Source organism: Mus caroli, unplaced genomic scaffold (genome assembly GCF_978045245.1).
Source record: "Mus caroli unplaced genomic scaffold, Mus_caroli_1 scaffold_1, whole genome shotgun sequence".
Taxonomy (NCBI): Eukaryota; Metazoa; Chordata; class Mammalia; order Rodentia; family Muridae; genus Mus; species Mus caroli.
Window position 1 is genome coordinate 125581413 of NW_028227256.1, and position 72089 is coordinate 125653501.

The following is a 72089-nucleotide window of genomic DNA, read 5'->3' on the forward strand; positions in this document are numbered from 1 at the left end:
CATGAGCACAATCAGAAGAAAACATCAAAAAGGCTGAGGACTCTGAAGCTGTGTTCAGAATTACTAGTAACTAGAGAAAATGAAAATGAAAACTGTGATAAGATAGTTCACAACACCTCCTGGGGTAGTTATGATTAAAAGCACAAGCAGTGGAGAGAATGTAGGGTAAATCCTTGCGCACTGCTGCGGATGTAAACTGGTGCAGTTGTCATGAAGAAAAGGTAAGGAAGCTCTTCAAAGTATTTCCAATAGGACTATAAGGGCTGAGTGGTAGCTCACTTGATTGAGTGCTTCCCTAGCCACTGGGCATGGTGGGCAGACTTGGGAGGTGGAAGCGTGAGGATCAGGAGTTCACAGTCAGCCTCAGCTGCGTGGTGAGTTCAAGTCTAGCCTGGCATATATAAGACCCTATCTCAATTTTATATAGGACTGCCAGACGACTCCACCTATCTTCTCACCAGATGTTTAAAATAAACGAAGCCTATGAATATGAACAGAATATGTCCTGTTCAAGGTGCCCAAGGCTGGTTTTCATTTGTGATCACTGTGGATTAAAGACATAGGTCGTCTGAATGCTCCTTCCTTTATCCCCATAGTTCACTCAGAGATAAGCGCAGCTGTCTCAGTGCTTATGTACTGAGATTACTAAGTGGTTCTGGAAAAATGTTCCTCATTGTCACCACAGGGAGGAAATATCATAGTGCTCTCACAAGATACTGAGGATATAGAGTACAGAATGTGGGCACCACTTTAAGAAGTGTGGAATCTGCATTGATAGCATATTGGTGAACGCGCATGTCCCTGCGTGCGTGCATGCATCCGTGCGTGCGTGTTTGGACCTGGCAAACAACAAATTAAGAGTAGTGCAGGTAGAAAGGACGGGAATCCAGGTAGCCCGAGCCTTACTGCTGTGTTAGTGGTATATTTGGGCACCAGTGAAGTAACCTGAATTCTGGTTTTGTCTACAGAGGCATCAACAAGAAACATGCACAGGTGGGTGGGTGCAGGCAGAGATTTGGCCGCATATGTCAGGCCAAAAGTACATCCCAAATGCCTGAAGCCAGAGTTCTGTATTATTTATCTGCGCATGAGTTAGAGATGAACTGTGAGAGACAAATATTGTTTAAATTTCTCTAGTAAGAACATTTAAAAAAATTATCCCCATATCCCTTCTGCTCTTCTCTGAAAACCAAATGCTTGGTAACAGAGAACCAACATTTATTGCCACATGAGTCCCAGAATACTGGCAGCAGAGAGCAGGCGGTGTTCAAATAACTAATTTTAGGCACAGAAATAGTCGGATTGGTCCATGACAGGGGGTATCCTTGCATTTATTCTATGAAATTATTGTTCTGGGCTTCACTGTCCCATTGATCTTCGGCTCTACTGGGGAGTATGCCAGCTTGTCGCTGACCCTGCCTTCCTCACAGGCCAGCGCCTTGAAGCCAAAACAGTGGATCTGGCAACGGAAATCCCAGCCCTCATCCATTTGGCCTGGATTTACTAAACCCCATTGCTAGGAAATTATGTGTTGCGGGGAGATTCGGGCTATGTACAGTGAGCCCTGGCCTATATTTCTAATCTCTCGCCTGTGTCCGTGCCTCTTCTCTCTGCCCAGATTTTTTTGTGTTTCTCTTGCACATCCAGGTCATCTGTAAAGCACCTATTTCTCTCTCCTCATCTGCTATGTTGTGTGATTTATAATGGGCCCAGAAGAAAATGTCCATTCAGAGGAAAGAGGAGATTATGTCACAGAAGAGAGGGATTTGGCAGCGTTATTTGGAGTTGAGGCCTGTGACATTAAAAATAAAATTGTATGCTGAGCAAGGCTACTGTGGAAGGTGCCTACTGAGAATCCTGCCAGCCAAGAGAAAAGCATTCCCACAGGCTGATCACAGGCCTGAGGCACCACTGAGAATGGGATCCAAGAGCTTCAGGGATTGATTATTTTTCTGTGTAGGAATTATTTAGGAACAAACAATTTTTTTTTATTATCATCCACTGATTTTTTTTAAAAGCAAGGGATAAAGTGATTAAATGAATTATCTTTTAAGTATATAGTAAAGCAGCAGACATTTGGGGTGGGGTGGGATGAGATGAAAGCTGTCTGTTTGATCTTGTCTAATCAATATGAACCTCAGGGGTCCCTGTTCAATGAAGATTTTCAAAAGACCCCTGGGATTCTCACAAGCAGGGCTATGGTTTCTGAAATCTTAATATAAACTCTGAAGCAAATGACAAATTGATTTGTTCTATAACATGGGCATCCATTATGAATTCAATCTGTGGTATGTGTGCATGTATATGTGTAGACATATACATGGGTACCAAGTGTATGTGTCTGTGTGAAGACCTGGGGTTGACATTGGATGCTTTCTTCAATCCCTCTCCATCTTATTTATTGGGGTAGGGACTTCTGATGGACCTAAATTTCTCAAGCTAGCCAGGATGCTCTGATTCTCAAAGCTAGCTAGGATGCTCTGATATCCCACCTTTACTTTCCTAGAGCTGGGATAATAGCACCTTGCCCACCTGGCCAGAATTCTATATTCAGACTACCTTTCCACATGCATCCAGAATGTAAGTATATAAATTCTCCACTTCCAGAAGTTTTAATGATGTCAGTGACAATTCAGAAGTTTTCAGAACCAATATTCTACTGTCAAGTTCTGGTTGGTTGGTTCTCATAGAGTTGCTATTTTAGCCTGAAGATTTGCATAATTTTTTACTGGTCTAAAACTATGCAGGTGAGTGCTTGATGGGGAAACTTCTAGGTTTCTTTGTCAGCTCATTTCTGGGTCTAAATGAACTACAGTCTTATCATACTTTTAGAACGTGACACTCTGTATTATCATCTTTACCCACCTATCACTCAGATCCCAAATTGGGTTTTCTTTCAAGCTCCCATCTCTCAGTATGTGATCCTGAAATCTGTCTACTTCTGTTTGGCTCATCTCTCTCCGTGGTAGTTCCTCCCTCCTGCCCATTGTATGGTTGCTTCTGCTTTCTGAGTATTACTCTAATGAGCCTTATTAGACATCCCTTTTAAAGAACATTGCAAGAGCATAAGGGCTGCTGCTTCTCACTGAGCCCATTTGGTCCCATTCACCCTGCACCCATCTTTGCTGCTTTGGGTCCTTTGGCTTCTCTGGGCACTGGGGTTGTGTGATACTTATTTTTGGGGGGAGAGACATGAATAGTATCTATCTGTTTCAATAGGACACTGACAACAGACAAACCATTTCACCCAAGTCTAGCTTAAACCAATGATTTTTGTTCTGGGGCTTGCTTCATTGGGAGCTAAGCATGAGTCAAAACCCACCAAAGTATGGGTGATAACTCACAAAGCCATATCCTCCGCCCTCAACTGGGCAGAATGTGGGGATGAGGGGCGAGCGAGCATGGAGAGAGTTGAAGGCAGCTCCAAGAAAGAGTCTCCTCTCCTCACTAATTGTTATAACTTAGGGAAGAGTCTTGTGAATCTTTTAAGTTTCAGTTTTTAGAAATGAGCTTTGTTTAGTTTGTGAATCTCATCAGTCACTGTAGTTAGTGTGTGGCTAGTTTTGTGTCAACTTGACACAAGCTGGAGTTATAACAGAGAAAGGAGCTTCAGTTGGGGAAATGCCTCCACGAGATCCAACTGTAAGGCATTTTCTCAATTAGTGATCAAGGGGGAAAGGCCCCTTGTGGGTGGGACCACCTTTGGTCTGATAGTCTTGGGTTCTATAAGAAAGCAGGCTGAGCAAGCCAGGGGAAGCAAGCCAGTAAAGAACATCCTGCCATGGCCTCTGCATCAGCTCCTGTTTTCTGACCTGCTTGAGTTCCTTTCCAGACTTCCTTGGTGATGAACAGCAGTATAGAAGTGTAAGATGAATAAACTCTTTTCTCCCCAACTTGCTTCTTGGTCATGATGTTTGTGCAGGAATAGAAACCCTGACTAAGACAGCCACATTCCTGGAGTGTCTCAAGTCTCATCCCTCATTTCCCACTTTTTTTGGTGAACCCCTCCACTACAACTCAGCTTGCAGTTTAGTTTCTCAGTCACTGTGGTCACTGTGTCTGTATGGAACCACCATGCTTTAAGCCTTTGCAGAATATTACAGTTCAGAGAGCAACACAGTAGTTTGTTCAGTCTGGTAGGTCATAGGCTCCATGAGGGTAGGATGGGCTTCCCTTATTCATAGAACCTAAGATGTATTGGGTGCTCAGTGAATACTCATTGCAGTCAAGACAAACTATAGCTACCATAGATTCTCCTTATAGAAGTATATTTCTTATGTAGAAAAACCAGTTAAACTCAACACAGAAAAAGTAAAGGTAAAGAAAGGCATTATCTATGAAGATATAAAGGTTGTCTAACCTTCTAAAGGGAATTTCTAAGCATAATTTCTCCTTGGACATTTACATAGATATGTATACTTGAGTGGGACATATATGTTGAGTGAATAAATAGTTCAGTTTTAATTAGTAATCATTCATTTAGTTGCCGTGCTCATGTGGATTGTGGCTAATTTCATCCCCATACACATATGGGCAGCACTAATTAGACTTGGTTATTTAAAAAAAGGAAAAGAAGTTGGGAGACATGTTGGGGGGACTGGAGGAAGGTGAAAGAGGTAGATATATCATAGTTTATTTTATACATGTGTGAATTTAGTGAAGGATAATTTTCCCATAGAAAGGAAATATACATTTTATTTATTTTCCTTATTTTTAAAATTAATTAATTAATTAACTTTACATCCTGATCATAGGTTCTGCTGTCTCCTCTCCTCCCAATCTCTCCCTCCTCACCCCCATCCACCCCTCAGAAAAGGGAAGGCTCCTCGGTGAGTATTAACCAGTCTTAGCCAATCAACTTGCAGTTGTAGCTTAGGTGCATCCTCTCCTATGGAGGCTAGACAAGGCAGCCCAGTTAGGGGACAGATATCCAAAGGCAGGCAACAGATTAAGAGACAGTTGGTCCTGCTATTAGGAGTCCCAAATAAAGACCACGCTGCACACCATAGGTTCTTCCCATGCATGCTCTCTGGTTGGTGGTTCAGTCTCTGAGCCCCTATGGGTCCAGGTTAGTTGATTCTGTAGGTTTTCCTGTGGTGTCCTTGACACTTCTGGCTCCTACAATTCTTCCTCCACCTCTTCTATAGCATTTCCCTAATGTTTGGATTTTGCCTAATGTTTGGCTGTGGGTCTCTGCACTAGTGTCACATCAGCTGCTGGGTGTCAACAATATATCACCAGCAAAATATCAATAGTGTAAGGGGTAGGCTCCTTCTCATGGCATGGGTCTCAATCTGGACAAGTCATTGGTGGGCCATTCCCTCAGTTTCTGCTACATCTTTACCCCTGAACATCTTGTAGACAGGACAAATTGTGTGTCTAAGGTTTTATAGCTTGGCTGGTATCCCAGTGCCTTCATTTGAAGTCTGTTCTGGTTATAGGAAATGGTTGGTTCAGGCTTCATACCTCTCATTGCTAGGATTCTTATCTAGGGCCACCTTCACAGATTCCTAGGAGTTTCCATTTTCCTGGGTTTCTACCTTGTCTCAGAGATAACCCTCTTATCTATTTGTCTCTCCAAGTACTTTCTCACCTACCATTTGATACCTTCTTTTCCCAGCACCATCTCAACCCCTGTTTCCTGCCAAGTCACCTCAAAGAATACATTTTAAAAATGAGTTAAATGAATAACAAAATTAATGACGAGAAAATTTTCACCTAGAAATTAAATAATTAAAAAAACCCACCATTTGTGGAATGATTGGGAAAAGAAAGTTTACTTATTTTCATAATGTCTTTCTTCTACTTTTAAAATTTTATGCCATTTTTCTCTATTAACATAGCCCTCTTACAAACAGATATACATAATCACACAGGGCTGTTTTGTGGGGTCAGAATAGGTTAGCTGTGTGTACTATATGCCTTGCTAGTGCATTAGAATTTACAGCCATCTTAAGCCATAACTGTTTTAAAAAATGTTGCTGAGTAAAAACAAAATACTGGTTGGAGAGATGGCTCAGTGGTTAAGAGCACTGGCTGTTCTTCCATAGGTCCTGAGATCAATTCCCAGCAACCACATGGTAGCTCACAACCATCTGTAATGGGATCTGATGCCCTCTTCTGGCATGCAGGTATACATGCAGATAGAGCACTCATACACATAAAATGAATAAATTAAAAAAAATTTTAAAAAAAAACCCAAATACATAGCAAAACCAAAACAATCTAACCTGGGTGAAAGATGAAAACAAAACAAAAACAAAACAAAACCAACACAACAACAAAAATGCTATACTTACCACACATTCCAGCCAGCAGCAGAATTACTCTGGTGATCAGCCCTGGGATACATCCCACCCCTGTGCTTATGAACCTGCATCCATAAAAGCATGGAGATGAGAAATGGCCCTGTACCCAAGGGCACCTTCGGTAAGATGGGGAGAGGGAGTAACATGCAGGTCCCATCTCCAGATGAGCCCTTGAACTTGTCACTTTCAAGTAATGACTGTCTTGGTTTGGTAGTGATTGTGGCATCACCTTTGCCATAGGCAGCACCTCCTTGGGACTTTCCTGAGGGCACCCTGCATTTGTAGTCCTTTGAAGATAGATGGAGGCTTTGAACAGATCTATGTGAAAGGCAGTCACTGTGTTCTTGGAAGGCACTGGTATTTCTTTTCTTTTACCAGCAGGAGCGATCAGCACCATCACTGTGTCTGAATACCTCAGCAGTGGATTTCATTCACTCTTTGAGCTGAGCGTGTCATGGAGGAGAAATCCCTTACCATATTTATGATTTTACAGGGCAAATTCAAGAAGTAGCCCTGTTCCCAAATGTGCTTTTGCTGGGTGTTCCCAGGAGCCTTACTAAGCCTACCTTGATCAGGTCAGCACACTTCTCCAGAAAGTCAGGGCACAATGCAGCACCATTGGTAGATTTCTTCCATTTCATGTACATACAAGACTTTTCTTTTCCAAATGTTGATTTTTTTTTTTTGAGTTTCTGGAATAGGTAGGATAATTTTGATATGTGGTGTGTGTGTGTGTGTGTGTTTGTGTGATATACACAAGTGTGGAGAACAAAAGAAGACATTGGATGTCCTGTCTTATCAATTCTCTCTTATTCCACCGAGGCAAAGTCTCTCATTGGACTTAAAGCAAGGCTGGAAGCCAGCAAGCCCTAGAGATCTTTCTGTCTCTGACTCTCACAGTTCCAGGGATGAATGAGGCTGGATTTTTATGTGAGTGCTGGACACTTGAACTTGTGCAGCAAGTGTTCTTATCCACTGAGTCATCTTCCTACCCTCTCTGCTTTCTTTTTACTGTCTTCATCCCCTTGTCTTTTGATCTGTGCATGCCTCCATCAGATGAGGAAATAGGCCATGAGATCTACCTGTCAATCAGCAAATGCTCAGTGTCTGTTTTCACTTGGTACAATATTGATGTGATGAGCTTATTGTTTTCCCAGAGAGGTGGTATCCATGAGAATATACTGTAAGCAAGGTGGCTTGCTACCACATACAGAACTGATGGCTCAGAAAACACAAGAGACATTGAAGCTCAGTGAAAACTATAAAAAAAGAAAGCTGACTAAAGAGGAAGAATTTAGCTATGAAAACTTCAGAGGAAGAGAGGTTCTGGGTGGGTAGAGACAACAACATCGTAAACTTTCAGCTTAGAATGTGTGATGTCAGGAAAAATGAGTTTTGGAACAGAGAGGACTGAGTTCTATATTGCTTTGACAACAAGATTGACCCTACAAAAATATTTAGCCTTATGACATAGGCAACGAGGCACTGATTATTTTGACCCAATCTTTGAAATTCAGAGAACTTAGCCTTATTTCTTGTAAGAATATTCAGAGAACCATGGCAGAAAGGAGGTTGAAAAACGAGGGGCCAAAGTTAAGTTTGGAGGCCCTGGGGAGATGGGTGGATGGTTACAGTACTTTCTGCTTAAGTATACGGACCAGAAATCAGAGTTTGACTCATTAAAAACTCATAAACCCCAGTTGGGTGTGGCTGTCCACTTGTATTTCCAGTCTGGAAAGATGAAGACAGGTGATGCCCAAAGCAAGCTGGCTAGGGAGACTAGCCATGTCTGTAAGTTCTGGGTTTGATTGAGAGAACGGCCTCATTGAATGAGGTGGAAAAGCCACCAAAGGATGATTCCTGACATCAATCTCCACATGCACACACATGCAAACTGCCCCTCACATGCAAACACATTTATTCACACACACACACACACACACACACACTTCACATCCCACCAACAATGTACTACACACAACATGTGAAAAATGGAAAGAAATTGAAGTTTTTGGACATTTATCTCTTAACTTAGGGTATTTTAGTCTTAGTTCTCAGAGCGGATGGAAAATTAGCTTCATGCCATTTCTTTCTTCTCTGTCTGGCCCTTTGTGTGTTTCATTGATGGGGAGATTTGCATATGAAAAGTTTATTATAGATTCCGCTAGGAAAATTGTACATTGTTGATAAATGTATCTTTTTATAATCCCTGCTGTTATTAGGACACTGCAAACTTTGTTAGGGCTTTTTCAAAGGAAAAATAAAATGAAATAAATGTGTGTGTAACCTGCCATTATCTTGTCTGCCCCTGCCTTACTCTACTTGCCAAAATTCTAATGGAGAGAAAGGGGCTTGCCCCGTGATTTGATTTTCTGGTGACATTTCAGTACTACGGTAATACATTGCTACACTGAAAACTGGCAGTTCTCAAGAAGAACACTAACCATTCAGAGGCCAGAACCTGCCACATGGACTGTGAACGGCTGAGATGCCTCTCCAGCCCAAATATGATGCAATTCTTCCAATGAGCCAGCCATATTAGAGTAGAAACCAACAGGTCAGTTGGTTTCAGGACAGTAGACCAGCAGATGTTCTATCCCCAATGCGTTGGTATCTGTGAGCGTATTCATAGCAGTCAGTTTGATGTTTGATGGCAAAAATGACTCAACGTCATTACCATCTTTCTTTCAACTTCTCAGCAACAAGCCAGGGCACAAGATGTTCAAAATAACATCAGACTTCAAAGATTACTATGTTCTTACCCAGTTCTTAAAATTATTTTTTTTATGAACTTTTCGAATTAGCCTTAGTTAAAACAACATTCCGTTGATTTTCTCTGGGAGTTGAAACAAGTGACTTAAAGGCCACAAGTCTGGTGATTTTTAATATACCAGTTCAATACTGATACTCAAAGGGGTTATCTTAGATCCCAGTGTTTATGACCTATGGAACCTCAGATCAGTACCTTTGGAAATTTCTCTGAAATACTTGATAAGACACACCTGATAAGCACAATGAAATCTCTTCCATCTGAGATGAGATCACTGGCAGGGGTACCCACGATGTGGACCAGTTTTACTTTGAGCGGCTTCTGGCTTCCCTTAAGCAAGCACCAGTCTAAAAGAGTGAAGTTGAGTCATCACTGAAGATAATCAAGAGTGTCTTTAAGTGAAGAACAGTTCTGAAATGTTTGAGCAGTGATTTCCATTAACATCATTGGCAGGGTGTTAGAGCAGATGAACTGGGTATAGATTCACGTTCTGCTGCCCTGGAGAAGAACCTACAGGCTTGAGTACTCAGATTCTTCATGGTAACATGGACAGGGATATCTATTTTGTTCTTTTTAGTTATGTTTAAATATTTAAATTAAATGTAAGTATTTATATGCATATGAACACCTGTTGTTCATTTATCTATCCACTCACCCATCCATCCACTAATCCATCCATCCATTCATCCATCCATTCATCCATCCATCTCTCTACCTACCTTCCTATCCATTCACCTACCCACACACCCACTCACTACCATACATCCATCATTTCTTTCTTCCACCTCTGTGTTGGTTTGAATAAAAATGACTCCATAGGCTCATAGGGAGTGGCATTATAGGAAGTATGGTCTTGATGGAGGTGTTCTACTAACGTGGGCTCTGAGGTATCAGATGCTCAAGCTACGACCAGTGGCCAGCATGGCACACTTTTCTGATGCCTATGGATTAAGATGTAGAACTCTTAGCTCCTTCTCCAGCACATGTCTGACTGCATACCACAATGGTTCCTGTCATGATGATAATGAGCTAAAACTTTGAACTGTAAGGCAACCCCATTGAAATGTTTTTCTTTATGAAAGTTGCTGTGGTCATGGTGTCTCTTCACAGCACTAGAAACCCAAACTAAGTCAATCTCTATACTACATGGGGAGGTGCTAGTGATTGGGGGTTATTGTTACCATCTATTACCACTATTGGAGTGATTTCTCCTGTTCACTCTAATCTGAATTTTCTGGATGCTGTTTTTGATTGTGCTTATTTTCTTCTGTCTCATCCATTTACAGGGTTCTGCTCTCCGGCTCTTCCTCCTTCCTGTGTCTTCCTCTCTTTTGTCTGCCTCTCTTTTAAATCCCTTCACTCTCACAAATGAGGACTTGGCTTGCTTCCTCAGCAGGGAGAGGGAGTATGGATGAGCAAAGTCTGTGAATAGTTTCTGCTCCTATTTTTGGAGTTAATTAAACTTCAGGACTCTGAATCTCAACCAAGTGCCTGGACACCCTAGAGGGAAAACTCAGGGCTTCTTTGCAGAAGTCATGGGGGAGGGGTCACATGCACTTGCAAAAGAATATTCACTGATATAATGCATTTCTATGACAAAACCATATGAAATTGAACAAAATCCTCTTATTTTTAAAAATAAACCTGTAGAAGAAAGTGAGACAAGTAATTTTCCCTTCATTTGAATATTTTTGCTTCATGGGACTCTTTTGAAGACAGCTTCTGTCTTTGGAGTAACATAAATTATCAACATGAAGGGTCTGTCTATGATCATTATTATTAGTCTTATTTTTTGATAGGTAACTCAACGAGAATGTTATATTCACCAAATGAAGAATACAATTTTAAAAATCTGTAAAGAACTGCCAAGAATCACTGTTTATGAAGTTAGCAGAACTGTCACCATAATCTAAGGAGACAGATCCCTAGAGACCCATTCCTGCATCGAACAGGAAACTGGTCCAAGGGAAACCAACTGAGATTCCCTAGCTTGTGGTATTTTAATTGATGCTCACCTGCTCTTCCCAGAAAATTCACACACAGCCTCCACCATTATGAACCCTGCTTTATACTTCAATAACTCGAATGAATAATCCTCGGGTGAACTGCAGATACAAAATGATGATAACCTCCCCCTGGGTTCTTCTATTTGTCCTAGCATCATTTGCTGGTTTTATTTTGCTTTCCAAAAAATTGAAACACCACTGGATATGTTCATAACCATAAAATTCTCAGTTTCATTCGAATGAGTTCTGCAGATATTCCATTATTGTGCCTGACTCCCCTAATAGTATATCATAATTTGGTTATTATCTATTAAAAGGCACTAAATATTTGAGATATGTATGTAACACAGAAAATACAAGTGTCCTAGCTTGATTTTTGTCAGCTTGACACAAGCTAACGTCACCTGGGAAGAGAATCCTCAAATTATAAAATCCCTCCATCAGATTGCCTGTGGGCAAGTCTGTGAGGCATTTTCTTGATTAACGATTGATGTGGGAGGGCCTAATCAACTGGAGGCAGTGTCACCTGTGGGTGGGCGAGCCTGGATCTCACAAGAATGTAGACCAAAAGCCAGTAAGCTGTGTTTCTTCATGGTCCCTGCTTTAGCTTCTGCTTCCAGGCCCTTGTCTGAGTTCCCTCTGTGATATATTGAAATCGTTGAAGAGAAAGAAATGTTTTCTTCCCCAAGTTGCTTTATCACAATATGAAGCAAACCAATGCAAGCAGCTTTTGACTGGGGATTTTATTTTAATTTGTATGTGTATGTATGGGTGTGTCTGTGTGAATGTGCACATGAGTAGAGCTGCCATTGGAAGTCATCGTCCTCTGGATCTGGAGTTTCAAGTGGTTGTTAACCACTCCACTTAAGTGTTGGGACCTGAGCTGGGGTCCTCTGGAAGAGCAGCACACATGTTTAGCTTCTGAACCTTCTCTCTAGTTCTCCGACTCGCTTTGTATATTGTCCTTTTGTGGGAGGGGGTTACAGGTGGTAAATGTGGAGAAACCTTGGAGTAATGGACACAGCATTGGACTTGGATAAGCATGAGATGAGTTGAATCTCGGCTTTGCCTTTTTATTTTTAACCTTAGGTGCATGGATGTTTTGCCTGGATGTATGTCTGTGCATCATGTGCACAGCCGGTACCCAGTGAGGCCAGAAGAGGGAATCATATCCCCTGGAACTGATTTACTGATACTTGTTGAGCCACTGGATGGATGCTGGGAATCAAACTTGGGTTCTCTGGAAAAAGAGCCACTGCCCTTAACCTCTGAGCCACCCCTCTAGCTCTGACTTGACGAACCTGGGAGACAGATGAATGGTTGTTTTAACTCAGTGTTTTCATCTAAGTGACAACAGTAAGACCTCTTAGTAGTTGCTTTTTTGAAGATAATCAGAAAGCATCTAGTGTAAGACCTCATCTGCAGAGCAGTTAGAAGTCTATTTCTGCTTCCGTTCTCATAGGCTAGCTTTTGTTTTTTAATTTGTTGAATAAAATTCATGATAGACTCATTGCTAAGTATACATTTCTTTTATGAAGCAGAGCTTGGATTTAATAAACACCTTAATATAGGCTTAAGGGTTAAGGCACCAAGGGTTAAGAAAACGGGAAGTGCTTAGGAGAATTTATAACACACCTAAGAGCATGGCTGTGGGCTTTGTTAAGAGAGTTGCAAAGAGTAAGACATACTTGTGTGGGCATGGCTCCTTTAGTGAGAATGGCCTAAGTATACATTCTTACATTGAACCCTAGGCACATGTTCATGTTTTCTGAAACTCATCTATTGTGGCACTCACATGAATTGCTGGTTTCTTATCTATACTCAGATGAAAGTCAGTTCCATATATTCAGATGACTGATAAAGATACACAGAAACACAATATTTTAGAGCTAAGCTGCTTCACTCACCAATAAGACATGTACACAGGAGAGTGGGAGGGGAGACATTTAATCCTTCATGATAATTGTAACTCTCAGGTGAGGGGAACCAAGAGCTGATGCCAGGAGCAGTATTTGCTCCAGGCCAATGCCTGCTATAGCAGGTCCAGGTGCAGAGTGGCTGAGCTCCAGCACTTTGGAGTCTGTGACATTGCAGAAAGCCCTGCCTTTTTTTTTTTTTTTGAAGAAAAGGGAGGGGGGTTGGCTTTTGTAGTACCAATCTCAGAGCCGTGTGTGTGTGTGTGTGTGTTAGATCCCCCACAGCCCTATTAATTCACTTATAAATTTATTTTGAGATAAGGTCTTACTACTTGCTCATCGTGGCCTTGAACATGCAATCCTCACTCTTTAACATCCTGAATTGCTGGTTTGGCAGGCACCTCCTATCCCCAGCTTAAGTCTCTACTCCTTACACCAGAAATGATTGACACACTAAGACATGTTGGCCAGAAGCCAGGCTGAGCTGTGCTGCAGCATCTCTGAAATGGGTTTTGTATGCTTACCCTGTCACTAAGTTGTAGAGTGTTTTCTAACTAATATCCAAGTTTGTCACAGATAGGGCCATGCACCTTGGTTCTTCTGTCTTTCTGGGAGGGATTTGCCCTGGGCAACAACTAGCTTACCCCCAAATAGGGAAGTACAATGGTCATGGAAGCTCCTGTCTGATTACCAACCCACCATCCTAAACGTTAAGAGCTGACTTGGTATCTGGGCTTCTCTGGCTGAGAAATGTGTGATCTCTCTGTCTTGGCAAAGAAGACCCTTTTATGTGTGGGCAGGGGAAGAAAGAAATGAGAGATGCCAGTGATCTGTGGGCATCCTTGTACATGGTTAAAGTTGAAAGTGATCTGAGTTGTCAATTATCTATTAATACGTGTGTGTGTGTGTTTATGTGGATTTGTGCCTGTACATGTGGCAGCTACTTTACCAACTAAGCCATCTCTCTAGTTCTATTGATTGAATTTTTTTCAAAATGAAAAACATTGTTATTGTAGTTTTCTGATTATGTAAATAGCCATAATCATTTAAAAATATTTGCACAATGCCAAGCTATATAAAGCGGAAAGTGGAAATTATCTGGAACAATAACATCCTGAGATTACTCCCACTAACATTTGGTGACCTGTTCTTTCACAAAATTCTGTATGCATATCGACCTGGAAATACCCAATTTCACGCAAATCTTACCGCCATGCTTTTTCTCACATTCCTGGCCTCATTTTTGTTTGTTGTTATAAATGATACACACCTCTCTGTGCTATGTTTTTCTATCTTAACATTCTGGAAACCTCTCGGTGAACCAGTCTGGATTTAACTTGTGGTCTCTCAACCTCAGCAGTGTTGGGTATTTGGGCTGAAAAAATATCTTTGCTGTGAAGTGATAGTAGTATGCTCTGTAGGAGGTTAGAACTGTTATTCTTAGTTTAGGAACATGGCTCAGTAGGTACAGTGCTTGCCATGAAAGGAGGAGGGCCTAAATTTGGATGATCAGAACCCTCATAAGGCTTCATGTAGAAACACATATCTACAATTTCTGTGATCCTGCAGCAAGGCAAGGAGACCGAGACAGGAGGCTGCCTAGAAGCTGATGGGCCAGCTAGCCTGGTGAACAGCAGTGAACAATAAGAAAGCCTTCCCCAAACAAGGTGAAAGGCAAGGACCAATATCTGCACACTGTGGCACATGTGTACCAAATATGAACATGCACACACACATGTATACACAGAGATTAAAAAATCTTTAAAAAGGATTTACTATTCTATATCCTTTAGACAGAAGCACCCAACCTTTATTTCTCTCACCCAAAGGGTAACTTAAAAATTGTTGAAATGTAAGTGAAGAAAACATCTAATTAAAAAAAAAGACGAATCAGTCCTATTACGTTGTTGCTATTGCTACCTACTCATGGCAGTCTCATGTATAAAATAAGTCCTCTTCTCCTATAGGAAAAAAAAATTGTCTCCAGACATTCCTAAGGGTCCAAAAGAGTGAAAATTGCCTTTGACTGGGAATCACTTGTCTGATTATTTTTGATAGATACATAGTATTCCACAGCACGAGTCTGTCACTTTTTATGTAATCATGCCATTCAGTTTATTTCCGATAGCTTTCCTGCAGGATTTGATGGCTGTTGCCAGGCCAATGGTCAGTATTTAGGAAATTAAGCCTGCCTCCCTAGTGCTAAGACTGAAACTGTGTGCCACCACACTTGGCTAGCATATATTTACAAACAATATGCAAAGCAAATAAAACATACTTTTCTAGGTCAACTTATTTTTACTACAGGTGTGTGTGTGTGTGTGTTTAATCAGTGAGTGAGCATACCCATGGGATTCAGAGGACAACCTTTGCCATCATTCCTCAGATGCTAACCACCTTGTTTTTAAGACAGGGTATCTCATTGGCATAGCACTTGAGAAGTGGACTACACTGTCTGACTAGGGAGTCCTAGGGATATGCCTGTCTCTACTTCACTAGTGCTAAAATTCTAAGTGTGTAGCACACCAAACTTTTTTTTTTAACATGGAAAACTTGGGGCAGGTGGGGATGGAAACAAGAGGGACCAAGTAGAGGAGAGAAGGATGGAGGTACATGGTACAGGGATAGGTTATTGGACCTGGCATTTGGGGAAAGATGTGGAAAACTAGTGCAATAGAAACGGCCTGCAACCTATGAGGGTGACCTTCTTAGTAATGGAGGACATGGAGCTGAACTGACCATCTTCTATAACAAGGCAAGGCTTCCAAGGGTAAGACTGGGACATCAAGTCAGTCACAAAGCCTTCCATATACAACCTGTCCTGCCTGCAAAGTATGCTAGGGCAGTGATGGCCCAGAGCTTGTTGAAGTGGCCAATTAATATCTTATTTAACTTGAGGTCCATACCACAAGAGGGAGCTCATGTCTGACAATGCCTGGATGGTCAGGACTGGAAGCTGGATGGCCCTGAGACCTACGGTAGAACCAAGCTTGACAAGCAAACAAACAAACCTCAACAAAATGATTCCTAATGATGTTCTGCTATAGTCATAGATCAGAGCTTAACTGTCATCAAGGAGACTTTCTCTAGAATCTGAAGAGAGCAGATACAAAGACCCACAACCAAATATTAGGTGGAGCCCCTGGAACTCCAGAGTTCCCATAGGAGTCAGAAGGGTCAAGGACACGAGGAGAACATGGCCTGCAGAATCAACTAAAAAGGGCCCATAGGGGTTCGCAGATACTGAAACAATCATGGAATGTGCAAGAGTCTGTGCTAGGTCCTCTGCATATATGTTGTGGTTGGTCAGCTTAGGGTTTTTTTTTGTGGGACTCCTAAAAGTGGGGAGTAGAGTTATCTCTGACTCTTTGCCTACTCTTGGGACCCCTTTTCTCCTACTGAATTGCCTCCTCCAGCCTTGATATGAGTGTTTGTGCCTATTTTTATTGTATCTTGTTATGTCATGTTCAGTTAATATACCTAGGAGACCTGATATTTTCTGAAGGGAAATGGAGGGCAGTGGATTTGGAGGAGGAGAGATGAGAAGGACTGGGAGGAGTGGAAGGAGGGGAAACTGCTCATATGTGTGTATTGTATGAGAGAAGACTATATAGCAACAGCAAACACATGAGAACTTGGGTTCTCACACTTGCAAGGCAGGCATGTTACTAAGCCATGTCCCCAGTCTCTAGTTTTGACATTGATCATTGACTTATTATTGATCTCTGCTTTTCTGGGCTTCAATCCCTTGAATTACTGATCTGGAAGATTTCACACAGGGTATTGCTGTCTTTCCCATTGTCTGTGGCAGTGTTTGCCTTCCTTAGAATTCCTTTTCTTTCTCTGGTTGATCTCAGGCCCCAGTAGTCTGTACCATCTTAACATCTGACTCTGGGACTTGGAGCCTGCAGATTCCACTATTCTCAGGAGCACTGTGGTAGGTAGGTACCATGTGTTGACCCATAAGCTCCCTGTCTCCACCTTCTACCTGTCTCCATGGTGACAAAAAGGGCTCCATCTGAGAGTGCTTCTTTGGAACCTACGATCCATTTTGAAAGCATGGTGCTGATTTGTTTAATGAACCCACCCCTCAAAGACAAACATTAGAAACAAGAAGTGACACAGGATCTTTAACTCCTACCTTCATTTCACAACCAGGGAATGTGAAGTTCAAGGCAACAAAGTGTGTGACCAAGGTGTCACAGCTGGTGTCCTCTGGTTCTCCTTCAGTAAATCTGCACCATAGTTCACAAACAGCTAGCTTCATAAAACCACACCAAACCAAACCAAACCAAACCAAACCAAACCAAACCAAACCAAACCAAAAACTCCCTTTTTTGCATCTCAGTTTCAACTGAGCTGTTGTGGAATCTACCTTTCTTTGACCCATCTCTGGGAATGGTGCTCATGCTATCATGCATTTATATGCACTCATTGTAGAGTTACTTCCACATATTCTTCAAGCCAATGTCCTTCCTCTCCTGTGCAGGCACATTTAAAACTGACAATTTAGTTCTGACAATAAATTAAAGAGGACTGATTTCTCCATCTTAAAAGACTGCATTATATCCAGGCTTTGATACTGCCTTGGTTAATTAAATTTGGAGCCTCTTAGAGATTCTTGAAGACACAAATATATGTTAAAACTCACTCTTTCAGTCAGTTGGATTGGGTTGACAAAGCAGCTTGTCCTTCTATTTGGAAATGTATTGGACTTCAGTTCTTATAGCCTCAACTGGCTCGTTCTGTGTTTCCACAGCTGCCAACAGCTCTTGGGTGCTGAAGGAGGCAGAATGGATAGTCTGAACACAGTGCCAAATGATAGACCAGACTTTGATCCTGGTGCCAACACCACTGCCAGCTTTCTGTCAGAACAGGCCGAGAAACACCTCAGCGACTGCTGTGAACCTGACTCTTGGCTAGTAGAGGTCAGAACCTTTCGGAATTTGACAGCTCAGCGGTGGCTGAAACAGCAGAAGTTATGGAGAAGAGAGACATATTTCTCTAAGAGCAAAAGAAATGGTAGATAGATAGCACAACACAGAGCCCTGACACTGGAGACTCTCAATCCTATAACTTCTCTGATCTCCAGCAATCTCTTCTTGAGCATAGGGACAAAATGAAATGGTTCTTTGTATCTTCAAGAGATGCTATTAAAGCAAATGTTATGCAAACCGTATGTGTGTTTATCCTCTAGGCTGAATTTTATCCACTCAAAATTCACACATTTAACTCCTAGCTCCCAGAACTTCAGAATATGTTCATATTTGGAAACAGAGTTGTTGCAGATTTAACTATACACATTTTATTTATTGAAAGAGGATATGTTGCAAGCCCACCCAGCAGATATTTAAAATAAGGGACAGTTCCAAACCCATGTACAAGAGCCATGGTGCCATTACAGTTATCTGGCAACTGGGATAGCTAGTAAATGATTAATGGGAGGGTGGCTTATACTTCATGGATACTCTGGACAAAGATGATTTATACTTCAGACAATACAGAAGGAGCTTAAATCCTATTATCTCTAGGATGACAGGAAGTGAGCCTATACTATAGACAGAATGAGATGGTGCGAGATTTTGTAATAATAATCAGAATGGCATATAATTAAAAATGTGTGCATCTTCTAGAATTTAATATTTTCAGATTGCTGTTCATATGTAACTGAAATCACAGAAAGAGAAACTATGATTAAGGCAGAATTATCAGACCTAAGAATTGCTCATATGAAGTAGAGTAGATCTTGTACCATTATGAATGGTGCCCTTATCAACAACACAGACACACACTTAAGAACAGTGTGAAGCTGAAGTTGCTCTGTCTAACAGCAGATTTCTGATATTGTGGGCTTGTCCAAGCTTCACTATAGCAAATGTGGAATCATCTGACACATGTAGCAGACTGAACTGAGACAGAGCCCAGTAGATAGATGCACAGATTCAATTGTAAAAATCCCTAAGCACAGGGCTATATCAGTTGCACTTGATATTTTATTCTTGGTGTCAAGCACAATATTCATATCATGAGTGTGTGTGTGTGTGTGTGTAAGCCAAAGGTCAATAGGAGCCATCCATCTTGGTTTTCTAGAAAGAGCCTTGATTGGCCTGGGGCTCATTTTTCTAGGCCACTTGCCAGAAAACCCCAGGGATCACTTTAAAACTGCTTTCCAGCTCCAGGACTACAGGCATACACTGGTATGCCTAGCTTTGTGAATGGGGATTCATTAGCTCTGGGGATTGAGGTGATCACTTTTTTTTTTTTGAGATGATCCCTGGGGCTCAGAACTTGCCAAGGCTAGACTGACTACCTGCCCACTGAGCTCCAGGGATCCACTTGTCTCTATCTCTTCAGGCTTGGGATTCCAAGTATGGACCACCAGATCTGGCTTTTACCTTCACATCTGGGTTTTGGGATTTGAACTACAGTTTACAAGCTTGCACTTCAAGGTAGGCCACATGTATAGTCATTTTGGTCCTTATAGAAGAATGCAAACTACCCCGTAAATCATTTTGATATTGTCTACCCTTAATGTGATAATATTGGTATTAAATAAACTGTTTTGCTCTAATTGTTTCTTTTTTTGTTTTAAAAATCTGACTACCAGAGAGGTTAAAATTGGTGTGTGGCACATGGTCTGCTTCTGTTAAACAGAAATGCGCTAAAGCAAGGATCTCAGAATGCTGGTGGCTCTGTGTCTCCTGGCCCTACTCATGCTAGGTCTCAGCTTAATTGATCTGGGCATTGCTAATAACATAATTAGTTCCTCATGACCTGCTGATAAGGGCCAAAGACCTTCTTCCCTTTTGCTACCTCTCTTTCGCACCACTCTGGACTTAGAAGATGTTAATAAACCGAAGTGATAACGACCCAAAGGCCAGTGAGATCATTGACTCTGAATCACCTCAAAAACGAAGGAAGGTTCCAGAGATGAGAAACGTGCTTTACCCATGGCACTAGTTGCTGTGATCAGATGTTTGACAAGAAGAATTTAAGGGAGGCAAGATTTATTCTGGTTTATGGCTCGAGGGAGACTATTCCATGATGGCAGGGAAGGCATAGTGGCAAAAGCAGACAACTGGCCAGACCAACTGCATCTGTATTCATGAAACAGTGCAGGAACAGGAAATGGGGTTTGGCTATCAAACTTCAAAGCTCACATCTCATAACCCACTTCATTGGGAGCATCATTACTTCCCTAAGGTTCTGCAACCTTCCCAAATAGTATCTTTTTGGGGGACCGAGTATTTAAACTCTGAGCCTATGGGAACATTTCACACTCAAAACCACAACATATCTTTTCTGCAGCCATTGTGGGTATTCAGTATGAGTCCCAGGCACTACTGTTCCTATGGCTCCTAGTGGTTGTTTAGAGACTCAAATCTGTGCCAAAGTAGAAGTTACTAAGCAACTCCTGTTCCCATTAATCAGCTCGCCACTCAGAACATTAACCATATACACCATCTAAAACGCAGAAAGCAACCTGTCCTCTTTGATGAGGAAGCTGTAAAGTTGTAGTGAAGAGGGAGTAAATCACATCTGGTAAGAATGCATTGCCTCCTGCTAAGCCCCACCTTCCACTTGCAGGAGTATATTTTTCGCCCTCTGCATAAATAAAACATGTTTTGTAGCTACCCTCTTGACTCGTTCTTGGGGCTGAGTACAACCAAAAATTAAAGCTGGCATTGCGTTTCCGATTAGGCTTGAGCACAAGTATGAAATATCTAAAATACTCCCGAGATGAAAATGGCTTTAAATTAGAAAGTGTAACAAACTAGGAGTCCCCCCTCCTCACCTGCCTAGTCCTTGTGAGAGACTGCACAATGTCTGCTATAGTCCTAGCCACAAAATTATGCCGTGAACCAAGCTATTTCCCCTGACCTGTGTTAGATCTAAGAGCACGTTGAGTATATAATCATTGATAGATAGCAAGTCTTTTAAATTGAGATTCAAAGGAAGTAGCAACGAGGCTGGGAAGATGACTCAGTTGCTAAACTACTTGCTGTGTGAATATGAGGACCCGAGTTCAACTCCTAGACCTCATGGCGGGAACCCAGGCAAGGTGGCATGTGATTGTAGTCCTGGCATTTGGGAGATGGCATACTAGTCTGAGGCTTGCTGCCCATGAGAGACCCTGTAAAAATAAACAAAACAAAAACAAACAACACACAAACAAGCAGGAAAGCAGATAAAACTCGAATACTAATACCTAATGTTAACTTCTGGCCTCCATACATACTTGATCACACATGCACAAACACCCTGTACCTGCACACACATGAACATACACATAAACAGTCACATACGAACAGTGGATATGTGGCGACATGTAATTTGATTGGTTGATTTTAGTCATTGATTGTCTTCTTTTTGACCCAGAGTATTTCAGAAGCAAAGCTACTTGCTGGCTACTAGAAAGTCTGATGTTTTTCATTCATTGCTTTTCCTGAACTTTAACTTTTGAGCTGACATTGAGATGCTGTTGAGAATCAAATACCTAGTAAAGGTATTTTGTAGTAAGAAGAACTGTTCATAGGCTTGGGGAATGAGGGTAAGTATAGAATGGTGAAAAGCCATCAACTACAGAAATACATGCAAGTGGGTTATCCAGTTTGTCCTTGAATCAAACATGAGTGGATGAAACTTGGTGTCTATTAGTGTCTGGATAATGGGGAAGGAAAGACAAAGAAAGCAAGGAACTAGACAGATGGCGTAGTGCAGTGGTTTTCAATGTGTGGGTCACAACCCCTTTGGCAAACCTCTATCTCTAAAAATATTTATGCTATGATTCATAACAGCAGAAAAATTATAGTCATGAAGTAGAAATGAATAAAATTTTATGGTTGGGGTCACCACAGCAGGAGGAACGGTATTAAAGGATGGCAGCATTAGAAAGTTTGAGAGTCACTGGCTTAGTGGTTAAGAGTGCTTGTCACAGTGACAATCTGTAAACCCAGAGAGATTAGTTATAGAGAAAGGGACTGAGGGGGGACACATGGGGCTCCCTGGGAGGGGGAATCAGAATAGATTATGGATGAACTGGGGGTAGGGGAGATGGTAATCGGAAGGTCAGATGGGGAGAGGAAGAGGAAATGAGGTTGAGAGAGGGAATGCCAGGAAATATGGCTGCAATTGAGGAACATTTGAAGAGTGATATGGCAAACTAGTGCAGTAAAAACTTTTACACACACACACACACACACACACACACATGTTAATCATACTGTATTCTCTAAATAATGAAGACTGAGGGCCAAATGACAATTTGTCATCAAATGAAGCTTCCAGTACCAGGACTGGCTTACATCCAATTAATTTGTCTATCAAAGGCCTTCCATTGAAGTTCCTAAACAATCCAGGCTATTGCCTAGACAATAGGTTACTCTTCACAAACTGATATTTAGGGCTCATTGCTAAAGATGATACGCACACAACGCATTGAACATGGAGAGGTTGAGCTGGTGCCTACAAAGAACCTTCATCCCTACATTCTTCTATCTTAGATACAGGAAGATAGTCTGAAGGTTACCAACAGAGGAACTGTGATCCCCAACCCAGCCTTTGATCTACAATCTTTTCTATCTGAAAAATATTCTAGGACAAGATGGGAGCAACCAACCAATGTCTGATTTGACTTAAGACCCACTTCATAAGATGAAACCCATAGCCAATACTGCTTGGGTGATCGAGAACTAGATAGAAAATAGATAGCTTAGAGACTTAGTGTAAGACCAAATGCTATTGGTCTAAAAAAAAGAAGTAAGTAGTAAATAAAATGACTCCTGATGCTATTCTGCTCTATTCATAGATCAGTGCCTTATTTAGCTACCAGAAAAAACATCCTCCTGTAGCAAATGGGAACAAATATAGAGACCCACATGTGTGCGGGACATGACACACAAACAGAGACTTTGGAAAACACAGCTCAAAATGATTTATGCCTCCATCAAATTCCTCCCCTCACGAATCAGGGAACAGCAAAGAAGACGTGGAAAGAGTGTAAGAGCCAAAGGAGATGGAGGACTCCAGGAGAACAAGCCTCTCTGAATCAACTAAGCAGGACCCATATGAACTCACAGTGGGTCTTCTCAGGTCCTCTGCATATTATTATAGCTTCTAGCTTAGTATTGCTATGCGACTCCTGAGTGTGTAAAGGAGTGAGTGAGTCTCTGTCTGTTGTGCTTCCTCTTTGGCTAATTTCCTTCTGTTAGTTTGTCTTGTCCAACTTTGATGTGATGGCTTCTGTTTTGTCTCATATTAAATTTTGTTATGTTTTGTTGTTATCTCTTAGAAGCCAGTTCTTTTCTGAATATGGATCTGTATGGGAGGTAGCTCAGGAGATACTGGGAAGAGTAGAGGTAGGGGAACCTGGTATCAGGATACAGTGTGGGAGAAAAACAATTGTCTCTAATAAAAGGCAAAAAATAAAAGAAAAGAATGCTTGTTACTCTCGCAAAGAACTCAAGTTTGGTCCCCAGTACCCATATGAGGAGTCACAGTTGTCTGTAACTCTAGTTCTAGGGCATCTATCAGTCTAATCTGGGCTCTAGGGGTCCCCAAATGTGTTATGTTTTTCTGGCCTTTGGGAGGCATTGTGTCCATCTGCATTTGAATCTTGATGGGTACACGCACACAAACACATACACATACACACACACACACACACACACACACACACACACACACACACACACACTTAAAACAAATCCTTTTCTCCCCCCAAAGGTAAACTATTTTTTTGTGAATTTTGACCCATCCTGGGCTTCTTTTCTAGTAGGTTTTACTTGCCTCAAATATATATTTTCCTGGACCGCTTCAGTTTATGGAAAGCTCTTGGGATATATTTGACAGAATGTAATCTGATTTTTAAGTTAAATTATTTTTCAACTTTTATCCGAACAGTAACATTTCATTTAGGACATGTTACACTTTGTGTGTTTGTGAATATAAATTTTCTGCTAACAGGTTTTAAAGAAGGCATTATCTTCATGTCAGAATTTTATATAAAGCTTCAATATCGAGAATAACAGGCAATAAATAACATCATTCAAAGAGGGGCATGGATGCGGTTGTCTGAACTTAAGGAGACAACACAGGAAAACAAAGGAAGTTTCAGCATCACCTCCCTCTACATAAAAAGACATCTTCAAAGTGGGAAGGATGTAATTGTGGGTTGTAGACCTAGTAGGAGATATTTAGCTTCAACTTTTCCAAGGACTTTTCTTTTCTGGACAAATAGAATCTCTATTAGTAGATGCGGCCAGACTTTGATGACCTTGTGGGTTGGTCCTTCTTTTCTTCCACCCTTCTCTACTTCTTTTTTTTCACCCTTTTAATTCCCTAACATTAGGAGATTAAAAAAGGATAGAGGAGAAAAAAAGGATAGAGGAGAAAGGGGGTAATCATTAGACTACTTCCTGCGGATTAGAGTTCCTTGGGGCAAGTTAGATCTTCTCCATAGGATATCCAATTTCTTTTTGTTGTTTCTTCTTTGAGCATGGCTACTTAACAAACCAGAACCAACAGCACCCAAACAACAACCATCAACCCAGCACTACTACCACGACCGACTGTCATCCCCATCAACAACAATAACAACACCTCTCAGGGCCCTAGCATTTATATATCCTCTGAAAAGTCCTCAGAACTCCAAACTTCACACTCAGAAACTATCTGCTGCTGGCAAAATCACACCCCTGCTAGAGCGTGAGGCAAATTATAATCAGCTGCTGTGGATGATCTGTAGCAGTCCCATAGGCCTACACCTGGGATTATAACAAAAACATAGCCCCATACTATTTCTGTGTTTTCAAAGGAACCTCTCACTACAGGTAGAGAAAGGGAAGCTCCATAAGAAGTGAGATAGAGCTCTCCCTCCCCAGACACCTTAGAACATTTGAAGTTGCAGAATTCATAGGTCTCCTCTGAGCCAAGGAGTCCAGAGAACAGAAGGAAAGACTTCAGCAATTGTGGGCTCCGATATCAGTGAAGGATGGCTGCAGTATCAGTAGGAACAAGTATTAAGGAGAAGCAAAGACTGACCAACAAGCAGCACCTATCACCATCAGCACCAGCGTGCAACTGCAGTTGTGCAAGCTGAGCTGTATAGGACAGAGCAACACACAGAAACCTCAGTTAACGCTGTGGCTCTTTTGGTGGATGCTCACTACATAAGGTAAGAAGCTCCACCAAAGCACCTGAGAGGTGGCATATGCTGTGTGGGAGGCTAGAGAACTCCACCATAAGTATTATTCTCTGATCACCTTGCATATGGCGGAACATCCTTGTGGCCCCTGGACCTTTCCTGTGACCTGCTCCATGCATCCTCACTATGCTGTTGGCTCTTGATGGAAGCAGTTCCTTGAGACCTTACTACTTCTGTCCTACTCTTTAGTGCTCGACGCCCCCACTAACCACAAGCATCAAAGGAGGGATTGTCTGCAAAGGGCTCACCTTCATCTGATGCCAGAAATATTAAAAGTGGATTTGGGATATCCATGGCATCTCAGTACCGTGTTTGGTCAAATATCAAATTTTAGCTGCTATTTGCCCAAAGGTCTAGAAATTATTATCTGAGGGGAGAGTGGTGTGTGATAGACATGGGTATCAGAAAACAGGAGTTCAGGAATATAGGCAGAAAGAATTTTTTCTTGTGAGCTACTTCCATCAGTCAATAACATCAGATAACTTTTTCCTTCCTTTCTTTAGATATGTGACCTCTAAAATGTGCTCCAGTAAATCATCCTACATTAATGCACATACAGGCCACACTAAATGGACTCAGTGAGTATTAAGCAAAAAGAGAGTACATGAGTTACTTATTTACTTTGTCTAAATGATATGTATGTGTACACATGCATGCGTGTGTGTGTGTGTGTGTGTGTGTGTGTGTGTGTGTGTGTGTGTGTGTGTGTGCATGACACAGCACACATGCTGAAGTCAGTCCTTATCTTCCAGCTGTTTTGGGACGGAGCCCCTAATGCTAGCTAGGCAATGAAGTTCTGGGAAGAGACAGGAGAATGACCATGGAAGGACAGCTAAGAAAGGAGAAAAAAGAAGAAAGAAGAAAACAGATAAAATAGATACAGCAAGTCTCAGTCCAAAAGTCTAATCCACTGGTCTCTAAAACCACCCATTTTTGTTTTAAATGAGAAGAACCATTCTCGACCATATCTGATCAAATCCTCTTCTCTGTTTTCTGCCTTAGCCAGTCCTTTATTAATCACATTGGGAGAATCCATTTACTCATATCCAAACATAAGGAGAAGCATAATGAAAGTAGCATCCAATTTTACATTAAAGATTTTGACAAGGACATAATTCATTGCATGCCTTTGTCCTTTCTGTGGACAGGAGAAATTTCTGATATCAGTGCCTGAAGGAGGTATGCTTTTACTGAACGACTGGCTCACTTTACCAATCAGTTATTAAAGTTGACACCTGTTTATTCTCTGTTCTCCCTGCCAGTTGTTCAAAGTTCAGTGACTTTATTTAAGTTCCACAAGCTAGAAGCACAGATAATTAAATGACCTTTTTCTTATAATACCTTGTTAGTAATCTCTCATTTTAAACTCATTATACATTAATATATTATAGATTGTGTATATAATTGCAAGCTGATGAATGTATGCTTGTAAGCTGCTGTAAATCATTTTAAAATGAGCAAACATTGCTTCTCTCTATGTCACACCCCTGGCCTGCATTTGATTTCAGCACCAACTGTGACAGACAGCTCCCAGTACCAGCATCTTACTGAAAGGGTGATGTTTTTCTGAGACTTGAAAGCTTGCAAAGCTGGTACTATCTGGGAAGACATTTGCCCCTTGGGATCACCATCAAACACAGGGGAGGATATAGTGTGGAGAGGCCTCCAGTCTCTTTCTTTTTAGCTTCATTTTTCTTACCAGGTGGTCCTGTGTTCTCACTGGGTTTTATTCATTTATCTCTATTGCTTTGGGATAGTCTCCTGAGTGGTATACAGGTTGATCGAGAAATAGCAGGCTGTAGGGAAAATTCATTCAAATAAGCCACTATTGCAGAGGCCAAGTCAAGACATGGGTTTCTCCCAGACAGGCTGGTGCCAGCAGGAGATTAAAATGTGAAAGAGGGAGGGACATACAAAAACTACTGAAAGTGAATATTCTCTGCCTGAACTGACTATGGGCAGGTGGAAGCTCATGCCAATTGTTACTGGCTTTAACTGTTTTCTAGAATAATTGCAGATTCCTATGAAAATTTTCAATAATTCAGAAAATTCTCCTGTGGTGTGTCTATGTGTGTGCATGTGTGGTCCTGGGTGTACATGAGTATGCATGTGGCAGTGTGAGGACAATCTTGGGTGTCAAGTCCTTGGGTACCATCCAGAGATTTTAGGGTAGTGTCTCTAATTGATTTGAAACTTAACAAGTAGGCTTGGCTGGCTGGCCAGTGAGCCCCAGGTAGTCACTTGTCTCTGCCTTTCCAGTGCTGGGATTATAAGTCCTTGCCACCATGGCCCCCATTTCTGGTGGTGGAGCTCATGCCCTCATACTTACAAGGTGTTCGACTTTCCTTTCTATTGCTGTGGTGAAACACCCTAGTCAGTAGCAGTAAGGGAAGAAAGTGATTTTATAGGTCTCAATCATTATTGAGGAAAGTCAGAGAAAGAACTCAAGGCAATAACCTGAAGGCAGGAATCTTTGGAGGTGCTGCTTGGAGGCCCAGTCTCAGGCTTAGACTTTGGCTCAACCAGATTCCTTATACAGCTCATGACCACCTTCCCAAGGAATAGTGATGCCCACAGAGGTCCTGGTATTCCTACATCAATTAACAATGTCTCACAATTAACAGTCTCTCTCAGACATGCCTAGAGACCAACTTGATAAATACAAGTGCTCAACTGAGACCGCATTTTCAGGAGAATTTTTTAATGCTATGTAAAGTGGAAAGTAAATGCTAAATAGGGTACAAGACAATTATTTGAATGAGTGAGATATCTCTTCATCCTGGGAAGTTAATTCTTAATTTAAAGGATGCATGGGTTATACAGTTGAGGCCTATAGACAGAATCTTGCCAAAATATTTCCATTCTTGACTCATGAAATGTTTCTTGTATGCGGCATGGTGGCTCATAGCATATTACTTAAATGTAAGCACCTCCTTGCTGTCCAAGGCAGAATAAAAATAATACACACCAAAAAGAGAGATCCGAGAAAGGCTGAGGGTGTCCCCGCAGGAAGGTGGTTTATGAAGACATTTTTCTTTATTCGATATTAACATGAAATATTGATTCCACCTTAAGTAAATAATTGAACTTCAAGCTATCCAGGGAAACCTATTTATTCTGTTCTTCATGGGGTCTATGACATGGGGCCGGCTTAAAGGTAAGGCCACTTCTAATAATGAAGTCTTTCAGTACTTCACTAAATAAATCCCCTCGAGGAAAGAGAATTTGTGCCTTACTGATTTCCACTTTGGAGTGCTCCAGCGAAATTCCTGCGTAAATAGGGAAATGAGATTTTTGCTTTGTCTCTAGGCAGGTTGACTAATGAGAGGCATAGTCCCCTAAGAGGCATCCACGTGCTCAGCAGTCCAAACATTTTAGAATTCCCCACATATAGAGTTTGGCACTTAGTGGTTAAGGTAACCCTTAAAAAGCCACAGGATCAGGCAGTCCACTGGGGTGCCGGGGCACTGGTGTAGCTTGCTTGACACTGTGAAGGACAGAATTCAGCCTTGGGGTCTGCTAGTTGTCACTTTATTCCTGATGCCCCTGATTCTGGGCTCTGACTCTTTTAGAGGCTCCTCACATCTATGTTCACCACGCATTTTCCCTCCAGTGAGCTACAGTATCTTGGAAAAGGTCAGCGTTGAAGTGCCTAACAGGCAGAGACACAGTGAATGCCATATAAATGAATGAATTCATGATGAACCAAATGCAAAGGCATTGAGGGGCATTCAACAAGAGGTACAGGCAGGTAAGCAGAGGAGACCAGGTGTGAGAGAGGCACAATTGAGAACTTTGCCCTGTGTTCTTATTGTCCCTGATCCTTCCTGCTGACTCCTGCTGATTCAGCTTAGGCTGGCTGTTCCTTCTAGGTTGTGCCACTGTTCTGATATCCCAACACTACTGAACTGGACTGCTGGTATATTTAGGAAGTGTTTGGAAGTGGATTGAGCTGTGTATTGCACTGCTGATTTCCTGACAACATAGGTGAGATTGGCTCCAAACAACCATTTCTAAACAAGTCCACTTCCCCTGTATCCTTTTTTTTTCCTACTACCTCTAGTGGGTGGTGGGCTAGAAGGGAGGTTAAAGCATTTAAGAACCATCATTATAAATAGGCTTTGAAAAAAAATAAAGTTACAAGTCTTTCCACACCCATTAATTACTTAAGTTTAAGGGGTTTGGTGAATATTTGCAGTGTTTATAGAAATGAAAATCCGTTGGTCCTACTCTAGAAGGTAAGTTAGAGTCTCTATGTAGTGATCTGGGAAATCAGCATGGAACAGAGGTTCAGCTTTGTCTGAAGCAATGTAGGCATTATCCATCAGTTGCTTTTGTCTATGTGATCATGTCTTGGAGGGCTGATAGAAAGGAGCTCGCCACTCAAACCAGCAAATCCATCCACACATGGGGCACCCCAGCCAAAGGTATGACCATCTTAGCAAACAAGTCAATTTGGCTCTTCATCCACACTACTTCAGACTCAATAAAAACTCTCTCTCATCATCCACTTGTTAGAATCTCACTGCGATATGCTAGGCATTGAAAAAGAACTGAAGCTTTTCTCTTCTCTTCTCTTCTCTTCTCTTCTCTTCTCTTCTCTTCTCTTCTCTTCTCTTCTCTTCTCTTCTCTTCTCTTCTTTTCTTTTTTTTTGGGGGGGGTGGGTTTCAAGACAGGGTTTCTCTGAGTAGCCCTGGCTGTCCTGGAACTCACTTTGTAGACCAGTCTGGCCTTGAACTCAGAAATCTGCCTGCCTCTGCCTCCCAAGTGCTGGGATTAAAGACATGCGCCACCAAGCCCGGCTGAAGCTTTTCTTTAAATCATTATGTTGGTGCCCTTCCCAGAGGTTGGTTTGCATTTAAATTCCAATTTCAAATGGTTGTCTACAAAATCATTACCTGGCATTTCTGGGTTAAGCATAGGCATTACAATCTTGCTCCATTCCCCAGGAATAAGCAGATTTCTTTAATTAAATATGTGGTTTCCTTTAATTACAGCGGTTATTTTAGATGGTGATAACTATATAAAATTTTATCCTGAGGAAGAGTTATATTACAATCTCATTGATGTCATGGGAAAGGCTCAATGAAAAAGCAAGCAGGAAAAAGTGAGGAATCTCACTCCCTAATGACCCATGGTCACTTGGGAGAGGTGAGTTTCTTATCTGAATTTTCTTGCATTTGAAACTCTTTCTAATAACAGCCACAATAACCTTGCAACTGATCTCCCTTTACTTTCGTGTTTTTTTTTTCTTCTTCAGACTTTTGCATTGAGAGTACGGAATTGAAGCTCCCTCCACAGTTTACTTCTAAAGCCAATATCAATGTTGTTTTCTAACCCTAGGGATTTACATCTATTTTTCATTGAAAATATCTTATAATACCATTTCCACCAAGCTCTGTAGGTAATATAATCTACTTATTCATATTGACAAAAATCAACATGATACCTTATCTGGATGGCAACAGTATAATAGGTAAGTGATTTGTAATTAATTAATATGTATCTGAAATGCAAATGCATAATTAAGCATAATAAAGTTGCTAGGTTCTCATACTTCTAGGGAGAATCACATTGAATGCAGTCTTCCTTCTGGGTCCTGTTGTTCACTCAGCTGCCCAAGTGGCATTACATTCATTTGTTAATTCATTCATTCCTGTGACTTTCTGAAACAATGAAGGATTTCTGGTTCCTAGAAAGCAAAACACTCTTCTCCCAATTCTGGTTTTTATTTTTTTTTTCTGCTCCTGGAAATTCAGTTTGTATAAAACATGGAAAGAGGGCTTGTGTAAGATAGAGAGAAGATCTAGGGATGAAGATGTCTTAGGCAGCAGAGCTCTTGCCTAATGAAAGCGTGAGGTTCTGTGTTCCCATACCCAGCACCACATAAAACCAATTGTGGTGCTGTGTGCCTTGAACTTCAGCATTTGGAAGGCAAAAGAAAAAAAGACTTGAGTTCTAAGTGTTCACACTAAAACAGCATTCAGTTCAAATGAGTTAAGAATTCTTTTGTTCTGAGGCCAAATATGAGTGCTCATGGTTCAGAAACAGGGATTAGGCAGTGCCAAATTCCATGTTTCAACATAGTAACAGTTTGAGCAAGTTTTCAAAAAAAAAAAAAAAAAAACAAAAGTGTCATAAATCAAGCTAGTAGCCTGTTTGTACATTGCAAAATGTGACCTGAAGGTCACAAAGCTATTAAATGAGTTACAGAGGAAGTCAATAAATGACTATTAAGCAGTCTGTGGACGTTCTGATGAGTGCATCAGCCTTGCAGAGGCTTGGTTGGAGGATAAAGCTTCATCCTTTGAACTTCTGTTCACAAAACTCATTCTCCACTAAAGGCAGATTTAGAGGAAAGACGGGATCTCTGTGAGACCCTATCTAGAAAAGTGAAGCAACACCACACAACAAGAGTGGGTTCTGGGCTCAGGAGATGGTAACATTCCATCCACTAAATGCCACGAAAGGCTTTCAATGCACCTCCCATGAGGAATCACTGTGATGGAGACAAAGGGGAGAACACATTATCAGAATAGAAGAGGGGAGGCTAGGAAAGAGGAAAAAGGCTCACTTAATGCTGTGGCACATGGACATAACTCCTAAATGAGACTGATCTGAGAAATCTATTTTTTAATTAAGTCATTTTTTTCACTTTTTATCCCAACCACAGCTTCTCCTCCCTCCTCTCCTTCCAGTACTCCCCTCTCCTTTCCCATCCTCCCCTTCAGTACATCTCCCTTTCTCCCCAGATAAGGGAAACCAGGGGGTCAAGGATACCACAAGAAAACCTACAGAGTCATGAAATCTGGGCCCTCTGCAGATATGTAATAGCTGTGCAGTTGGGTCTTCATGTGGACTCCTAAACCAGATGCAGGGACTGTCTCTGACTACATTGGGTCCCTTTCTCCTGACTGGGTTGCCTTGTCTAGCCTCAGCGGAAGAGGATGACCTTGCCTTGTCCTGGCATATCAACCGTTTTAAAAAATGGAATTTGAGGGGTTAGAGCATGACACTCCAGTTAAGAGCAGTTTATGCTCTTGCTTAGAACAGAAACTAGGTTTCCAGCACTTACATCAGATGGCTCATAGTCATCTGGAACCCAAGTTCCAGGGGATCTGTATCTCTTTTCTTGCTTCCAAAACAGGCACCCTGTGCATATGTCACACATGTACATAGACAACACACACACACACACACACACACACACACACACACACACACACACACACACATACAATGAATTCATAATCTTCCTACTTCCACCTTTCATGGAGTTCCAGGCACACATTTTATATATGGAACTTTTAAAAAGTAGAATTTGACTGCTGGTCCAAGAAAGTTTTCATCCCCATTTATTCTCTTTTATTTATATTGCTTTAGTTATCTATGAAACATGCTAGTTTTTTTTTATTATTATTACATTGGTTTTACTTCTCTCTAATGTCTTAGTACCGTTTAGTCAATCCTCACAAGCACCCATCCATAGAGGAGTCCTCGGTTCTCCTTAAAGTATAAAGAGATTAACTCAGCTATTATCATGCAACTTGTAAACAGTATCATCAAGATTCACAATCAAATCTGATGGAATCCATAAAATCATGCCCTTTCTATAATGCATTCACTGTTTTTCTGAACCATGTCTGTCTGTAAATATGCCTCGTGGATAAATGGCCTCCATGCTGGCCATGAAAAGCCTTGGTTTCTAACAATGCTATTTGAGATGAGTGTGTGGTGGTCCCTGAAAAGGAGACACTAGGACAACATGTTCTCTATATTCCAAGGGAGAGCAATAAACATTAAACTCCCATCGCATGCCATTCCTGCTGAGTTTATCTGGTCTTGTTTAAGCAACCACACAGCATCCATAAAGATTTTTCTCCACAGTGTGCTCCTGTAAATAAGAAGTTTATCAAATAAAACCTTCTACAAAGAGCAAGAAGACATGCCCTATTGACAGCCTCTCACTGGGTGCTGGTTCCTTTCAGGATCCTGGTGAGGGAAATTCACCTCTTGTTCAATAACTGCATTTATTGGAAGTCTTCAAGTTTAAGTAGTTTGGGGTTGAATTTGGGTATCCAATTTATTTGGACAATCCCAGTCTTCCAATTTCATCATGAGGAATAAGTTCCTTGGAATTCAGTAATGTACTGTAGAACATGACACACAACCCATTTCCCTGGGCTTTTCTGTAATTATCTTTGGGAGATAAATCTCACACCCATGAGAAGGCAAGGTTATTGGATGAGTGTTATGGTATTTATTTGTCCTGGCATTTGGAGAGGTAATGACTATAAAATTCACTTATTGAGCACCTGAAAAGTGCCAGGTACCACAAGGATAACAGACTAGCTGTGTTTCTTCTTTGCATCTTTGTATCCCAGGTTATAGTTACTGGACCAAAGATGGGCAACTGACTCCATTTCAATACACTTTCAGGATTTGGGATGGCAACTGTGGTTTATACTCAGTGACTATTAATCAGAGAACTTGGAAGATGTTTTCTATAGTGTGGAAGAGAGGATATCCTCTCCCAGTGAAGGAGATGAACATATGGAAGAGACTTTGGGGTCAGGAGGTGGTAATAGGAACATGTGTAATTCCAGTCAAAAGGAAGAACTTCTCAGAGTGTGCCACCTGAGCAGTCTAAAGGAAATCACTTGTTGGCATTAATTGCATGGGAGCCCTAAATGCACACATGGCTCTTGGAGTTAAGTGAAATCCATGATGATAAAATTGCTCTGTGTGATAAAAGCAACAAGATTCTGTACATATTTTGTCCCTTTTAACGATTACACCAACTTATGGAGATAGGTACTCTTCTGTTATTTTTATCCATGAAGTCATGGAGGTTCAGAGCTATTAAAAATTATCCCAAGGGCACACAGCTAGAAAATGACAGAGCCAAGAAGTTCAACACACAACATTATCTGTTGCATCTTTATTTATTTTATTAGTCTCCTACTGTTGTGGTACACATTGCAATTTATGAAGGACTTATTTATTTGATTTCATTTGTCCTTGTCTTTACAAATGTGCAGAATGAATGTTGAATCTGTGTCAGTTTATGCTTTTCTATATTCCTTGAAGTGTATATTAAGTTCCTAAGTTTTTACACTACTGGCTTCACTTGTGTTTAGTTAATATTTAGTTAAGGGATTTCAATTCTCACATCATTTAAAAATAGTAGTAGTAGTAGTAGTAGTAGTAGTAGTAGTAGTAGTAGTAGTGTGTGTGTGTGTGTGTGAATATAGCCATGCTTGTGACACAGTACATGTGTGGAAGTCAGAGAACAACTTTTGAGAGTCAATTTTCTCTATCCACAGTTACATGGATTTTAAGTATTGAATTCAAGTGGTCAGAACAAGTATTTTCCCAGATATTACACAGGTCTATGCTCTCTCTCTCTCTCTCTCTCTCTCTCTCTTATATATATATATATATATATATATATGTATATATATATATTTCTCTATCATCTATATATTTATCTATATAATATCTATCTATCTATCTATCTATCTTTCTTTCAATCATATATATCATCTTCCTATCTATTATCATCTATATATTCATCTATGTGTCATCTATCATCTCTATCATCTATCTATCTATCTATCTATCATCTATCTATTATCTTTTGTTTCTATAGCATTTTTCTGCTTACAATGGAGATTATACTTAATATCCTAATTAAACATTGATTGTATCTATAGCATCAATTCCAATAGCACACATGGCCTCTGTCTTTTCATATCTCCATCTCAACTCTTTCACCTGTGGATGCTTCATGTTACATCTGTATAAAATGTCCTGGGTGAGTGAGGTGGGTCATTGGGGAAAGGTACTTACCACCACATTTGACAGCCTGAGTTTGATCCTTAGGACCCACAAGGGGAAAGGTGTCCTTTGACCTCTACATATGCACTATTGCATGTGTATACCTACACACTTACACAAAACACAATGTAAGTAAATAACTAATATTAAAAAGTTAAAAAAATAAGTCTCTGTGAGGCTAGGTGCTTCCCACCTGTTCAGAAGAGAAGGGGAGGGGTGTGGGTGAAGGATTGTGGGAGGGGGTAACGGGGGGGGGGGGGGGCAGTGGGATGTAGACCCAAAGCCACCTTTGTCTAATCCCCTCTCCTTCTCTACCTGTGATGTCTATTCTGTTTGCCCTTTTTAGTGAGGTTCATGTGTCCGCTCACTCCACTCCCTTTAGCCTTCTTTGTTAACTGTAGATTGGTACAGCGGCTATCCTGCACTTTATGACTAATATCCACTTATAGGGGAGTGCACACTATATTTGCCTTTCTGGGTCTGGTTTACCTCAGTCAGGTAAACCAGTTTTCTAGTTTCATCCATTTGCTGTAAAGATTCATAATGTCATTGTTTTTAACAGTGCAGTAATGCTCCATTGTGTAAATGTACCACATTTTCTTAATCTATTCTTCAGCTGAGGGAAATCTAGGTTGTTTTTAACTTTCCATGTTCAAATTCTGTCTCTTTCCTCTGGCTATTAGATCTGCCCTTGTCTCCCCCTAGTGAATCACTTCAGTAATTACAGTTTTCAGTCTCAGGGTTTTTTTTTTTGTTTGTTTGTTTGTTTGATTTTTTTTGTTTGTTTGTTTGTTCTTGTTTTTGGCTTCCTTTGAGATTTCCTGCATATTTATGTTTGTATATTTCTCATCCTCTTGACTTTCTCCATGTATTTTTTTTTTTTTTTTGGAGTGAAGTCTCAGCAGTTAAGAGCACTCGCGGAAGACCTGAGTTTGGTTTCCAGCACTTATATTAAGTGGCTCATAATCCATGCCTTCATCTGGCCCCCATGGGCACCCACCCCCACATGTGTGACATATAACTTCCATATATCCATGAAAATAAATCTTTGAAATCAGTGCCTACTATTCTGCTAGTGAGTTGCTTTCAGGACCTGTTTCTGTTTGTCCTTTGAGTGGGACCATAACACCTTGTTTGTGTGGCTTGTGACTTTGTTGTCCATCAACATTATCCATAATGTTGACACTCTAATAATTACGTTCCCCCCTTTGCACGATGCCTTAAGTTGCTCCTGTGCTAAGACCCAGTCTGAACTATAAAGCTAAGGTTTCTATGAAATCTTTCTCTGAGCCTATCCCATTCTGTTAGCATGGCTTGTGACTCTTAAATTAGCCCCATAATTGCCTTAGTCTTTTATTATTTTTTCCCCAAAAGAAAAACATGAAGTAGATAAGATGAAGACATTAATTTTGACTTGGTGAGTAGGGACTCACAGGAGGAACAGCAATGGTCATGCAATGTCTCCACCTCTGTGAAGTTGCATTCAGCTACCTAAGCACCCAGTTTAGAAGATCAAGTCGAAATTATGATCACGTGTCACAGGGCTGGGGTGAAGGACAGGCATCTGCTACTGTCCTGTGAGCTGAAGCTGACGAATGTTTGCAATAGACTATTCAAGACATCCTGTTTCGGTTGTAAGACTTTACTACTCCAAGATCCCAAATCACACACCAGACAGATTCTGCTGTGTATTTGCTGTCTGCATAGGGAAACAGATTTCTTTTCTTATGCTTCTGACTCTGCTATTGTTCCAGAACCATCTAACTAGTCTATCTTCCTGCTTGGAATAGGAGTTTCAGAAACATTTGTTTTTTTCCCACTTAAACCCATATGCTAGTTAGCTTGAGATATTTTTCCTGTGTCAAGAGACCACGGTTGCACAGTTGGTGGTAAAGAGAGTCAAAGGTCCAGATATCTGAGTCCCAAGAGCCTGAGTAGACCACAGATTGCACATAGTATCTTGTGTGGGCCCTAGCATATATCAAGTAGGTGTGTCGCAGCCTTATTGGAAATGGCTGCAGTACTTTTATTTGGGAGGGTTTCTTTGATCTCTCATAAATTGATCTAGCCATGTGTTAGTTGCCCAGTTCTCTTTTCCTATCAGAAAACCCACTTACCTAACTCCTGTTGCCATAAAAATGAGCAACAGGCACTTGATCGATGAATCACTCAATAGCCATATGGATGGGAGGACCTGAGTTTGGACCACGGGAACTCATATAAATTTAGATGCTGTAGTATACATCTGTAATCTTAGCACTCTGACAGTGAAATAAGAGGCAGAGGAGAATCACTGGAAGCTCCTGCACTGGCTAGCCTGGAGTACATGGTGGAAGAATAGCAGAGACCCTCAAAAACTGATTACTGACACAGTTGTTCTGTGACCTCCACACAAACACTGTAGCACATTCAAGCCCTCTTCCACTCCTTATATAAAGAGGGAAGAAGTATTAGACATGGTCTATGTATGGGTTTGTGCAGAACAACATAAGACTCTAAACATATTTATATTGACCTCTTACAAAATCAAAATAAATATAAATTTATTTCCAACTTATTTTTGATATTGATATTTCATTTTTAAAATGGAGATGAGCATTTTTGGCAATCAGAAATAAGTAACTTTGTTTATCCAATCTTCAGGGGAAGCCAAAGTTAAAAAAAAAGAAATAGAAGTTAATATAGAAGCAGGAGGCATTGTAGGCATGTCATGATGTTTCTAGCCAAGTTTTCTAAAACCAGTTAACTTTTAGATAGCTCTTTGTGTGTTTGTTTGTTTTTGTTTTTGTTGTTGTTTTGATTTCTGTTTTGTTTTTGAAATATAACTAGTTACTAGTGAGGGTTTTCCCTCCAATTTTCTACTTCATGAAAAAGGAACCAATGCACACCTTGTCTGCACAGTTCCCTTGACAGTATAGTTCTTAGATCCAATAGCAAGCCAGCAACTCTGGGGAAAACTCATGAGATAGAAATTGAGGTCTGTAGTAAGGAGAATAAGAAGTAATCAGTTAAAAACATGGTGTGAAGTTTGTAATTTTCCTAAGGAGATATCCTCTGTTTAGGAGACTGGCTGAATTACATGTTATAAAAGAACTAAGAACAAATCAAGCAATTTAGATCATAGACTATTAAATTCTGGCCTGGTAAAAGTACTTTTCACTATTTTTTATTTATTAAGCTCACATCTATTTGTAAAAAGGAGGCAGCAGCAGTAGATACAGCCTTGCTTTTACTAGCAATTTCAGGCATACAATCTTTTTAGTACCCAGTAAAGGTGGCAATAAAAAATACTTCCATCTAGTAGAAAAGTGGAGTATATTTGCAGGTTCTGTGCATAGTTTACTTGTAGAGGTCCATGTCTGAATACACATGAGCTTGTGTTTTGATGTGCTTTTGTCACAGGATCATCCTGCAGTCTCTGCTATTGCACGAGTGTCTCAGGCTTCCTGGTCACCAGGAAGATAATGATGACTTGCTCATTTCTTGCTTATACCACAGCATTCTGTGTGCCTGTGTTTAGAGCATGGTGCAAGGCACATACCCCATAGAAACCATACAATCATTGAAGAAAATAGTCCACATAAAGCTCCCAGTAGAGATCCATGGCTCTGCTATACAGAGAACTCACATAACTATAGAAAACACAGAACTATTCCTGTGTGCAAGAATGACTCAGACATTGAAACAAGGCCCATCATTACTCCTGAATCCCAAGAGCTCACTCATTCTTCACTACATCTCTTTGTGCCTGGCTTGGAGTTCTCTCTCAGGAATAGTCCCTATTCCAAGGAGTGGGGACATCACCAATGTTCTCAAAAGACCTCTAGGAAGGAACTTCAGAATCTTGACTTCTTGAAATAGCCCTCTCCAGATACACGAGACCATAAAGAGGTCTAGAAAATCATCTATATTCCTGTTCTAATGAACTTCATGGATATCTGAACCATTTATTTTGCCGTGTTCAAAGCTGTCCATCTTCTTGTAGTTTGCTATGCATACTACATTTTAGCCACATTACCTTAGAAATTATATCATTCTGCCAAGAAAGTCCTCTTGCCATGATTTCAGTTAGTGTGTGTGTGTGTATATATATATATGTATGTGTATATATATATATATATATATATATACACATATATATATGTATATATATATGTGTGTGTGTGTGTATATTCATTCTCCATCATTTGAAGGTTTCCTTGTTGGTTTGATCAGTAATTTCTTCCTTTAAAAATTCAATATCTTCTCCTTTATTAGGGAAATGCATGGGATTTAAAATGCTACTGAATTTTGTTAATAATTATTTCCAGACCTGCCAGACCATGAGTGCCCAGGCAGCAGAGATTGTCTTCTATTCACATTTGGACCCTCATCTCTATGAGACATGGACTTCACAATTTGTACAGGTTCTTGAAAAGAATGAAATTCCATTAAAATAGTAGGGTTTTCTAGACATCTTTGGGAAAATCTGATATATTCTACCCATTATGAAAAGAGCTTCTCAAATCTTCATATCTCCTCTTATTGCCATATCTCCTCTTTACCTATCTAGTCTTAAGTTCATGGTGCAAGCTGAAAGAAACCCATGGTAGAGGGTGTGTCCTTGCTTACAGCGGTCCCCAGAGGAAAACAGCTCAGTAATGCAATACTGTGAAGCTGGTGGATGAACATCACACACTGCTGCAGTCAGAAGTCCATGGCTTTCTGAGATGCCTTTACTCCAGAATGTCCATGGATCCAGCTTCTGGATACAGTGCAAAGTCTACATTATCTTCAAATGAATAAGATCTTTCTTTACTTGAAGTGTAACAAGTAAGCACATTGTCGTTCTTCCTTTTGCATCTGACTCCAGTGCCTCAGATCCATGGTGTGGGTTGCAAGCTGACAGGTTGTTAGGGTTTAAGAAGCAACATCGTTTGCTGGTGATACTTTTACAGAATTTTGGATTCCACCTAGTAATTGGAATCCCTCACAGGTGGAATCCTCCATGGATTCACACCCTGTCAGATTCCTGGCCCTAGGTGCTCAGTGTTTTGTTCCGCTATAAAAGACAGTGGGAAGAAGCAATATTCTTGAACTTGAGATGTTCTAGTGAAATGGTATTTGATTGGAAAAGTTGTCTTAGTTATTTGTCTCACTACTACATCAAAGAATCTTTGACAAACGCATCACAGGGGAAGAAGGGTTCATTGTTTGTTTGTTTGTTTGTATTGTCTCACAGCTTGAGAGTATGGTCCATTATGGTGGAGAAGTCATGGTAGGGGAGTGTAAGGCTGATCCCATTGCACCACAGTCAGAAAGCAGGGAGAGATGAATGTGGGTGTTCAGCTTGCTTTGTCTCCCTTGTAGTCAGTCTGTGACTCCACATTGTCCATGGGATGATGCTGCCCACACTTAAGGCAGGACTTACCACCTCAATACCTTAATATACAAACTCACTAAAAAACATGTCCAGAGATTTGTCTCCAAGATGATTTTAAATCATGTCAGTTTGACAGTCTACATGGACCATCTCAGAGGCAGTTGATGGCATTTGGGTTTTCTCCAGTTATCCCCTTTCTTATTTCTACTCATCTATTTTTTCAGGTGAATTTTCAAACTATTTTTTTCAGTGTCATAGACAATGAAATAGTAGAACAAGATGGCAGAAACTTTCATTTCTTGAATGTACTAGAATTTCATTCTTCCATTTGCTCAATAAAAAGTCCAAGAAATATAGATAATAAATAGATTCTTTTCAGCTAATTCTCAGTCTGGCAAGGAAGAAAGTCACTGAAAGAAAGCTATTAGGCCCCTTCTGCACTCCATTTCTTGGGCCACAGTTCTGCCTGCTTCCCTGTAGGCCTGCTGCTGCCTGGGACAAGCAGGAGAGATCCCCAGCCCTAATCTCCTCCCACAGCATCCTCCGACAAGCCCAGCAGTCAGGAGGTCTGCTCTGTCCCCTCTGTACTTCATTTTCCAGTCCACACTTTTATCAGAGACCTGCAACTATCAGTGACCTCCAGTTCTACCTGCATTCCTGGAGACCTGTGTACACAGGACAATCAGCCTGAAGCCATCAGGGACTACCACTTCTGTCTGCATACCTGAAAGTCTATTGCCACCAGGGACAACCAGATCTACATACAATCCCAGAGGTCTGGTGACATCTGAGACCATAAGCTTTATGTACATCCCCAGAGGTCTGTTCCCATTAGGTATTATCAGGTCTGCCAATACTAGGTACAACCATATAGCTAAAGGTCGGCATAAGAACAAAATCAACAAAACCCAAGGTAATATGGTACAACTATTCTACTGCAACAATCCCTGGATATCCTACCACACCTGAATCACAAGAACATGACCTTAAATCTCATCTTATGAAAATTATAGAGGCCCTTAAAGAGAAAATGAATAAGTCCCTTAAAGAAATACAGAAAAATACTATCAAACATGTGAAAGAAGTGAATAAAACTGTTCAAAATGTGAAAATAGAAATAGAAGCAATAAAGAAAACACAAACTGAGGCGATCCTAGAGATGGAAAATCTAGGAAAGAGAGTGGGAACTACAGACATAAGCATCACCTACAGAATACAAAAGATGTAAGTGAGAATCTCAGGCATAGAAGATACAATATAAGAAATTAATACATTGGTCAAAGAAAATGACAAAGATAAAAAGTTTCTAACATAAAACATGTGAGAAGTTTGAGATACTATGAAATTATCAAACCTAAAAATAATAAGAGTAGAAGAAGGAGAAGACTTCCAACTCAAAGGCCTAGAAAATATCGACAACAAAATCATAAAAGAAAGTGTCTTTACCCTAGAGGAAGAGATGTCTATAAACATGAAAGCAGGTCAGCCCAGACTACTACACCTAGCATAACTTTCATTCACTATAGATGGAGAAAAGAAGATATTTTAAACAAAATTAAACAACACTTTCCATTAATCTAGCCCTACAGAGAATGATAGAAGGAAAACTCTAACATGAGGAGGGTAAATCCATCAAAGGAGACACAAGAAAGAAGCAATTCCACACAAGCAAAACCCAAAAGAAATGAACACTCCCATACACACACAATTGCACCACCAACATAATAAAATCAGGAATTAACCATTATTGGTCATTAATATCTATCAATATCAATGGCCTCAATTCCCTAATAAAAAACATAGCCTAACAGAGTGGATTCATAAAAAGGATCCATCATTCTATACATGCAAGAAACACACTTCAGCAACAAAGATAAATATTACCTCAGAGTAAAGGGGTAGAAAAAGGTTTTCCAGGCAAATGAACCTAAGAAACAAGCTGGAGAAGTGATTCTAATGTATAATACATTAGACTTTGAACAATAAGTAATCAAAAAGAGGTACGGAAGAACAATTTATACTTATCAAAAGAAAAATCCACCAAGGTGACATCTCAATTCTGAACATGTGTGCTTCAAGTGCAAAAGCACCCGCATTCATAAAGTAAACATTACTAAAACTTAAATCATACATGGAACCATGCACATTAATAGTGGGAGACTTCAACACCTCACTGTTACCGACTGACAGGTCACTGAGATAGAAGCTAAACAGAGAAATAATAACAGACGTAATAACAGACGTTATGAATCAAATGGACCTAACAGATATCTACAGAATAGCTCACACAATCACAAAAGGATATTTCTTCTTCTCACACTTGAAAGAACCTTCTCTGAAACTGATCACATACTCGGTCACAAATCAAGGCTCAACAAATGCAAGAAAATTGAAATAATCCACTGTATTCTATGAGACCACAATGGATTAAAAATAGACTTCAACAACAGAAACAACAGAAAGCCTACATACTCACGGAAACAGAACAACTCTACTGTGACCACTGTATTAGGGAAGAAATGAAGAAGGAAATTAAAGACTTTCTAGAATTCAATAAAAATGAAGGCACAACATGCCCAAATTTGTGGAACATAAAAAAAAAAGGTATGAAAAGAGGAAAGATCATAGCACTAAGTGAATCATAAAGAAATTGGAGAATTCTCATACTAGCAAAAGTACATCTGAAAGCTATAGAAAGAAACAAAGCAAATACACCCAAAATGAATAGACCACAGGAAATTATCAAATTTAGGGCTGGAATCAATCTATTAGAAATGAAGAAAATCGATGAAAAAAACAGAACTTTATTTCTTTTTGAGAAAATCAACAAGATAGGCAAATCCTTAGACTAACTAAAAACCGAGAGACCATATCCAAATAAAAGAAATTAGAAATATAAAGAAAGGTATAAAAGAAAATTAGGGAATTCAAAGAATCATTATGTTGTACTTTAAAAGCCTGTACTCCATAGAATTGAAAAATCTAAATAAAATGTATGATGATTTTTCTAGACAGATAGCAATTATCAAAGTTAAATTAAGATCAGGTAAATGATCTAAATAGTTTTATAACCCCAAATGAAATATAAGCAAACAACAACAATAACAAATAAACAAAAAACCAAACAAAACCCAAAAAACCCAAAGGACAACATCAAAACAAAAAAACAACCCCCAAACAAAACAACAACAACAAAACAACAATAACAACAAACCCAGAGCCAGATTGTTTTAACACAGAATTCTACCAAACTTTTTTTTCTTTTTCTATTTTATTTTTTTTAATTTTTAATATTTTTATTACATATTTTCCTCAATTACATTTCCACTGCTATCCCAAAAGTCCCCCATAGCGCCCCCCACTTCCCTACCCACCCATTCCCATTCTTTTGGCCCTGGCATTCCCCTATATTGGGGCATATAAAGTTTACAAGTCCAATGGGCCTCTCTTTCCAGTGATGGCCGACTAGGCCATCTTTCGATACATATGCAGCTAGAGACAAGAGCTCCGGGGTACTGGTTAGTTCATCATGTTGTTCCAACTATAGGGTTTCAGATCCCTTTAGCTCCTTGGGTACTTTCTCTAGCTTCTCCATTGGGAGCCCTGTGATACATCCAATAGCTGACTGTGAGCATCCACTCCTGTGTTTGCTAGGCCCCTGCATAGTCTCACAAGAGACAGCTATATTTGGGTCTTTTCAGCAAAATCTTGCTAGTGTATGCAATGGTGTCCGCGTTTAGAAGCTGATTATGGGATGGATCCCTGGATACGGCAGTCTCTAGATGGTCCATCCTTTCATCACAGCTCCAAACTTTGTCTCTGTAACTCCTTCCATGGGTGTTTTGTTCCCAATTCTAAGAAGGGGCACAGTGTCCACATTTTGGTCTTCATTCTTCTTGAGTTTCATGCGTTTAGCAAATTGTATCTTATATCTTGGGTATCCTAAGTTTTGGGCTAATATCCACTTATCAGTGAATACATATTGTGTGAGTTCCTTTGTGGTTGTGTTACCTCACTCAAGATGATGCCCTCCAGGTCCATCCATTTGGCTAGGAATTTCATAAATTCATTCTTTTTAATAGCTGAGTAGTACTCCATTGTGTAAATGTACCATAATTTCTGTATCCATTCCTCTGTTGAGGGACATCTGGGTTCTTTCCAGCTTCTGGCTATTATAAATAGGGCTGCTATGAACATAGTGGAGCATCTGTCCTTCTTACCGGTTGGGACATCTTCTGGATATATGCCCAGGAGAGGTATTGCTGGATCCTCTGGTAGTACTATGTCCAATTTTCTGAGGAACCGCCAGACTGATTTCCAGAGTGGTTGTACAAGGAGTGTTCCTCTTTCTCCACATCCTCGCCAGCATCTGCTGTCACCTGAATTTTTGATCTTAGCCATTCTGACTGGTGTGAGGTGGAATCTCAGGGTTGTTTTGATTTGCATTTCCCTGATGATTAATGATGTTGAACATTTTTTCAGGTGCTTCTCTGCAATTCGGTATTCTTCAGGTGAGAATTCTTTGTTCAGTTCTGAGCCCCATTTTTTAATGGGGTTATTTGACTTTCTGGAGTCCACCTTCTTGAGTTCTTTATATATATTGGATATTAGTCCCTTATCTGATTTAGGATAGGTAAAGATTCTTTCCCAATCTGTTGGTGGTTTTCTTGTCTTATTGATGGTGTCTTTTGCCTTGCAGAAGCTTTGCAGTTTCATGAGGTCCCACTTGTCAATTCTCGATCTTACAGCACAAGCCATTGCTGTTCTATTCAAGAATTTTTCCCCTGTGCCCATATCTTCAAGGCTTTTCCCCACTTTCTCCTCTATAAGTTTCAGTGTCTCTGGTTTTATGTGAAGTTCCTTGATCCACTAACCTTGACCTTAGTACTTAGACTTGACCTTAGTACAAGGAGATAGGAATGGATCGATTCGCATTCTTCTACATGTTAACAACCAGTTGTGCCAGCACCATTTGTTGAAAATGCTGTCTTTCTTCCACTGGATGTTTTTAGCTCCCTTGTCGAAGATCAAGTGACCATAGGTGTGTGGGTTCATTTCTGGGTCTTCAATTCTATTCCATTGGTCTACTTGTCTGTCACTATACCAGTACCACGCAGTTTTTAATCACAATTGCTCTGTAGTAAAGCTTTAGGTCCGGCATGGTGATTCCACCAGAGGTTCTTTTATCCTTGAGAAGAGTTTTTGCTATCCTACGTTTTTGTTATTCCAGATGAATTTGCAGATTGCACTTTCTAATTCGTTGAAGAATTGAGTTGGAATTTTGATGGGGATTGCATTGAATCTGTAGATTGCTTTTGGCAAGATAGCCATTTTTACAATGTTGATCCTGCCAATCCATGAGCATGGGAGATCTTTCCATCTTCTGAGATCTTCTATAATTTCTTTCTTCAGAGACTTGAAGTTTTTATTATACAGATCTTTCACTTCCTTAGAGTCACGCCAAGATATTTTATATTATTTGTGACTATAGAGAAGGGTGTTTTTTTCCCTAATTTCTTTCTCGGCCTGTTTATTCTTTGTGTAGAGAAAGGCCATTGATTTGTTTGAGTTAATTTTATATCCAGCTACTTCACCGAAGCTGTTTATCAGGTTTAGGAGTTCTCTGGTGGAATTTTTAGGGTCACTTATATATACTATCATATCATCTGCAAAAAGTGATATTTTGACTTCATCTTTTCCAATTTGTATCCCTTTGATCTCCTTTTGTTGTCGAATTGCTCTGGCTAGGACTTCAAGTACAATGTTGAATAGGTATGGAGAAAGTGGACAGCCTTGTCTAGTCCCTGATTTTAGAGGGATTGCTTCAAGCTTCTCACCATTTACTTTGATGTTGGCTACTGGTTTGCTGTAGATTGCTTTTATCATGTTTAGGTATGGGCCTTGAATTCCTGATCTTTCCAAGACTTTTATCATGAATGGGTGTTGGATCTTGTCAAATGCTTTTTCCGCATCTAACGAGATGACCATGTGGTTTTTGTCTTTGAGTTTGTTTATATACTGGATTACGTTGATGGATTTCCGTATATTGAACCATCCCTGCATCCCTGGGATGAAACCTACTTGGTCAGGATGGATGATTGTTTTGATGTGTTCTTGGATTCGGTTAGCAAGAACTTTATTGAGGATTTTTGCATCAATATTCATAAGGGATATTGGTCTGAAGTTTTCTATCTTTGTTGGGTCTTTTTGTGGTTTAGGTATCAGAGTAATTGTGGCTTCATAGAATGAGTTGGGTAGATTACCTTCTGTTTCTATTTTGTGGAATAGTTTGTGAAGAACTGGGATTAGATCTTCTTTGAAGGTCTGATAGAACTCTGCACTAAACCCATCTGGTCCTGGGTTTTTTTTTTTTTTTGGTTGGGAGACTATTAATGACTGCTTCTATTTCTTTGGGGGATATAGGGCTGTTTAGATCATTAACCTGATCTTGATTCAACTTTGGTACCTGGTATCTGTCTAGGAACTTGTCCATTTCATCCATGTTCTCCAGTTTTGTTGAGTATAGCCTTTGGTAGGAGGATCTGATGGTGTTTTGGATGTCTTCAGGATCTGTTGTTATGTCTCCTTTTTCATTTCTGATTTTGTTAATTAGGATGCTTTCCCTGTGCCCTCTAGTGTGTCTGGCTAAGGGTTTATCTATCTTGTTGATTTTCTCAAAGAACCAGCTCCTTGATTGGTTGATTCTTTGAATAGTTCTTCCTGTTTCCACTTGGTTGATTTCGCCCCTGAGTTTGATTATTTCCTGCCGTCTACTCCTCTTGGGTGAGTTTGCTTCCTTTTGTTCTAGTGCTTTTAGGTATGTTGTCAAGTTGCTAATGTGTGCTCTCTCTAGTTTCTTTTTGGAGGCACTGAGCGCTATGAGTTTTCCTCTTAGAAATGCTTTCATTGCGTCCCATAAGTTTGGGTATGTTGTGGCTTCATTTTCATTGAACTCTAAAAAGTCCTTAATTTCTTTCTTCATTCCTTCCTTGACCAAGGTATCATTGAGAAGTGTGTTGTTCAGTTTCCACGTGAAGGTTGGCTTTCTATTATTTATTTTGTTATTGAAGATCAGCCTTAGTCCATGGTGATCTGATAAGATGCATGGGACAATTTCAATATTATTGTATCTGTTGAGGCCTGTTTTGTGACCAATTAAGTGGTCAATTTTGAAGAAGGCACCATGAGGTGCTGAGAAGAAGGTATATCCTTTTGTTTTAGGATAGAATGTTCTGTAGATATCTGCCAGATCCATTTGATTCAAAACTTCTGTGAGTTTCACTGTGTCCCTGTTTAGTTTCTGTTTCCATGATCTGTCCATTGGTGAAAGTGGTGTGTTGAAGTCTCCCACTATTATTGTATGAGGTGCAATATGTGCTTTGAGATTTACTAAAGTTTCTTTAATGAATGTGGCTGCCTTTGTATTTGGAGCATAGATATTCAGGATTGATAGTTCCTCTTGGAGGATTTTACCTTTGATGAGTATGAAGTGCCCCTCCCTGTCTTTTTTGATGACTTTGGGTTGGAAGTCAATCTTATCAGATATTAGAATGGCTACTCCAGCTTGTTTCTTCATACCATTTGCTTGGAAAATTGTTTTCCAGCCTTTCATTCTGAGGTAGTGTCTATCTTTTTCTCTGAGATGAGTTTCCTGTAAGCAGCAAAATGTTGGGTCTTGTTTGTGTAGCCAGTTTGTTAGTCTATGTCTTTTTATCGGGGAGTTGAGTCCATTGATATTAAGAGATATTAAGGAAAAGTAATTGTTGTTTCCTGTTATTTTTGTTGTTAAAGTTGGCATTCTGTTCTTGTGGCTGTCTTCTTTTAGGTTTGTTGAGGGATTACCTTTTTGTTGTTTCTAGGGCGTGGTTCCTGTCCTTGTATTGGTTTTTTCCTGTTATTATCCTTTGAAGGGCTGGATTCGTGGAGAGATAATGTGTGAATTTGGTTTTGTCGTGGAATACTTTGGTTTCTCCATCTATGTTAATTGAGAGTTTGGCTGGTTATAGTAGCCTGGGCTGGAATTTGTGTCTTTTAGTGTCTGTATAACATCTGTCCAGGATCTTCTGGCTTTCATAGTCTCTGGTGAAAAATCTGGTGTAATTCTGATAGGCTTGTCTTTATATGTTACTTGGCCTTTTTCTCTTACTGCTTTTAGTGTTCTATCTTTATTTAGTGCATTTGTTGTTCTGATTATTATGTGTCGGGAGGTATTTCTTTTCTGGTCCAGTCTATTTGGAGTTCTTTAGGCTTCTTGTATGTTCATGGGCATCTCTTTCTTTAGGTTTGGGAAGTTTTCTTCTATAATTTTGTTGAAGATGTTTGCTGGTCCTTTGAGTTGAAAATCTTCATTCTCATCCACTCCTTTATCCGTAGGTTTGGTCTTCTCATTGTGTCCTGTATTTCTTGGATGTTTTGAGTTAGGATCTTTTTGCGTTTTACATTTTCCTTGATTGTTGTGCCGATGTTCTCTATGGAATCTTCTGCACCTGAGATTCTCTCTTCCATGTCTTGTATTCTGTTGCTGATGCTAGTATCTATGGTTCCAGATTTCTTTCCTAGGGTTTCTATCTCAAGTGTTGCCTCATTTTGGGTTTTCTTTATTGTGTCTACTTCCCTTTTTATGTCTAGTATGGTTTTGTTCATTTCCATAATCTGTTTGGATGTGTCTTCCTGTTTTTCTTTAAGGACTTCTACCTGTTTGATTGTGTTATCCTGTTTTTCTTTAAGGACTTCTACCTGTTTGATTGTGTAATCCTGTTTTTCTTTAAGGACTTGTAACTCTTTAGCCATGTTCTCCTGTAATTCTTTTTTTTTTTTTTTTTTTTTTTATATTTTTATTACATATTTTCCTCAATTACATTTCCAATGCTATCCCACAAGTCCCCCATAGCGCCCCCCACTTCCCTACCCACCCATTCCCATTCTTTTGGCCCTGGCATTCCCCTATATTGGGGCATATAAAGTTTGCAAGTCCAATGGGCCTCTCTTTCCATTGATGGCTGACTAGGCCATCTTTCGATACATATGCAGCTAGAGACAAGAGCTCCGGGGTTCTAGTTAGTACATCATGTTGTTCCAACAATAGGGTTGCAGATCCCTTTAGCTCCTTGGGTACTTACTCTAGCTTCTCCATTGGGAGCCCTGTGATACATCCAATAGCTGACTGTGAACATCCACTCCTGTGTTTGCTAGGCCCCAGCATCGTCTCACAAGAGACAGCTATATTTGGGTCCTTTCAGCAAAATCTTGCTAGTGTATGCAATGGTGTCAGCGTTTAGAAGTTGATTATGGGATGGATCCCTGGGTACGGCAGTCTCTAAATGGTCCATCCTTTCATCACCGCTACGAACTTTGTCTCTGTAACTCCTTCCCTGGGTGTTTTGTTCCCAATTCTGAGAAGGTGCACAGTGTCCACACTTTGGTCTTCATTCTTCTTGAGTTTCATGCGTTTAGCAAATTGTATCTTAAATCTTGGGTATCCTAAGTTTTGGGCTAATATCCACTTATCAGTGAATACATATTGTGTGAGTTCTTTTGTGATTGTGTTACTTCACTCAAGATGATGCCCTCCAGGTCCATCCATTTGGCTAGGAATTTCATAAATTCATTCTTTTTAATAGCTGAGTAGTACTCCATTGTGTAAATGTACCATAATTTCTGTATCCATTCCTCTGTTGAGGGACATCTGGGTTCTTTCCAGCTTCTGGCTATTATAAATAGGGCTGCTATGAACATAGTGGAACATGTGTCCTTTTTACCGGTTGGGACATCTTCTGGATATATGCCCAGGAGAGGTATTGCTGGATCCTCCGGTAGTACTATGTCCAATTTTCTGAGGAACCGCCAGACTGATTTCCAGAGTGGTTGTACAAGCTTGCAATCCCACCAACAATGGAGGAGAGTTCCTCTTTCTCCACATCCTCGCCAGCAACTGCTGTCACCTGAATTTTTGATCTTAGCCATTCTGACTGGTGTGAGGTGGAATCTCAGGGTTGTTTTGATTTGCATTTCCCTGATGATTAAGGATGTTGAACATTTTTTCAGGTGTTTCTCTGCCATTCGGTATTCCTCAGGCGAGAATTCTTTGTTCAGTTCTGAGCCCCATTTTTTAATGGGGTTATTTGACTTTCTGGAGTCCACCTTCTTGAGTTCTTTATATATATTGGATATTAGTCCCTTATCTGATTTAGGATAGGTGAAGATCCTTTCCCAATCTGTTGGTGGTTTTTTTGTCTTATTGATGGTGTCTTTAGCCTTGCAGAAGCTTTGTAGTTTCATGAGGTCCCACTTGTCAATTCTCGATCTTACAGCACAAGCCATTACTGTTCTATTCAGGAATTTTTCCCCTGTGCCCATATCTTCAAGGCTTTTCCCCACTTTCTCCTCTATAAGTTTCAGTGTCTCTGGTTTTATGTGAAGTTCCTTGATCCACTTAGACTTGACCTTAGTACAAGGAGATAGGAATGGATCGATTCGCATTCTTCTACATGTTAACAACCAGTTGTGCCAGCACCATTTGTTGAAAATGCTGTCTTTCTTCCACTGGATGTTTTTAGCTCCCTTGTCGAAGATCAAGTGACCGTAGGTGTGTGGGTTCATTTCTGGGTCTTCAATTCTATTCCATTGGTCTATTTGTCTGTCACTATACCAGTACCATGCAGTTTTTATCACAATTGCTCTGTAGTAGAGCTTTAGGTCCGGCATGGTGATTCCACCAGAGGTTCTTTTATCCTTGAGAAGGGTTTTTGCTATCCTAGGTTTTTTGTTATTCCAGATGAATTTGCAGATTGCACTTTCTAATTCGTTGAAGAATTGAGTTGGAATTTTGATGGGGATTGCATTGAATCTGTAGATTGCTTTTGGCAAGATAGCCATTTTTACAATGTTGATCCTGCCAATCCATGAGCATGGGAGATCTTTCCATCTTCTGAGATCTTCTATAATTTCTTTCTTCAGAGACATGAAGTTTTTATTATACAGATCTTTCACTTCCTTAGTTAGAGTCACGCCAAGATATTTTATATTATTTGTGACTATTGAGAAGGGTGTTGTTTCCCTAATTTCTTTCTCAGCCTGTTTATTTTTTGTGTAGAGAAAGGCCATTGATTTGTTTGAGTTAATTTTATATCCAGCTACTTCACCGAAGCTGTTTATCAGGCTTAGGAGTTCTCTGGTGGAATTTTTAGGGTCACTTATATATACTATCATATCATCTGCAAAAAGTGATATTTTGACTTCATCTTTTCCAATTTGTATCCCTTTGATCTCCTTTTGTTGTCGAATTGCTCTGGCTAGGACTTCAAGTACAATGTTGAATAGGTATGGAGAAAGTGGACAGCCTTGTCTAGTCCCTGATTTTAGAGGGATTGCTTCAAGCTTCTCACCATTTACTTTGATGTTGGCTACTGGTTTGCTGTAGATTGCTTTTATCATGTTTAGGTATGGGCCTTGAATTCCTGATCTTTCCAAGACTTTTATCATGAATGGGTGTTGGATCTTGTCAAATGCTTTTTCCGCATCTAACGAGATGACCATGTGGTTTTTGTCTTTGAGTTTGTTTATATACTGGATTACGTTGATGGATTTCCGTATATTGAACCATCCCTGCATCCCTGGGATGAAACCTACTTGGTCAGGATGGATGATTGTTTTGATGTGTTCTTGGATTCGGTTAGCAAGAATTTTATTGAGGATTTTTGCATCAATATTCATAAGGGATATTGGTCTGAAGTTTTCTATCTTTGTTGGGTCTTTTTGTGGTTTAGGTATCAGAGTAATTGTGGCTTCATAGAATGAGTTGGGTAGAGTACCTTCTGTTTCTATTTTGTGGAATAGTTTGTGAAGAACTGGGATTAGATCTTCTTTGAAGGTCTGATAGAACTCTGCACTAAACCCATCTGGTCCTGGGTTTTTTTTTTTTTTGGTTGGGAGACTATTAATGACTGCTTCTATTTCTTTGGGGGATATAGGGCTGTTTAGATCATTAACCTGATCTTGATTCAACTTTGGTACCTGGTATCTGTCTAGGAACTTGTCCATTTCATCCAGGTTCTCCAGTTTTGTTGAGTATAGCCTTTGGTAGAAGGATCTGATGGTGTTTTGGATGTCTTCAGGATCTGTTGTTATGTCTCCTTTTTCATTTCTGATTTTGTTAATTAGGATGCTTTCCCTGTGCCCTCTAGTGAGTCTGGCTAAGGGTTTATCTATCTTGTTGATTTTCTCAAAGAACCAGCTCCTTGATTGGTTGATTCTTTGAATAGTTTTTCTTGTTTCCACTTGGTTGATTTCACCCCTGAGTTTGATTATTTCCTGCCGTCTACTCCTCTTGGGTGAATTTGCTTCCTTTTGTTCTAGTGCTTTTAGGTGTGTTGTCAAGCTGCTAATGTGTGCTCTTTCTAGTTTCCTTTTGGAGGCACTCAGAGCTATGAGTTTTCCTCTTAGAAATGCTTTCATTGCGTCCCATAAGTTTGGGTATGTTGTGGCTTCATTTTCATTGAACTCTAAAAAGTCCTTAATTTCTTTCTTTATTCCTTCCTTGACCAAGGTATCATTGAGAAGAGTGTTGTTCAGTTTCCACGTGAAGGTTGGCTTTCTATTATTTATTTTGTTATTGAAGATCAGCCTTAGTCCATGGTGATCTGATAGGATGCATGGGACAATTTCAATGTTTTTGTATCTGTTGAGTCCTGTTTTGTGCCCAATTACGTGGTCAATTTTGGAGAAGGTACCATGAGGTGCTGAGAAGAAGGTGTATCCTTTTGTTTTAGGGTAAAATGTTCTGTAGATATCTGCCAGATCCATTTGATCCATAACTTCTGTTAGTTTCACTGTGTCCCTGTTTAGTTTCTGTTTCCATGATCTGTCCATTGGTGAAAGTGGTGTGTTGAAGTCTCCCACTATTATTGTATGAGGTGCAATGTGTGCTTTGAGATTTACTAAAGTTTCTTTAATGAATGAGGCTGCCTTTGTATTTGGAGCATAGATATTCAGGATTGATAGTTCCTCTTGGAGGATTTTACCTTTGATGAGTATGAAGTGCCCCTCCCTGTCTTTTTTGATGACTTTGGGTTGGAAGTCAATCTTATCTGATATTAGAATGGCTACTCCAGCTTGTTTCTTCAGACCATTTGCTTGGAAAATTGTTTTCCAGCCTTTCATTCTGAGGTAGTGTCTATCTTTTTCTCTGAGATGAGTTTCTTGTAAGCAGCAAAATGTTGGGTCTTGTTTGTGTAGCCAGTTTGTTAGTCTATGTCTTTTTATCGGGGAGTTGAGTCCATTGATATTAAGAGATATTAAGGAAAAGTAATTGTTGTTTCCTGTTATTTTTGTTGTTAAAGTTGGCATTCTGTTCTTGTGGCTGTCTTCTTTTAGGTTTGTTGAGGGATTACCTTCTTGTTGTTTCTAGGGCGTGGTTCCTGTCCTTGTATTGGTTTTTTTCTGTTATTATCCTTTGAAGGGCTGGATTCGTGGAGAGATAATGTGTGAATTTGGCTTTGTCGTGGAATACTTTGGTTTCTCCATCTATGTTAATTGAGAGTTTGGCTGGGTATAGTAGCTTGGGCTGGAATTTGTGTTCTTTTAGTGTCTGTATAACATCTGTCCAGGATCTTCTAGCTTTCATAGTCTCTGGTGAAAAATCTGGTGTAATTCTGATAGGCTTGCCTTTATATGTTACTTGGCCTTTTTCTCTTACTGCTTTTAGTATTCTATCTTTATTTAGTGCATTTGTTGTTCTGATTATTATGTGTCGGGAGGTATTTCTTTTCTGGTCCAGCCTATTTGGAGTTCTGTAGGCTTCTTGTATGTTCATGGGCATCTCTTTCTTTAGATTTGGGAAGTTTTCTTCTATAATTTTGTTGAAGATGTTTCCTGGTCCTTTGAGTTGAAAATCTTCATTCTCATCCACTCCTATTATCCGTAGGTTTGGTCTTCTCATTGTGTCCTGTATTTCCTGGATGTTTTGAGTTAGGATCTTTTTGCATTTTCCATTTTCCTTGATTGTTGTGCCCATGTTCTCTATGGAATCTTCTGCACCTGAGATTCTCTCTTCCATCTCTTGTATTCTGTTGCTGATGCTTGCATCTATGGTTCCAGATTTCTTTCCTAGGGTTTCTATCTCCAGTGTTGCCTCATTTTGGGTTTTCTTTATTGTGTCTACTTCCCTTTTTAGGTCTAGTATGGTTTTGTTCATTTCCATCATCTGATTGGATGTGTTTTCCTGTTTCTCTTTAAGGACTTCTACCAGTTTGGTTGTGTTTTCCTGTTTTTCTTTAAGGACTTGTAACTCTTTAGCCATGTTCTCCTGTAGTTCTTTAAAGTCCTTCTTGATGTCCTCTACCATCATCATGAGATATGCTTTTAAATCCAGGTCTAGTTTTTCAGGTGTGTTGGGGTGCCCTGGACTGGGCGAAGTGGGAGTGCTGGGTCCTGATGATGGTGAGTGGTCTTGGTTTCTGTTAGTAAGATTCTTACCTTTACCTCTCGCCATCTGGTAATCTCTGGAGTTGTTATAGTTGTCTCTGTTCAGAGGTTGTTCTTCTGGGGATTCTGAGTATCCTCTGTCAGCAGACCTGTACAGACTAAGTTCGGCGGAGTCCCGGAGCCAAGATGGCGCTCCCTGCAGGGCAGGTCACTGTTCTCTGGCTGGGAGGGTGTCGGATGTCTGCGGCCCCAAAAGGGTGCTGCCTCAGCGGTTCTGTGGCTCCCGCCTGTCCCAGAAGCTGTCTGCCTCTGTGGTCCTCACTCTGACCTGTACAGACTAAGTTCGGCGGAGTCCCGGAGCCAAGATGGCGCTCCCTGCAGGGCAGGTCACTGTCCTCCGACTGGGAGGGTGCTGGATGTCTGCGGCCCCTAGAGGGTGCTGCCTCAGCAGCTCTGTGGCTCCCGCCTGTCCCAGAAGCCGTCTGCCCCCGTGGTCCCCACTCTGACCTGTAGAGACTAAGCTCGGCGGAGTCCCGGAGCCAAGATGGCGTTCCCTGCAGGGCAGGTCACTATCCCCCGACTGGGAGGGTGCCGGATGTCTGCGGCCCCAAAAGGGTGCTGCCTCAGCGGCTCTGTGGCTCCCGCCTGTCCCAGAAGCTGTCTGCCTCTGTGGTCCTCACTCTAACCTGTAGACTAAGTTCGGCGGAGTCCCGGAGCCAAGATGGCACTCTCTGCAGGGCAGGTCTCTGTCCTCCGGCTGGGAGGGTGCCGGAAGTCTGCGGCCCAAAAAGGGTGCTGCCTCAGCGGCTCTGTGGCTCCTGCCTGTCCCAGAAGCCGTCTGCCCCCGTGGTCCCCACTCTGACCTGTAGAGACTAAGCTCGGCGGAGTCCCGGAGCCAAGATGGCGCTCCCTGCAGGGCAGGTCACTGTCCTCCGACTGGGAGGGTGCCGGATGTCTGCGGCCCCAAAAGGGTGCTGCCTCAGCGGCTCTGTGGCTCCCGCCTGTCCCAGAAGCTGTCTGCCTCTGTGGTCCTCACTCTAACCTGTAGACTAAGTTCGGCGGAGTCCCGGAGCCAAGATGGCGCTCTCTGCAGGGCAGGTCTCTGTCCTCCGGCTGTCTCCTGTAATTCTTTAAGTGAGTTATTAAAGTCCTTCTTGATGTCCTCTACCATCATCATGAGATATGCTTTTAGATCCGTGTCTAGCTTTTCCGGTGTGTTGGGGTGCCCTGGACTGGGCGAAGTGGGAGTGCTGGGTTCTGATGATGGTGAGTGGTCTTGGTTTCTGTTAGTAAGATTATTACGTTTACCTTTCGCCATCTGGTAATCTCTGGGGTTAGTTGTTATTGTTGTCACTGTTTAAAGATTGGAGCAGACTCTGTGTTCCACTCACCCGAAGTCTCAAAATCCTGTGGCGTGTGTCGTGGGTAGCTGGCGGGTGTCAGCAGACCCTGCGCTCTAGCTACCCCAGTGCTGGTCCAGCAGGAAGAGGCCTGTGGCCCTACTCAGGCCGGTTTTCTGCTTCCCTAACTAATGCAGTCTCAGGTCCCGCGCACAATTGGATTGGAGCAGAAGCTGTGTTCCACTCACCAGAAGTCTTAAGATCCTGTGGCGGGTGTTGTGGGTAGCTGGCGAGTGTCAGCCGACTCTGTGCCCTAGCTACCCTGGTGCTGTTCTGACCGGAAGAGGCTTGTGGCCCTACGTAGGCCGGATTTCTGCCTCCCCAACCAAAGCAGTCTCAGGTCCCGCGTGATTGGACTGGAGCAGAAGCTGTGTTCCACTCACCAGAAGTCTCAAAATCCTGTGGCGGGTGTCGTGGGTAGCTGGCGGGTGTCAGCCGACCCTGTGCTCTAGCTACCCCGGTGCTGGTCCGGCCGAAAGAGGCCTGTTGCCCTACTCAGGCCGGTTTTCTGCTTCCCTAATTAATGCAGTCTCAGGTCCCGCGCGCAATTGGATTCGAGCAGAAGCTGTGTTCCACTCAGCAGAAGTCTTAACATCCTGTCGCGGGTATTGTGGGTAGCTGGTGAGTGTCAGCCGACCCTGCGCCCTAGCTACCCCGGTGCTGTTTTGACCGGAAGAGGCTTGTGGCCCTACTCAGGCCGGATTTCTGCCTCCCCAACCAAAGCAGTCTCAGGTCCCGCGTGATTGGACTGGAGCAGAAGCTGTGTTCCACTCACCAGAAGTCTCAAAATCCTGTGGCGGGTGTCGTGGTTAGCTGGCGGGTGTCTCTACCAAACTTTTAAAGAAGAGCTAATACTAATACTCTTCAAATTATTCCACAAAATTTAAGAGAAGTAACATTGCCAAACTCATTCTATGAGGCCACAGCTACCCTTATACCTAAATCATACAAAGACACAACAAAGAAAAAAAATTCCAGATCAAATTTCCTTATTAAAATACTTGCAAACCAAATCCAAGAACACATCAAAGACATCATTCACCATGATCAAGTAGGCTTCATCCCAGGGATGCAAGGATGGTTCAATATACAAAAATCCACCAATGTAATCCACCATATAAACAAATGGAAAGAAAAAAAGAAACCGGTGATCATTTCATTAGATGTTGAAAAAGCCTTTGACAAAAATCAATGCATCTTCATGTAAATGTATAGGTGAGAGCAAGGATAAAAAGCACCTATCTAAACACATAAAGGCAATATACAGCGAGCCTATAGCCAACATCAAATTAAGTGTAGAGAAACTTAGAGCAATTCCACTAAAATCAGGGACAAGATAAGGCTGTCCACTTTCTTCTTATCTCTTCAATATAGTACTTGAAGTCCTAATTAGACCAATGAGACAACTAAAGAAGATCAAGGAGGCTTAAGTTGGAAAGGAAGAAATCAAACTATCTGTATTCACAGATGATATGATAATATACATGTGACCCCAAAAATTCCACCAGAGAACTCCTACAGCTGACACACATCTTCAGCAAAGTTCCTGAATTCAAAATTAACTCAAATCAGTAGCCTTCCTTTATACAAACAATTAACAGGCTGAGAAAGAAGTTAGGGAGCCAATACCTTCATAATAGCCGCAAACAATATTAAATATCTTGGTGTAACTCTAACAAAGCAAGTGAATGATTTGTATGACAATAACTTCAAGTCTCTGCAAAAAGAAATCAAAGAAGATTTCAAAAGATTGATAGACCTCACATGCTCATGGATTGATAGGATTAACATAGGTAAATAGCCATCTTACCAAAATCAATCTACAGCTATATAGATTCAATGCACTTTCTATCAAAATTCCAACAGAACTGTAGACCTTGAAAGAACAATTCTCAACTTCAAAAATCTCAGGAGCGCTAAACAATCCTGTATAATAAAAGAACTTCTGGAGGTATCATCATCCAAGCTATACTTCAGAGTAATAGTAATAAAAACTGCATGGTATTGGTGTAGACATGGGCAGCTTAATCATTGGAATTGAATCAAAGACACAGAAATAAATTCCCACAAGCTCAGATGTTTGATTTTTTGACATAGAAGAGAAAACCATGTAGTGCAAAAGGCAGAGCATCTTTAACAATGGTGCTGGTCTAACTGAGTGTCTGCATGCAGAAGAATGCAAATAGATCCAAACGTATCACCATGCATAAAACTCAAGTCCAAGTGACTCAAAGACCTCAACGTAAGACCAAATACGTTAAATCCAATAGAAGAGAAAGAGGTGAATAGCCTTGAACTCACTGGTACAGAAGACAACTTTCTGAAAAGAACACCAACAACTCAGGCACTAAGATCAACAACTAATAAATAGGACCTTATGAAACTGAAAAGCTTCTGTAAGGCAAAGGTTGCCATCAATAGGTTAATTTAACAGCCTACAAAATGGGAAAAAAATCCTCACCAATCTTTTATCTAACATAGGGCTAATATACAAAATATAAAAAGGACTCAAGAAGTTATACCCCAATAACACAAATAACTCAATTAGAAAATGCGTATCAAAAGATGGCCTAGTCGGCCATCACTGCAAAGAGAGGCCCATTGGACACGCAAACTTTATATGCCCCAGTACAGGGGAACGCCAGGGCCAAAAAATGGGAATGGGTGGGTAGGGAAGTGTGGGGGAGGGTATGGGAGACTTTTGGGATAGCATTGGAAATGTAATTGAGGAAAATACATAATAAAAAATATTAAAAAAATGCTCAGAGCTAAACAGAAAATTCTCAACAAAGGGATCTCTAATGGCTGAGAAACCCTTAAAGAAATGTTCAACATCCCTAGTCATTAGGGAAATGCAAATCAAAATGATTCTGAGATTCCATCTTACACCCAATGGCTAAGATCAAACACTCAAGTGACAGCATATGCTGGAGAGAATGTGGAGCAAAGGGAACACTTCTCCATTGCTGGTGGGAGTGTAAACTCGTACAATTATTTTGGAAATCAATTTGGCAGTTTCTTAGAAAACTAGGAATAGTTCTATCTCAGGACCCAGCCACATCATTCCTGGGCATTTACCTAAAAGATTCTCTACCCTCTTACAGACACTTGCTAAACTATGTTCACAGCAGCTCTATTTGTAATAGCCAGAAATTGAAACAACTCTGATGCCCCTCAACTGAAAATGGATACAGAAAATGTGGTTCCCTTACACAATGGAATACTACTCAACATTAAAAACAAGGACATCATGAATATTGCAGGCAAATGGATGAAACTAGAAAATATCCTGAGTGACATAATTTAACCCAAAGGACATGCATGATCTGTACTCACTTATAAGTGGATATTAGCCACAAAGGACAGGTTAACCATGCTATAATCCACAGACCCAAAGAAGCTAGATAACCAGAGGGTCCCAAAGGAGGATGCTTGAATCTTACTCAGAGGGGGAAATAAAATAGACATTAAAGGTGGGTGGAAGGAGAGGGGATGTAGAATGGAACAGGGCATGTGGTTCAGGTGTAGGGAGATCAGGGAGAATGGATATTGGCTGTGGACCATTGGGGGGTATCTCTAGGATATTCCAGAGACCTGGATCTGAGGGATCTATGGGGGATACTCTAGCTGAGACTCTTAGCACTGGGGGATATGAAGCCTCAAGTGGCCACTTTATGTAGTTAGGCAAGACTCCCAGAGCAGGAAAAGGGACACCAATCCACCCACAATACTTTTGACCCAATATTTGTCCTGCATACAAGATGTGCAGAGATAAAAGATGGAGTAGAGAAGAAGGCTATGGCTAACCAATGATTGGCCCAACTTGAGACCCATCCAATGGTCAAGAACCAATCCCTGGCACTATTAATGGTACTGCTATGCTTGCAGACAGGAACCTAGCATACTGAGAGCTCCTCTGAGAACTTCACCCAGAAGCTGATGGAAACAGGTGTAGAGACCCACAGTCAAACATTAAATAAAGATTGGGGAGTCCTGTGGAAGAATTGGAGGAGGGATTGAGGGACCCGAGGGGTTTGGGACTCCACAGCAAGAGCAACAGAGTCAACTAACTTGGACTCATGTGGGCTCCCAGAGACTGAACAACCAACCAAAAAACATGAATGGACTGGACCTAGGTCCCATGTACATATGAAGCAGATATGCAGCTTAGACTTCATGTGGGTTCCCCAACAACTGGAGCAGGGGATGTCCCAGAATCTGTTGCTTGCCTGTGGAGCCCATTCCCCTGACTGGGCTGCCTTGTCTGGCCTTGGTGGGAGAGAATGTGCCTAATCCTGTAGTGACTTGATGTACCAGGGTGGGTTTATACACAGGTAGGCCCTCCCCCTTTACAGATGAGAAGTGAAAGGAATATGGGGAGGGGCTCTGTGAGGGGGGGACCAGGAGGAGATGTAAAGTGAATGAATAAATCAATTAATGAAAAGAAAATAAAACTAATCATAAGTCTGAAGGAAGATTTGAGGACTAAGTACATACATAGACAAGTGGTAGCTCAGTATACTTGGGAGCAGAGAGAAGTCAAGAACACTTCCTAGAGAGTCCACCTGCTACTCTCAATAATATACAATATAGACTCAGTGGAGGAGTCATCACAGCCCATGAGGGCAGTGGGTATGGCAAATGTGTGGAGGTCTAGAAAGAAAGACAGCTGCCTCTGTTCAGGGAGCTTAAAGCCACCAGGATGAAGTTGATTCATGTTACAAAATGTCCAGGAAGATAATGCCTCCCCGCCCCCAAGGGAGACACAGACCTTAAATCTAAGTATCTCTAGAGCAGGTTCTCTCTGGCTTTTCCATTACCTGCCTGTGCTATCTGGTCAACTTCTGGGGCTTTTAAATTGCATATTCAGGTAAATAGCTAGTTCATAGGAAAAAAAGGGGATACTCAAATAAGAGTCCAAAGGAAAAATACTAAGATAAATATGAGGAATTTTGGATAAGAAAGGTTGATATAACTTGGATAGAAAGTATAGTGTTTGACTGGACCATAAATCATTCTCTAGCCACTGAGTTTTAGATAAATTGAGATATAGGCCCAGTAGCTGGTAGGAACCTGATGTGAATATCAGCATCTAACATTCATATTAATCAGGTTTCTCTGTTGGACACACAGACTCCTCCAGAGTCTCAGTGGTTTCATACAGTCAGTGTATTATATCTCCATTTTCCTGGATATTCTGAATATCCATTAGTGTGTTCTGTTCTCAGTAATTCAAGGACCCAGAGTGATAGAGCATTTCATCTTAATATGTACTTCCATGGTTGCTATAGCTTTCTGAGGGAGACAAGGTATAAGACTCAAGCTTTTGAAATTCCCTTTTAAGGGTAGGAGAACAGGCATAGCTCACTTGGTAAAGTTTCTGCTTAGAATAAATGTAGCCCTAGGTCTGATTCTCAAAGCTTAATAACCCAGAAGTGGTGACAAATCTCTTCAATATTAGCACTCAGAAGATGGAAGCAGGAGAATCCAAAATCCAAGGTCATCCTTGGCTACATAAAGAATTTGAAAACAGTTTAGGCTACATGAAATTCTGTCCTCTATAAAAAGACTTTGTATTTCATTGGCTAAAACAAGGATAACTTTCAAGGATGTGGGAAAGTGTGGTTTTATTTGTTCCCCTCAGAGGAAAAATACAGTTTTGTCTGTTCCCTTCCAAGAATGTAGGGAAACATAACTTTCCTTCCAAAAGGAAGAAGTTGGTTGATATTTGCATAAAGCTCTCAGAATGTACCCATCAGATAAACAAGAGTACTGGATGTTGGGGCTGAAATTCAGTGCTAACCAGTTCTTTTCCACATTTTGTTCCAGTATTGACCTAAAGAAGAACAAATAAACAAATAAAACATATTTCCTTCCATCTACAAAGGAGAATGGGGCCCTCTTTCCTCTATAGATGGCAGGGAGGCCTAAGAAAGAGTAAGGGGCAAAAGGAAGAGAGTGGGAGGTGGAGAATAGGTAGTTAGTACAGGAGTCTGCATATGTCAGGTTTGTCTAGCTTTACTTGCCAGATTAGGAAAGCAGTCTAGGGAAGGAAAGAGGAAGCTGTTAGTATTACAGAGAAACAAACAAACAAACAAACAAACAAACAAATAAACACAAAGGCAGCTAAGAACATGTAAACTAGGACGGTCTTCTAATTTCGTTGCAATGATTCTCAGCCTTCCTAATGCTGCGGCCCCTTAATATGGTGCATGTTGTGGTGATCTCCAATCATAAAATTATTTTGTTGCTACTTCATAATTGTAATTTTGCTACCACTATGAATTATAATGTAAATATCTGGTATACAAGATGTCTGATATGTGACCCCCCAAAAGGGTCACAACCCACAGGCTGAGAATTATTGGTTTAAAAGAAAATAAAGGCCCATGAAACATCTGTGCACACAGCACTGATTATACTGTTTAAATGGTTAGGGCCAAGAGTTTAGAATTGCTCTGGCAAGTAGCCTGGGAAGAGTATAGGTGTTTGACCATAAGTACACGGGCCATAGGGACCTCACTTACAGATCTCAGGCTTCAGTTACCACTGCTTGCGGTTGGGCGACCTGAGAGCTTGGCTCTCCCATCTCACAGTTCCTATTGTCCACTTTGTAAACACTTGAGTTTTACTCCGGTTCCTTATTTCAGAGCACAGAAATAAAGCATAACATGAGACTGTGTAGATTTTGTGTCTAAATTTAGAGGATTTCCTTTTTAGAGAGAGGGAGGGAAGAGGGAGGGAGGGAGGGAGGGAAGGAGGGAGGGAGGGGGAGAGACAGAGAGAGACAGACAGAGAGAGAGAGAGAGAGAGAGAGAGAGAGTTGGGACAGAGAGAGAGAGAGAGAGAGAGTTGGATGGGTAGAAATGTGGGTAGCATCTGGGAGGAGCTGAGAGAAAACATGATCAAAAGAAATGATATGAAAACCATTTTTAAATAAAAATGTATTAAAAATAAATGAATAAAATTTATTTTATTGTCATTATTGCCATTGTCATTTGCTCATGTTCAGCTTCCAATATTCTTCATTGTTCTTATCCTCATCTCTCTGATAGCCTCTCTTCCTTCTTCAAATAATCCTCATATGCCTCCAACTATACATATGTTTACACACAGTTACATGCAGATACCACATATAAAAGAACACATGCAATTTTATCTTTTTATGCCCTATTACCCCCTCTTGGTCTTCCCTCCTTCCCTACGCATCTCTCTCCCTCCCTCTTTCTCTATCTCTATCTATTGTCTATCAATTATCTATTGTATATCCAACATCTATTTATCTATCATTATATCATTTATCTATCATTGATCTCTCATGTTTACTTATCACCTATCAATATATCTAGCTATGATATGTCATCTATCAACTATCATATTCATCTGTGATCTAGTTATCGTATACAATCTAACATTTAGATTTTTCACATGAGAGTAATTAGTTGATACTTGGTCTTTATTTTTATTTTTGAGAATGTAATTTTATCACAGCATTTTCCCCCTTCCCCTTTCTCTGCCCCCCAGCTCTCCTGTGCTCCTCTTCTGCTCATGGCCTCTTATATTAGTGCAATAACAATGAATTTTTTTCAATTTTTTATAGAGTCTGGATACTAACCTCTTGTCATATGTATAGTTTGCATACAATTTCTCCTATTCTGTAAGTAGTCTCTTCATGACGCTGTGCCTCCCAGAAAGATGTCTTAATTTCATGCAATTCCCTTTTGTCAATTCTTACAATCATTTGAGAGCTATTGGAGCCCTTTTCAGAAAGGTCCTTCCTACCCCCAAGTCTTGAAGTATTTTGCTGGCCTTTTCTATGGGTAGTTTCAGAGTTTCTGGTCTTACATGCAGGCCTTTGATCCATTTTGAATTGATTCTTGTACGGGATGAGAAATAAAGATTGAGTTTTATTCTCCTACATGAACTTTCCCCAGCACTATTTGTTGAAGTGGTTGTTCCTTTTCAAGGTACATTTTGACCCCTTTGTAAAAAATTCAGTGGCTATAGTGGATCAGGTTTATTTCTTAGTTCTATTTCATTGGACTACGTCTGCCTGCTGAAGGTTCAGAGCTTCCAGTTCCATTGGCAGTGAAACTCAGGATAGACAGGCAGCTGCAGAAGTTCAGCCACTCACTGACCTTAGGTTTGGGGCTGTCAGATTCTATAGTTATTCTCCAGCAATATTATTGGCATGGACCTGGGGCCCAGAAGCACTTACGGAAGCTTCCAAGCTCTTGAGTCTCAGGGCAAAGAATTGGACCAGAGAGACAGGCTTAGAAATAGAAATAGAAGCAGTTTATTAAGAAAAGAAAAGAATCCTCTAGAAAGAGAGTAGGCTATAGAGAGCAGAGAAAAATATGTGCTCAGAACTGCTGAGCCATGAGCTGCATGGCCCTTTGTAGGTCATCTGCCTCTCTGATGGTTGTACAGTGTGGGCTTTTCTTAATCATGCTTGCTTTTGTATGTGGCTCAGATGGTGAACATTTCTAGTCTTTCTCTGATAAAGAGCTTTCTGAATTTGTTAATCTCTCTCTCTCTCTCCAGTTCCAACTTTCTTGTCATAGTGATGAGGGCAGATCTCAACCTCTGAGAGTCCAGCTACCTTCCATTGTTCAATTCAATGCTGAGTTTGCTGCTACCTGAACTTGTCAGTATGAAGAACCTCCCTCGCCCCTCCAACCACCAATTGCCTCCTACTTTGGGAGAGTAGTAGTTTGACATTAGGATTTCTGATGTGTCATTTTGCCTGGTTTTCAGACTGCCTGCCCCCAGCATAGCTCATTTTCTTTTTAATATTTATTTAAAAGTTTTATTCATGTATATGAACTATCTACATGCGTTTATGTGCATACAGAAACCTGCAGAGACCAGAAGATGGTATTAGATCTCCATGGAACTGGAGTTATAAGTGGTTGTAAGCTGCCTGGCATGGGTGCGAGGGACAGAATCCAGGTCTTCTGTAAGAGTAGTGAGTAGTCTTAACTACTAAGTTACACCTCCTAGCTTCAGTTTGTTGGCTGTTACTCCTTTTCAAATAGAGGAGTGATTTGCTTCAGCTTTTGTGCAGCTATTTGTTCTGAACTGAAACACACCATTTTGAAAGAAGGCTCCATGAGACTCAGGAAGTTAAAAGAGAAAAAGGATCAGGTAGTAAATAGAAATAACAAGTCTCATAAACTCATGAATCTTAAAAGAGCCACAAGCTGTTCCACCCATCTTATGTTATGAAAACTTTAAAAACTGATGAAGAAAGGATCCTTTACAATCAGTTGAATTGTCTCTACAACCTACTCAGTTTTTTTTTTCTTTTTCTTTTTTTGATTTATTTATTTATTATATGTAAGTACACTGTAGCTGTCTTCAGACACTCCAGAAGAGGGCGCCAGATCTTGTTACGGATGGTTGTGAGCCACCATGTGGTTGCTGGGATTTGAACTCTGGACCTTCGGAAGAGCAGTCGGGTGCTCTTACCCACTGAGCCATCTCACCAGCCCCCAACCTACTCAGTTTTAAATAGGTTTGCTATCAAGTGCTGCCAGGCCACTGAACTTAGACATGAGAACTGACAGAACAGATTTCCTCTCCAGCATGATAAAGTTTTTTTCATCCCAGAGATGCAGGGATGGTTTTATATAATTAAATCGATAAACATAATTCATCACATAAATTGACTAGAAGTCAAAAATCACACGATCATCTTATTAGATACAGAAAAGGCCTTTTACAAAATTCAATATTATGATAAAAGCCACAGAGAGACTAGGGATATAAGTGACATACCATAATATAATAAAGGCAGTTTATAGCAAGCCTACAGAGAACATCATACCAAACATAGAGAAACTCAAAGCAATTCAACTAAAATCAGGAACAAGATAATAATGTCAACTCTCTCCATACTTATTAAATATAGTAGTTGGCATCTTAGATAAATAATAGATAACATGGAAATCCAGGTGATCAAATAAAACAAAAGAGAAGTCAAACTATACTTATTTGCAGATGATATGATTTGATATAGGAAAAACCCTGAAGATTCCACCAGAAAACTTCTATAGATAATAAACCTCTTATTCAAAGTAGAAAGAACAAAAATAACATGCAAAGCCCAGTATATTTGCTACACACAAATAACAAACATATGGAGAAAGAAATCAGAGAAACAAAACTTCTAGTAACAGCCTCAAAAAGATATCTCTTAGGATAACTCTAACAAAACAAGTGAAAAAACTGTAAAACAAAAGCTTTAAGACGTTGACAAAAAATTGGAGAAGACACCAGAAGATGGGAAGATCTCCCATGCTCATGGATGTGCAGGATTAATGTTGTGAAAATGGTCATCCTTCAAAAAACAATCTACAGGTTCAGTGAAATTCCCATTAAAATTCTTGGCATAAATTGAAAAAGCAATCTTCAACTTCAAATAGAAACAAAAAAAAGCCAAGAGAGCTAAAACAAGCCTAAATAATAAAAGAGCTGCTGAGAGTATTGCCATCTCCAATTCCAAGCTGTATAACAGAGAAATAGTAAAATCAGTCGACCAAACAAACAAAAAATCAAACCAAGCATAGCATTGGCCTGTAAACAAATACGTTGGTCAATGGAATTGAATTAAAGTGTCAGACATAAATCCACACACCTATGGGTATCTGAGTTTTGACAACGAAGTAACAAATATGTACTGGTGAAAAGAAAACATCTTTAACAACTGGTGCTAGTCAAACTGAATAGCTGCATTAGAAGAGTAATATCTAACACCCCAGAAGCAGCTCAGTTCTAAATGGGTCAAGGATCTATATGTATGACATGACACTCTGAATCTGATATAAGAGAAAGTGGGGACTCTGCTCACACTCATTGTAACAGGAAAGGACTTTCAGATCAGAACACTGATATCACAGGCATCCAGACCAACAACTAATAAATGGGACTTCATGGAGCTAAAAAGCTTCTGTATGACAAAGGACACCATCATTTCAGCAAAGGAGAAGCCTACAGAATGGAAGAAGATCTTTACCAATTATACATTTTATAAAGGGTTATTATCTAGGGCATACAAAGAATTAATAAAACGAAATACCCAGAAAACAACCCAATTAAAATGAGGTATAGAACTAAGCATGAAATTCTTAAAAGATGAAACACATGACTGGGAAACACTTAATAGCCGAGATCAAGAGGATGCCAGGAAGGTGAAACGCCTATTCATTACTAGTGGGAACACAAACTGACACAGACACTATAGAAAGGAGTGTGGAGGCTCCTCAAAAATCTGAAAGCCAAGCCACCACAAGATCCAACTATACTACCCAAAGCACTCTACATAGTACTGAAGAGATATTTGCTCATCTATACTTATAGCAGCTCCATTCATAATAGCCAGAAATTGGAAAGACCCTAAATGTCCATCAACTGACAAATGGATAATGAGACTGTGGTACATTTAAACATAGAATAGTACTCACCTATTTAAAAAAACAAATTTATAACATTTCCAGGTAAATGGATAAAGCCAGAAACAATAATTCTGAGTGAGATCACTCATAGCCCCAAAGACAAATATTGTCTTTTCTTTTATATGTAAATGTTAGCTTTTAAGGTTTTTGCTATCTGTGTTATAATCCAAGTAGCTGCAGATATTAGGTATCTACTAAGAGAAAGGGATGAGAAAGGGATCTTCCAAGAAGGAGAAATGGGATATAGTGTTATAAAATATAAAAGGGAAACAGGAAAGAAAGAGAGATGGGAAAGAATGTAAAAGTGGACATATATGGAGGGAGAACTCACACAAAGGCCTTTTGAAAAGCCATGTGGAAAGCCATGTGGAGACCTACTACAGCAGAAGCTTTCTAAAATACATACATGTATGAAAGAAATTTACATATTGCCACAACATAGTGGAGAAGACAATGCCTAAATTAGACACCATAAGATACCAAGTAAAACCTTGTGCCAGGAATAGGTCACATTGTGAGTCATTAGCAAAAGGAGCTAACAGTGTCGGCTATTGCCAAGGTTATCGGGTACTCTTCATATGCCAGTGAACATAAAGATTTCAACCTTATGCCCAATTAAGAGCCTCATCCCTACTCAATTAGCATGAATAGAGTTGGGAGGTATTTTGCACTCTATCAGAACAGAAAAGTCATTATCAATATTATAATATACCCAGCTACAAGCCCTGTGACCCACAACAGCAATGTAACTGGCAAGATATACTGTGCAGTAGTGGCACAAATGTTAAGGGAATAACTAACCACTTTTAAAAGATTGGATTTAAGGCCTACACCATGAGATAATCACATTGCTAAAGTGGCCAAGGGCTAGAGACTAACTAGGTCATAGGCCTAGGGGAAATCTATTGCTGTTATTCTGCTAAAGGAACTCCTGCTAAAATGACTCCTGACAAAATATTCTGTGCCCCGAGATCATTGCATCTCTCAACCCCCACCATACAAGCTTCTCTTTGTAGTGGATGGTAATTAATGAAGATTCAGAGGTGAACAGTAGCAGAGAGTGAGAGACTTCATAACTGAGTCCTAAGTGATGTATCTTTATCAAGCCACTCTTGCCAAGGCTCAGGGATTTATTAAAAAGGGGGTAGAAAGATTGTAGGAGTGATTCCAAGGAAACAGCATCTTCCATGTACAGCAGGAATGATGCACATGTGAGATCACAGAGACGGTGGCAGCACATACAGGGCCTGCACAGATGCAGATCAGACAAAATTCCAGCACTGAGAACGGAAGTACATACAAAGTCTCATTCTATTTTTAAAACTAAGACTCTCCTTGCAATTGGTACTTGCTGGGAAAAGGAATATCAGTTTTCTCCAGGGGAGTTTCAACCACACTCTAGGTCAAGTCTCATGTTCAGCAGCAGTTGACCAACGCAAAACGTACTGTATGTTTCTATGCATACTTTTTGTTTTGTTTTATTTTTGTCCTGTTGATTTTATTTTTTTTAAATTTTGTGTGTTTGTTTGTTTTGACTTTGCTTTATTTTTTCCTAGATTTCTATTTTTATTTTTGAGAGAGAGAGAGAGAGAGAGAGAAAGAGAGAGAGAGAGAGAGAGAGAGAGAGAGAGAGAGAGAGAGAGAGAGAGAGAGAGAGAGAGAACAAGAACATGAAGCTAGGAAGGCAGGCATAATCTGAAAGGAGTCAGAGGCAGTTAAAGAATATCAAATATGCTGTACACATTATTTTAATGAAAATAAAGAAATAACATTCAGCCTGGAATTACATGCATTTGGATTCATTAAACATGTGGAAGACCATATAATTATAGGCTTAAAAATCCCCGAGTGGACATAAGAGCATTTAAATGTTTTTAGTGAGTAGGTCAGCAAAGTACATTCTTTTGTGCTTATGTGCATGTACATACATGTGATTGTGTGTGTGTAGGTCAGAGTACAACCTCAGGTGTCAATCCTCAGGCACCTAGGTACCATCCATGTTGTATTGTAAGATGGGCTTTTCTTTTTTAATTGGGCTAATCCTCATCAGATAGACTAGGCTGCCAGCCTGTGAGCCCATTTCTGTCTCCCAGCACTGAGATTATAAGTGACCACCACCAAAACTTTCAAAATGGTTTCTGAGGCTCAAAATTGGGTTCTCATGCTTGCAAGGCAAATGATTTTCCACTATGATTCCCTACAGCAAACTGTTAATGACTGTTGGTCAGACCTATATTCTAGTCACAGGGCTGGCTTGGCCTGAAGGTTGAGCAGGAAACCTATTCAGACAAATTTTAAAAATCATTGAGTGGAGTAGCAGTAAAAGAATATGGGACCCAAGGGGTACTAGGAAAGAACGCTAAGAATGAGTGCCATACAGCAGCCCAGCAGCCCCTGACTGTGTGAGGGGAGTCTGGCTAATGAGGCCAAGTCCATTCCCTGCAGCTGAAAGCCACCCTCCACAGCTCACCACAGTCTGTGCTGTCAGAGAGGACCGGTAAAGGCGATAGGTTTGTGCCTTAGCCGGAAACCATCATCACAGGCATAAAAATAGCTCCGAGCTGGTGTTCTGAAGCTGTGAGGTCAGGGACATAGCAGGGTAAGGAGAGAAACCCTTAAAATAGACTTGCAAAAAGCGCTTTGAAAGCCCTTGTGGAGAATAGAGTGGGAGCCAGGAGTTCCTATGGCTCTCATGCCAAACTAGCTTAGCCCCTTGCCTGGAAGCTCGTGGAGAGGTTCATCCATCACTTGTTCCTGCAGGGAGCTACCGGAGAGGATCACCAAAGAACACATAGGCACTACAGAAAAGAAAGCACAGCCAAGCCTGCCCATGCCCATAGGACCCTGCAAAAGGAAGGCTTTTATTTTTCTTCTCGAGCAGGAGACAAATATTTTAGTGGACTACTGTGACCGAAGGATGAGGAGTGTCTTTGGCATGGTGTGTTTAATTTGTCTTTTTATTTTCACAAAGGAAAAGTAATTGGAACATGTTAAGAAACATTGATACTGACTTTCTCTGTGAATCAAAACTGTGAAAACGAAAAGGGACCAAGGAGAAAGGTGTTGGATCTTAATTAGTCAGCTCTGTAAAGGGAAACAAGGGGAGGATGTCTGCTACATGCTCATCTCTCTTTGTATTTCTGAGCCACTCTCTTTCAGGGCCCTGCTGCTGCAGCTCTCACCCAGTTCTCAGCCTCTGTTCCTGGGCTTGGCAGAGCCACAAGTGGGGGGAGGAGAGATAGAAACTTAGCTTGAGTTGGTTAAATAACGCTTAGGGTATTAGTTGTTGGGGACTTTGACTCTTAATATTAGTTGAGAAATAACTTCCTTGGGGCTAGAGAGATGCCTCAGCTAGTTTGCATTGCTCTTCCAGAGGACCAGAGGTCAGCTCCCAGCACCTTCAGGCAGCTCAGAACCACATAGATCTCCAGTTCTAGGGACTCAGATGTGTTCATCTAACCTCTGAGAGGCACTGCGTTCACATAAAAATATTACACCACCCCCCCCTAATGTGAACACAAATAAAATCCAAGAAGAAACATCTGCTCCTTTTGTACTACATTTAGTCCAATCCCCACAGGCCCATTTTACAGATAACTACATCAAACATTGGATAGTTGAACAAATTACCCGAGTCTCCACAGTTAATGAGAAGTATGGTTGGGATTTGTATTCATGCTGACTGCTGAAGAACCCAGACTCTGAATAAACAACATTATCTCTTATTATCACTGCAAATAAAAGATGAAATAGCCTCAACCAACCATGCTTTCAAGACTATATTTTATTTCCATTTAAGAAACATTTATGTGGGTCAGGAAAATATCTCAGTTGGTGGAGTACTTGCCTGGAAAGCAGGAAGATCTGAGTTTGATTCCCCGGAGCCCAGGTAAAAATCTCTGTTGGTGTGTACTTGTAGTCCCAGCTACTGGGGGTGAGACCAGGTAGATCCTAGGCCTTATTGGCCAGTCAGCCTAGCTTACTTGGTGAACTTCAGGCCAATGGAAGGACCTGCCTCAGGAGACATTGTAGTGATACTAAAGTTATCCTCTACCACACATACACACACACACACAAAATGTAATACATTTCTGAACCTCTTGTTCTCATAAAACTATCAGTGGCTTATTTGTCCTACTGTTTTGTTTTTTTTTTCTGCTTCTGCTTCTATACAGCAAGAACTGAGTCTCTCTTATGTCTCAGCAGTCCAACAGATGTCTGTTAGACACAAATAGTATTTGTTCATATGTCATGTATGATATGAGCAGTGCTTTGGGCAAGACAATTCAATTTCATATTAATATGAAAATGAGATATGAAAGACATGGCTTAAAGGCAGAGCATCACTCCACGGTGCAGTAGCAGAGTCACCGTCACTTTCTCATAGTACCCTTACTACAGCTG